Here is a 63045-nt window from a genome sequence, read left to right on the forward strand (position 1 = left end):
GCAATGAAGAAGCAAACAGTGCATGCACTAGATATATTCACCAAAACATAACATTGTTTGCACATACAGTTTTACTCTTGAAATACACATAGGTACAACGTAGAAGAGAGAAACTTATCCCTTTCCTGTATCAGTCCCATTGACGCTAGGAATGATCTTCACATTGCAAATGTAGTATTTATAGTATCAATATTTTGGTATCAATCCGCCCCTAATCGCACTGCTTCTGGCCAAGAAATAGTCCTCCTTTACTCACATAAACAGTAAAACCAAGTAATGTTTTTACATTTTTTTTTTTGAGAGCTTGGTGAGCTTTAGAGTTTCTGGAATACAGATTTTGTCATCTAGGGCAGAAGTAGCTTTATGTTAAACCTAGTTATAATCCAAAATGGGTGGTTGGTGTCTATAATTTCCTCCTCAGTCTCCTCCTCAGCTGATACGTCTTCTGAGCACTGAACATCCTGCTCTGCTGCTGGGATCTGGGGTTTTTACTGTTTCTTGAAGTAAGGAAAATGGTCAAAAATGAGAAGATGCAAGTCCTACTGTCTCACACAAAGGATATGTTAAAATGTTTATTTAGAAAGGCTTAAAATTAACATACACTTAAAAAAATCTTAATATAATACATCTTCATCCTCTAACCGCTTCATCCTTTTGAGGGTTGCGGGGGGCTGGAGCCTATCCCAGCTGACATCGGGCGAGGGGCAGGGAACACCCTGGACAGGTCGCCAGACTATTGCAGGGCTGACACATAGAGACAAACAACCATTCATGCTCACAGTCACACCTACAGACAATTTAGAGTTATCAATTAACCTAGTCCCCAATCTGCATGTCTTTGGACTGTGGGAGGAAGCCGGAATGCCCGGAGAGAACCCACGCTGACACGGGGAGAACATGCAAACTCCGCACAGAAGGGCACCCACACCCGGGATCGAACCGGGAACCCTCTTGCTGTGAGGCGACAGTGCTAACCACCGCACCACTGTGCCATCCTAATATAATACATTTAAGCCTCTAATAAATAAATAGAAACAAGTCCTTATGAAGAACAGAAACAACATATCTAGCTAAATTTGATCACTTAGCCCTCTTACTGTTCGCAATTCCCCCTTTTTAAAGAAGATATAAGATATGCTCACACCCCCATGTACATTACATCCTATGGTTACATCAGCAGACAGCTCAGGATGTCCTTTTCATAGCAAATTAGGACTCAAAGATGTTTAAACTAAAGGTACTGAATACTGAGGCTGAGCCACAGCAGGCTTTCGTGCTGCTTTATACTCAGGTGGTGATTTTAAATAAGGCCAGCAGATTCCCATTACATGATCTCTGTGGTGTTATCAGATCAAGGTTAGGCATCACTCATCTCTGAGTACCCTATTATTAAAGGGTTACCATGGCAACTGTGGGCCGTCAAGCATCCGTTGCTTCACTTGTGCAAAGGTGTGGAGTGTTTGAAAGCCCATGTTGCGGCAGTGGTGGAGCTTTGATCAGTTGCAGCTGACGTGAATTAGAGGACAGGAGGTGATGGGTATAATTAAAGGTTAGAATGGAATATTAACATCAGGTAAGAATTATTACCTTGGATGCCTCCACAAAACTAGTTACAGTTTTCATCCACGTTTGTTCAGACTCCTATGTAGTCATGATGATTGACAATGCTTCAAATAGGGATGATGGGAACTGTATGACATGTAACAAATCATCTATGCATTGAGGTTGCAAAGACCAAAATTTGTAAAAAGGTGGAGTCCTGTTATGAATTTGTTAATGCAGTAAGGGAACTCTAAAATCCATATCCCCCTTCTATTCGTGCTCCACTTTTATTATTTTTTATTCCCACTTTTTACTCATGAGTGCACATGTGGTCAAACAGGTATGTTTGTCTGTACACATATACACATTTATTTATTTATCATTATTATTGGGGTCTCATTTCCTTTCTTTTTCCTCCAAAGTTTGAATCTCAGGTACATCTTGAACACTTCACCGTAGTTGTCTCAAACCTGGATAGACAAACTACTATGTACTATGTGAGCTATGTAAAAACTGTATTGATTGTATAGAATGCTTAAGTTGAAATAAAAAATGAGTTGGAAAAAAAGTCATCACTCCATTATCTTATCTCTGACATCTGTGTGAAAGTTTGTCATTATTAGCATATGAATTCTTCAGTTATGGCCACGGTGACCTTGACCTTTGACCACAAAATTCCTATTAGTTCATGCTTGAGTCCAAGTGGACGTTTGTGCCAAATTTCAGGAAATTACCTCAAGGCCTTCTTGAGATATCGCATTCATAGAAATGCGGTGGATGCAAGGTCAAATTGACCTTTGACCATCAACATCAAATCAGCTCATTGAGTACACGTAGACGTTTGTGCCAAATTTAAAGAAATTCCCTCAATGCATTCTTGAAATATCGCATTCACAAGAATTGGACAGACCACCCAAAAAACATAACACCTCTGGCCTAGTCTGTTGCCGGCACAGAGGTATAAAAACACTTTCAGATGAGTGCATTTCCTTTTAAAATATCCTGGTTGCTTTATCAAATCATAAACAGAACGACACACGCTGCATAACGGTGTGGATAAGAAGACTGCAGTAAAAGAGAGCATGTGATTGATTCATACATTTATTCATTATCATGTACAAATTGTATTCCGGTGGTACAAAGCTGTTGTAAGACTCCAGTGCTCACCCTCCTGTTGTCTTTATTGCAGTAAAAAAAGGAAATACCAGCATGATCAGGAGTCAAGAGGTACTTTGGCAAATATAAATTATGTGTTAAGAAGGCAAGCAGACATCTCGAGCAGTGTGATGTGAGGGGGGAGAACGACGCAAAAGTATCAATGAGTGGTCTCGTCAGCACTCATTAAAAAAAAGAATAAAAATCCATAAAATATTTTATTTTAAACAACACACACTTAAAACAAGTGGACAGAGGAAGAGTCTCAGTTGTCTTCCTTTCTTCATCGTTACACCAGCTGCAAGGTACAGAGTCACAGTGTGTGGATATTGCAGTTCTCTGAGTGTGCTTGTAAATGTATGTAGACAAAGTGTATTTTACATATGTATGGTGTGTGAGCTCACGTCTGCATGTGTAGATTCCTTTTTGTATCTGTGAACTGTAACCCCGTTCCTACCACTGACTCAAGCGAATAAAACAGGTGGAGCGGGGGGAGGGGGGACAACACAATAACATTTGGCAAAAACCCATCATGGTAGCAGAGATGAGGACATGGGTGAGCGATGAGTCAATGTGACACAGCCTGCAAATATTTCTCCATATGTCCTTGTCTTTGTTCAGCTTTCAGGGTGAGACACCGAATCTCTGTGCTCGTAAACCATACCCCAGACTGTACACAGAAGGGGGTGGGGGGGGCATGGAGGAGACAGAGTGAGCAAGCCAGTAACAGAACAAAAGACAGAGAGAGCAAAAGAGGGAAGTATAGTGGAGGAGTTTGGTGACTGGGTCATAGGAGAGAGTGGCTTGTGGCTGCAGTGTCTGATAGTCTCTCGATAACGGGGTGAGCGGTTGGAGACTGGGAGGGTTGGGCTAGAGAGGTCAGGCAGAGTAAAGATGGGCGGTGAGCTTGAGGGGTGAAGGAGGACAGAGGGGAAACTGGACTTCACTCCTCCCTTGTTGTCTTGTTTCAGAGGTATTGTTGTAAAAAGTGCAGCAGCATTATCTCGTAGTGCTCTCCAGACTCAGGGCAGCGAATACTGTGTCGCTCGTTGGGGTATACCTGGGAAATTAAAACAGGGAAACCACATTACAGACTGATGTGTACTACATGTATGTATCCTGTAACCACTGCATTGGTAAAACATCCTAGCATGGACAGATTTCATATGGCAATGTCATTAAGATGTGTTTGTGGGTGGAGTGAAGCTTGTGATGCTAACCTGAAGCTGGTAGGGCTTCCCAGCACGGATTATCTGTGACACGAGGAAGTTGGTGTGGAAAAAGTGCACATTCTCATCTAGAAATCCATGGAGAATCAGCAAACGGTTGGGCCTGGAATGACAAGGATTACATGAGGTGTTTTCAGACTGGAGGGACTTTTTCCATAGTCTTAAGAACCCCCCTTTTTATTAACCCTTTTTACACGAGATCTAATGATTGGGCCTTAACAAAGACCTTAGACCTTTAGATAGCATGCCGGAGGTCCAGAAGCAGAAGAGGCGTGACGTAACACAACAGCACTACCCTCTAGTGTATAACGTACATGTTGGCTAGCGCTTTCCAAATGGTAACAATGGCATAACATTGCAATACCAATCATGGGCCGTCCCTGCTTTATAGCGGCTGACCTGAACCTCTGCTCGGATGGCAAGGAGTTCCCGGTCAACCTTTTCCCCCCGCAATCTGCAGACATATTTGGTTGCCGTTCTTCTTCGAGTTAGCTGCTAACTGCTTCTAGCTGCGATTTAAATCTCCTGGCGCACACAACCTCGTGAAAATGTCACGTTTGTCTAAACGATGTCTACACAGACATCGTTTCAGCCCTGTTACTACCTCCGCTGTTGGTTTTAAGGTGACTCAACTCTGTCCCCCATCATGCTGTCATACCCTTAACACAGAAGGGCAAGGCGGAATAAAGGTGCAAGATTCCTACCTCCAAGAGGCAGTGTAAAAGGGGCTTTTGTGTCCGCACCACAAGAACTAGGAATGATTGTACTTCTTAAAATGCAGTTTGAGGGACTTTTTAGCACCTTCTTCAGAGTAACTTCTCTCCCAGAACAAGAGGATCCTTAAATGACCTAAAGTGTTTGTTGTTTGGTTGATCACATGAGCTGCTGCAGCACTGGCAACCACCATTTTTAAATACCAGGCAGCTGTGTAAACAACACAAACAACAGCTTATTGTTTCTACTGGGGGTGTGAATGCTAACAGAAAAAAAGCCCATGAAGGTATATGGTTGTCGGGGGAGCTCCCCAGTGGGCAGGTTCCCTCAGGGGGTCACCAGAACTGTTTGGTCTGAACACACGTACAGTTACAATATGATAGGCTCCCATACAATAGTAAGACATACAGTGCATTAACACTTTGCCAAACAGTGAAAGACTCCACATTCCTTCATGATTTTAAACGGGAAAATCCCTCATGCAAACATAGAATTTACAGAAAGCTGAAATGCTGCACCTGCAGAGCGTCAGAGACTCTTCAGTTTGAGAGCAGTGCTCTGACATGCAGTCGGGCCCTCAGGGCTTTTTAGTCCCTGAAAACTGGCTTACTGTCACTTAACCTGTCACTTCGAATCTAATTTCACCTTTCCAGATTTTAATAACTGTTGTTATAAAAAGAGTGAAGAGATCTAATTTAGCAATGGAAGGAGCACATTACCAACATGTACAGACCTGAAAGTACATTTTAAAAAAAATAGCAGCCACACAGGTACGTACACATTTTCCTGAAGCAAAGCTTTAAGTGCAAAAGATTCAAAGTTCATTTTAGGTCAAAGATGAGAATGATTCCCAAGAAAAATATATGATGAAAGAACGACATCCCCATGTGGAAAACAGAATGAACCAAACTGTTAATTACGTGACAAAGTCTATAAGTATATAAAGCCTGACTCAACAGGAAACAGGAAGTGCCCTGCAGTCATAATTAAACATGTACAAATATGTACAGTACAGGCCAAAAGTTTGGACACACCTTCTCATTCAATGCGTTTTCTTTATTTTCATGACTATTTACATTGTAGATTCTCACTGAAGGCATCAAAACTATGAATGAACACATGTGGAGTTATGTACTTAACAAAAAAAGGTGAAATAACTGAAAACATGTTTTATATTCTAGTTTCTTCAAAATAGCCACCCTTTGCTCTGATTACTGCTTTGCACACTCTTGGCATTCTCTCCATGAGCTTCAAGCTGTAGTCACCTGAAATGGTTTTCCAACAGTCTTGAAGGAGTTCCCAGAGGTGTTTAGCACTTGTTGGCCCCTTTGCCTTCACTCTGCGGTCCAGCTCACCCCAAACCATCTTGATTGGGTTCAGGTCCGGTGACTGTGGAGGCCAGGTCATCTGCCGCAGCACTCCAGCACTCTCCTTCTTGGTCAAATAGCCCTTACACAGCCTGGAGGTGTGTTTGGGGTCATTGTCCTGTTGAAAAATAAAGATTGTCCAACTAAACGCAAACCGGATGGGATGGCATGTCGCTGCAGGATGCTGTGGTAGCCATGCTGGTTCAGTGTGCCTTCAATTTTGAATAAATCCCCAACAGTGTCACCAGCAAAACACCCCCACACCATCACACCTCCTCCTCCATGCTTCACAGTGGGAACCAGGCATGTGGAATCCATCCGTTCACCTTTTCTGCGTCTCACAAAGACACGGCGGTTAGAACCAAGGATCTCAAATTTGGACTCATCAGACCAAAGCACAGATTTCCACTGGTCTAATGTCCATTCCTTGTGTTTCTTGGCCCAAACAAATCTCTTCTGCTTGTTGCCTCTCCTTAGCAGTGGTTTTCTAGCAGCTATTTGACCATGAAGGCCTGATTCGCGCAGTTTCCTCTTAACAGTTGTTCTAGAGATGGGTCTGCTGCTAGAACTCTGTGTGGCATTCATCTGGTCTCTGATCTGAGCTGCTGTTAACTTACGATTTCTGAGGCTGGTGACTCGGATGAACTTATCCTCAGAAGCAGAGGTGACTCTTGGTCTTCCTTTCCTGGGTCGGTCCTCATGTGTGCCAGTTTCGTTGTAGCGCTTGATGGTTTTTGCGACTCCACTTGGGGACACATTTAAAGTTTTTGCAATTTTCCGGACTGACTGACCTTCATTTCTTAAAGTAATGATGGCCACTCGTTTTTCTTTAGTTAGCTGATTGGTTCTTGCCATAATATGAATTTTAGCAGTTGTCCAATAGGGCTGTCGGCTGTGTATTAACCTGACTTCTGCACAACACAACTGATGGTCCCAACCCCATTGATAAAGCAAGAAATTCCACTAATTAACCCTGATAAGGCACACCTGTGAAGTGGAAACCATTTCAGGTGACTACCTCTTGAAGCTCATGGAGAGAATGCCAAGAGTGTGCAAAGCAGTAATCAGAGCCAAGGGTGGCTATTTTGAAGAAACTAGAATATAAAACATGTTTTCAGTTATTTCACCTTTTTTTGTTAAGTACATAACTCCACATGTGTTCATTCATAGTTTTGATGCCTTCAGTGAGAATCTACAATGTAAATAGTCATGAAAATAAAGAAAACGCATTGAATGAGAAGGTGTGTCCAAACTTTTGGCCTGTACTGTATGCAATTACACAGGACATGCAGTATGATTAAATTGATTGCAATAATACTGACATATTTAGAAGTTTCAAGCACTAAAATAAAAAAAGTGTCTGCATAAGGGTGTATACTGACTCGCTGGGCAGCTTGTCCACATGCAGTGCCACAGAGCCTTCCTCGTAGCCCTGCTGGTTGTTCTCAGGCACATCCATGTAGCGCTCTGTGTAGCCTGTGTCATAGGCCATCCACACAGTCACAGGAGCACCTGCTATAGCCAGCTGGCAGAGACACAATCAAATAGGAAAGAATGTAAAATAAATAAAACGGTATCTTTACTGTTAAAAAGTGTCATTTTGCAGAGAGCAACCCAAACATATGGTACAGGAGGGAGGTAGTGACTGTTTTATAATATGGAATATTCTGATGCTGCAGCTCAGTTACATTTGGCAAAAAAAGCACTGGTACAAAAATAAACTTTCAACCCCTAAGCTGTAAGATGTTACCCCTGGGAAGAATTATTCAAAGGCACAACATAAATTTTCATCTATACGTGGATGACACACAGTTATATGTACCACTGAAACCTGGCTCTTCAGATGTTTCCCATGCTCTCTCATGCCTGACAGATATAAAAACATGGATGTCTAACAACTTTCTCCAACTAAACGAGTCAAAAACAGAGGTTATCATCTTCACCCCATCTAGCTCCAGCACCTGCAATCCTGAAAGTCTCTCCTCTACTTTTAGCATCCAGAAAGAGGCTCGAAATCTTGGTGTCATCCTCAACTCAGAACTATCTTTTGATTCACAGATAACAAAGGTAGTACAATCATGTTTTGGGCAGCTGAGACAATTAGCAAGAATCCGACCGTTCCTCTCTTCCACTGACTTGGAGAAGGTTGTCCATGCTTTCATCTCCTCAAGGCTTGATTACTGTAATGCTCTGTACTCTGGGATTAGCAAGGGAAACATCCGTCGACTGCAACTTATTCAGAATGCTGCTGCCAGGCTTTTAACAGGTACAAAGAGAAGTGACCACATCTCTCCAACCCTTGCTGCTCTCCACTGGCTGCCTGTGAGTTTTAGAATTGATTTTAAGATTTTACTACTTGTTTTTAAAGCCTTAAACGGTCAGGCTCCTGCCTATATCTGTGACTTGCTTTTACCCTACAAACCTGAACGCTGCCTGAGATCCGCTGGCTCAGCTTTGCTTATGGTCCCAAGGTCCCGTCTTTTCACAAAAGGTGACCGGGCCTTCGCTGTCCGTGCTCCGCAGCTGTGGAACTCCCTGCCCGGCGATCTCAGGCAGGCAAGCTCAGTGGATTCTTTTAAACCTCTTCTAAAGACTCACTTTTATCGATTGGCCTTCTCTTAATCCTGTTTTATTATTGCTGTACTGTATGTTTACTTTGTTGGGGATGGGTGTTTTTAAGTTAATTTTTTAAGGCCAATTTTATTTCTCTTGGTGTTTTTTTATGCTGGCAATTGTATTGTATGTGATATGTTTTATCTCTGTTGTACAGCACCTTGTAACTCGTTTTTGAAAGGTGCTATATAAATAAAGTTATTATTATTATTATTATTATTAAGCGCAGGGATGCGTCTGCAGATGTCCTCACTGAAAAGGTTACTAGCCAACATATTGTACAACACTGACACCATGTGGATATAAGCTGCAACTACATCACAAGTTCAGCTTTGAGACATCAGACTTCAGAAAATAAGCACTAACTTAGGATTTCTTAATTCCTTCTCTACGGCAGAGAATGCTCACTGATAGAGTGTGTGTGGTTTAAAGATTTGAAAAAAAGGGTCGAAGGACTAAAAAGCCTCCTAACCTTGAAGACATTGGGTCGCTGGATGAGGCCCATGAGAGAGAGGAAACCACCATAGGACCAGCCATGAATGGCAACACGGCTCAGGTCCACAAAGTTAAACTTCTCCGCCACATACTGCAGCCCCTCCACCTGATCCTCAATCTCCACCTGACCCTGAAGAGACGAGGGCAATAAGAGTGTTATTTAACCTGACGTGTCTTTAAGTTCATGTTAAATTAAAATTCAGCTCTCCACCTGAATTCATTTTATTATCGGACTCTCATTTTACCATTTTGTTTTTCAGTGCTCCTTCAAATTCAAGGCCCCTCTGACAGGAACCCCTCCCATCAATGACGACTACAGCGTAGCCCAGAGAGGCCAGCGTGTTCAGACGGAGGTACTTCATCCCCTTGAAGGAGTTGTTCACCAGCTGCACCTGAGTACACATACACAAAATATTATCCTCATTTGTTTTTTAATTTACACAAAACAATTTCAAAGGAACATTTTGTGAACACAAACATATGACAGACCCAGACAAAACTGTATACATCCACTGACCTGTGGGCCTCCATACACGAAGAGCACAGTCGGGTGTTTCCTGCCAGGCTGCAGGTTGTGGGGCTTGTACACCATGCCATAAAGCTGGAAGCCCGACTTCCCTGGAAAGTCAAAAATCTCAGGTGGATTGTAATCTCCCGGGCAACCTGGAAGACATATTAACACATACAGTCATTAGCTTTACATGTTCTAAAACTATCAGAGGTTGTGGGTCAACTCCAAACACTAATGCACACACACAAATTGTATTTCAGCTCAATGGAGTGTATTTAGTGAATGAAAACAATACTTGACTGATTTAGCAACAGATTGCATCACATTTTCTTATGGAAAATTCATGATACTCTATAACCAATACTGTAGTATGTCATCTTTGAGCACTGGGGCACAGGTGAATTTTTCCTTCACAGCAGACATTTTAATTCTGAAACCAGCACCATATATAGCACCATTCTTCTGCTTCCACAATAGGGTGTTTACTATAAAATTGATAGCACCATCATGCACAGTGACTCTGGGGGTGGGGGCCCTGTGTTAGGGTGGCAGTAATTTCGTGTAGCCAGACCTACCTCTACAAAACTGTATGTCAGCCCTAGAGAAAGGTCTGGCAGCACACATTATCATTCTGCTATAGGGGGAAATAATGCTCTGGCTTGTTGACATACTAAGCCCAGGACGCAGCAACGCTGCCTTGCAAATTAGTGTTCACAAGTTCATTAGATGTGAACTTGTTTTGGTCAACATTTGCACATGGAGAGGTGAGCACTGTCATTAAATGTCTCTGCAAAAGGACATGCCATTAAAACCACATGTATGTCGACTGTGATTAAACTTTTACTGATAAAAAAGATGAACATAATTTGATAATCAGTGCTCTGTGTGTGAAGCCTGACTATAAGCTCAGTGGACCCGTTAAAACCACTGATGGTGGGGCGTCGGTAGTGTAGTGGATAGTGCCGGCGCCCCATGTATAGAGGTGATGCCTCGCTGCAGCGGTCACGAGTTCAACTCCGGCTTGCAACCCTTTGCTGCATGTCGTCCCCCCACCCTCTCTCTCCCCCATTTCACACACTATCCTGTCCATTAAAGGCAAAACGCCCAGAAATAATCGTTAAAAAAAAACAAAAAACAAAACACTTAATATAGGAATGCTCCGAAATGAAAATGTGTGGCCGAAGCCGAATAAAATTAAACGCTTGGCCGAATACCAAGGACCGAATACCAAATGCCGTTGTTTAGTTTTTCATTAGTTTTTGCAGATGAACTCCCTCCAGATTAGTGTTGTCACGGTAGCAAAATTGGGATCCACGGTACGATACCAGTGAAAATATCATGGTTCTGAGTAGTATCACAATACCACAGCAAAAATGAGGCCAATGTGCCTTTTGTCATTTATAAAAGATAAATCACTTTTCTAAAATACATCAATAATATTTCAATGGAATAAATTACTTATTGACTTATTCATACTTCAAAAATGGCATCATTAAGTGATTAACATAGGGGGGATCAAAATAAAATAAATAAATAAAATAAAAATCAACCAGCCACCCTCCTCCCCTGACAAGTTAAGAACAGTCCCTAAAGTGCGGTGAGGTTTGTGGACCGTTACCTGCCACAAAGAGAGAAATGTGAACGTCTCGTTTCTCCTCTGACACGTCACATACCTGTGTGCCGCCACGGCTCAGCTGTCCAGGTACTTTTTGGCAGTCATGACCCCCGTTCAACCCACAACCGGCAGGATTCGCCTTTCGTTTCTGCTGCTGGTTGAAATCTGTACTCGCACACCATGCTCCTGAATGATTTCTTTTGCTCGCACAAAACTATTTTTAGTCGCAAATGCGAGTAAAATGCTCGCACCATAGAACTCTGTGGAAAACAGATCAGTGTAGCATATATAAACAAATCTAACCTACAAGTAAAAATAAATTATTAATAACTTTCACTGTTCAAAGATACTCAGTAGCTCAGCTAATACCTGAAATGTCACTGGATACAAACCACTGCAGCGGCATATCGAGTGCCAGGTGGCTAGCGCGCACCGTTATTGGACGGCGCATGGACACTCACCCTCTTGTGATTGGACTTTGAACTTATCCCACAGTAGTGGTACCTGAGGTACCATAATACTACGGTACTCCAACATTATGGTATCATATGTACAGTGGTGTTTTAGTACCGCTGTCTACCGTTGGTACCAGTATACCCTGCAACACTACTCTAGTTCAGTATTACATTCTTTGCAAACCGCTTTTCTTCTATCACTCTCCAACACATTGAAATATAGCCACACTGCTGACATTTTACTCCATCCGTCACCGCACACTGTTTGATTGCGTCATCAAAACACACCGCTATTATTCGGCCTTGCTTTTCAATTATTCCACCGAATACCGAATGTGTGGTTTTTTGCAATATTCGGCCGAATATATTTGGTTACCGAATATTCGGTGCATCCCTAGTTTAATAGCTGTAATAATACATAATTTAATAGCAGAACATCATTATTATTATTACAATATCAGAGAGGCTCGTGTGAAGTGGAATGGATCTGTACTGGCCGTACCAGAAAACGGATCAACATCTAACATGAGTCTTAGGAGACAGGTTGAGGTTGCTGTTGTCACTTCCCGTAGCAAAAGGGATTTTCAAAACAGTGTCATGCAGTGAGCAGAAGGGAGGGAGAATGCCAGCCTAAATAGCTGGCACTTCCACCAAGGCAGAAACACTCATAAACAATGCAGTAACTAACCCTAACCTTCTCACTTCTGGTACTTTTAATGAATCATAAACGTTAATCACCCCTGACACAAATCGCTCATGATGTCGAAAATGTTTGAGCACCACATCATCTGATTGTGGTTGGGACTGTCTGGAGGACGCTGCTGTGGATCGAACTGGTTGTCCTTGATTTAATCAAAGCCAGACCTCAACTTTCCCCCACAGACTCAGCTCTATTGATTGTTCCAAAAATAAAACCACAGACAGTTGGGCAACCTTCAAACTTGGCCGGTCTGCTCTCTAAGAAAACCCAATTACGCCAATACAAACTTTGCATATTTTGCAATCAGGAAGCTACTGTACACATTCTGTTTACCTGGAGACTCCATCATGCTGGCCCAGAACTCAGGTACCATGTGTAGTGGGTCGCCTTCTGAGTTGGTCAGCTTGTAGACGTGAACACACGGAGGCGTACTCACGTTACTGTAGTGGCTGACAAAAAAGTCAAAGTTCTGCAGAGTGAAAGAGAGGACAGAGATGTAAAACATTAGGTAGACAGGGAAACGCTGTAACAGACAAGAAAGGAATGGAGAGGCTGAGGGAGGAGGGGATACAATTGCAATGCTACACCATATGCTACAAGGATCTGTGTTGAGAAGCCTAACATGAGCTACCGCCGGTGTAAAATACGCCTGACAGCCAGAGAACATTTATCCCATATACTGCAGACTATCAAAACAATCCCTGTGACAGCTTTCCTAGGGTTTCAAAGAGGCTTTAACTTTCATTGTTCTTAAGCAGGTAAAGCGGCCTCTCTGATCTGCCAGAAACTATTCCAAATCTTCCATTTGCTGCACTCACACTACAATCTGCACTGTCTGTGTTACTTCAGTAGCTTGTCAGTCTTTGGACGAGTGAGTAATCAAATGAATGGTTTTACCTGACTAACAGAGCAGCTATGTGAGAAGCCAGGCTTGGTTAGTCTGACCACATCTCCAGGTGAGTCATAGCTGACTACGTAGAGGTGGTGCTCCAGAGGAGTGTCTCTGGTGCCCTGGAAGTACACCAACTTTGACACCTCGTTCACCCAGATCTAGCAAAGGAGAGAAGTGAAAGAAAAATGAAAAAGGCAATAATAGTGAGGCCAAGGGACGATACAAAGAGGTACTGTTATATATTACTTATGTTTTGACATTGAACATTTACAAACTCTGCAGTTCAGCACACTGGATTAAAATAAAATTTTAAAGGTTGAGGTTTAATTTGTGTCCTTAAGTTATTAAGATATATTTTTAGTTATTTTTTTATGCTATTGTGATAGTGAGAAAGATGTGAAAGAGGGCAGAGAGAGGGGAAGAGCTGTAGCAAAGGGCCCTAAGGCCGACCAGAACCCAGGCTGCTGTGCTAAGGACTCAGCCTTAATGGTATACTCTCTACCAGGTAAGCTACCAGGCTGTTCCAAATTGTCTTTTGGTTTTAACAGAGTTTGAGATTAATGCAGGTCCAATATGATGTCAATATAATCTGTGTTTGTTGAGATTAAAAACAATTAATAAAATCAAAATCAGAGTCAGCTTTGGTGGCCAAGTAATGCTTGATTTATGCTTGATGCATCCCCAAGGGTCTCAAGTGTCTGCATAGCCAAAGGGATGTCACACCATCACACACAGTCCTATGAGGGTGTCCTGTGCAGCAGGTTTTCGCCTGCCTGTGCAAATCAGACATTTTCTAATGACGCAGATGCAGATGGGTGAAGAACGATGTTGTAGGCACGAGTTTTCCATACTCTGCACCGCACAGTTTGGGAGAGTATCGGTTTGCTATGAGAAGGAACTGCAAGGCTTATATAGAATAAAAACTCTTTGAAAACAGATGTAAAAAAACATTGCTGGCTCATATCATTTTACTTCTTATGCTTTTTTGCAGCAGAGAAGTGTACAGCTGTCGACATAAAATCAAAGGCGCCAAGTTGACAGCATTATTCTTACAAGACATTATGATCGGAGAGATTTAAATATATCTTCAACATGTGTTCTTGTTTTAAAAAAATGGGAATTACTGGATTACTGGATAACGGAAAGCCTAATCCAAACTGGATGAGTGATTTAACAATTATAGGACTTTTTTTATACATAGTCCCCTAATTTTTGGAGAATGCGGCCGCACAATGGTTCTGAGCATCTGAACATCTGATGTAGATGTTAATGCCCTCAAATTACAGCTGAGAGTCAGGACTGTATTCTCAGAATCCTTGTTGCTGGAGTAAAGTCAACAGAATAAAATATGCCTAAGTGTCTGAATAATTTCTGAATGCACTCTAGGTGAGAATCTACATATCCAGCACTGACAGACTTTGTCTGACCTTGGAGCCATGTCTTGCCAGCACTTCCCATTCTCCACTGGTCAATGTAACCTCCTCCTTGACTGCACATTTGAAGTCTCCTGCAGAAAACAGATAACACAATCCACATGCTCCTTGACATACCGAACTCTCTGACGTACACCGAGATTATTTGATAGGATGCTTTTAAGTAAAGGCAGGAGCATCTCCTCATCTCTCACCCTCTATGTGTTGGTAGTCCTCCGTCCAGTGGTAGCAGCCCGGTTGTAACAGAGATGTGATTTTATACAGATGGCTGTAACCTGTTTTAGACTCATTTACCCAAATGAATGTAAACTCATCTTCTGTCGTTTGAATAAAGGGATAGAATATATCATGAACCTGCGGAAAGAGAAGATCAGTCAGTCACTGAATCTTTACAGCATCCCCAACCATAACAATGTGTTATGGACAAGGCAAACATTAGTTTTGAGGTGGACAAATAGTGGACCATGTAGAGAGACATACATTAATCCAGACGTCGGTGGTTTCTTCATAGATTACATATGGCTGTGTGTTACTGGGCACAGCCTCCAGACTCTCCTGCCTCTGAGCTGGGTCATCTGTGACAGGGATGAAGAGAGCCGGAGGCAGCAGGACCAGCTGTAATTTCCTCTGACTGCGGTCCAGGAGCACTGCCCAGCCACTAGGGGGGGACAGAGCAAACAAAACTCAACAGATTGCTTTAAACAGAAAAAACAGTTGAATATGGAAACAACTGCTCTGCTTATATGCAAAGTAACATAAATGTTTTGGCAATTTACATTACAATTGTTTAAATAGTGAAGAGAATATTATCTGTGTCCACATGTATCCACAATTTTAGTCCCATTATCAAGCTGTATACCATTTGGTGCTGATTTATTTTAACATCATAGACTAAGTTTACATGCACAAAATATTATTTTTTTGTCCTTTATTCTGAAAAAAGACAATATTCCTACTGAGCTATTTATACGGCTAATGAAAATGACTATACAGCTGGACCCGCTTGTGCCACTTTGCTTCTTTATGTCAAAATAGGATTTCTTTTTCTAACTTTTCCACGTGTAGCAGACATGTTCATCTCTGCGAACACAGCCTCCCTCTTTCATTCCTTCAACCACCTTCTTGAAAAGGTTGGCATTGTAATAAGTGCACCCTTTCACACATGCACTGCAAACCTGAAATTATCTTCATAGTACCCAGAGGAGCTCTATGTGAATCCACAAATGTCCAAATCAGTTGAATCCAACATTAAACAAACTTTATTCTGCCAGCTCCCTAGTACAAAGTCCGTGTAATGTCTGATTGAGCTCATGTGTGAATAGAGCAGGTCACTGTCTGGAGAAGTAACAGTGAGCGAGGGGGTGCATTGATGACTTTCCTATCATGCAGCTTGTGTGAAACTGAAGAAAACAAACAACCAAGGGTGAAGAATAAAGTATCTTTACACAAAGATGGCAACGAAAATCTCTGACTGGAGACATGGCGAGATTCAGGAATTTCTGTCAGTGAGGGCCGAAGCTGAATTTGACAGACAAATTCAAGGAACGGCAGGAAACTGTTGTTTACGACTAAATTACAAACCAGCTATGTGACTGTGGTGTAATTGACGTCATGGTCCAGGTGCCACCCCTCGCCTAAACCAAACAGAGGATTTCCAGTAGGTGAGAACACTTCTGACACAGACAATCTCCTGTTGTGTGCTCCATGATTCTTCTTCTTCATATGGGAAATCAGCTACTGTTTAAAAGCAGGTGTGTTTCTCCTTCCAACCAGAAATGTGGGATTTTATTTTTGGCATGCATCTCTATACCAGCTTTTTAAACTGTCAGCTTGTGGGTTTGTGTACAATGCATCCATGATAACGCACAGAGCAGACCATAACCAGGCAAGAGATCGTGTGTGACAAACTGCAGTAATACCCTCAATGTGCCATATACATGTCCAAAGAATGCTCCTAAAACCTGAATAATATAAGTATATCCCACATGTCCTAACTGGAAAATGTTACATTTGGAATAAGGCCTAATTCAGAAAATTTCCTGTTAACAAGATGTTATGTTGGAATACTGTCATATTCAGAATGATAGTGGATTATTAGTGTGCGTGTAAATGCAGTGACCGAGTCAACAGAGTCACAGCAACACTCACTATTTGCCGTCACTCGTCCATCCTACTCTGGCTATGTATTCTGTCCCGGGAAACAAGGAGGTGAAGGGGACGACCAGTTCTTTATCTTGCGTGCTCACGATCTGTTAAGTACAACCATAAACACACATTAGGAACACCTAATTATTATTTTGGAGGAGAGGAAAAAAAAGACAAAGAAAGGTAGTAAAACACTTAAACACTCACTCTTCCTTGAGGGTCTGTCTTGATCTCTGCCAGCTTGAGCGTAGCCTTGGGATTTTTGCTACCTAGAGATGAAGAAATAGGGAAAATGTGACATGACAGAAAAGACAATACACCAGTTCACTGATCCAAGCCTGTGTGTGTGTGTGTGTGTGTGTGTGTGTGTGTGTGTGTGTGTGTGTGTGTGTGTGTGCAGTGTAAAGAAAGCACCAACCTGTGCGGGGATATCTGTATGCATCTGCTTTCCGCTCTTCCAGTGCTGGAGATGGAACATGAATAATTTCTACCTCCGTCTCATCCACCTCTTCATACAGCAGGTACACTGTTTTACCTCCATTAGCATCTGACATAGGAGAAAGAAAAGCATTTATATGAGGCAAGTGTGTAAAGAAAATAGCATCTGGAAATTCAAAATTAACTAATCCTACAGATGAGGGTAAAATTCTAGGATTTTTAAAGATTTTTTTTTGCCATTTTGCCTTTAATGGACAGGACAGGTAAGCTTGAAGGGGGGAGAGAGAGAGGGGGGATGACATGCAGCAAAGGACCACAGGCTGGATTCGAACCCGTGCCGCTGCAGCAACAGCCTTGTACATGGGGCGCCTGCTCTACCACTAAGCCACCGACGCCCCAAAATTCTAGGATTTTAACAATTTTTCATAATTAAAAAAAAACATTTTTCAGCTAGAAGGCATCACACAAATACCTTCCACTGCTGAGGGACTCCACCAGTAGCCAGTGAAACGGTCAAACTCCTCTTGGATGACAAACGTTGCTACACCTGCAGACTTGGGGTCCTCCTTGACATTATCCACACCTGGAAAAAAAATTAATTAGGAAATCTGATCCATGTCGCGATATGAGAGGATGATGAGAACCCACATGAAAATTTAAACAACACTTTATTGTCTTCAGACCTTTGTGGCAGTAAGTGAGTCTCCTCTCCTCGCCAGTCTTAATGTGAGCTATCCACAAGTCGTTATTGTTGATGAAGGCTATGAAGTCGGGGTCCCCTGGGCAGATCTTGGGGTCCATGCGGGTCCCTGAGCACTGGGTCTTGATCTCCACAGGCTTTACAGGAGCAGACTGCTAAAACCAACACACACAATTTTAGTCAAAGGCAAAGAGAAGAGTGACTCTGTGATGCAAGTACACAGGAGAGACCTGTTTGATGCAAGTATTGTCTTTAAGGTCTAGCATGTAGAATTAAGTGGGAAACTACTTTCAATTAGGTCAATTCCTGTTGTGGTGTTTCTCTGTTTTCAGCCACCCTTTGTGAATTTAATTCTCCGGTAGGGAGGATTAATTCTGATGCGCCACCTCTAAATATTACACTGTATTTTATTCAGAGTTAAATGTGGAAACAGACAACTTTTAAGCTTCCGCTCTCCTAGCATTTCCTAGCATAAGTTGCAGAACTGAAACTTTTCCCATGTTGCCTTGTGTGTGAGAGAATTACAGTGGCTGACACAGAAACATGAACAGCCCTACTGAGCCTGTGCTTGACTTGAGCTGTCTGAGTTACTGTAGAACAACATGGTAAACTCTGTGGAAGAGGACCCACTCCATGTGTGGATTTAAACAGCCCATTATTTTTAGGTGATTATAAACTAATAAAGACACAGTTATGAATATTACATACCATTTATGCCAACAGATGCCCCTAAATGCTACACAATGGAAAATCGACAGCTATGTGCACACACGGATGATCACTTTTATTGCCATTATTTCATTGGTTCCCTATAAGCCTCACTTTTACTGTGCAATTCTGTCGACTGCTGGAAAATGAAGGCTTGATTTACAATACAAAGGAAGTGCATCAGCCATTGTGCAACCAACAAAGGAAGAGGGTGGTGCTTTTGGCTTCCTTGCTAGCCATTGGTGGCTATCCCCAGTTACCGAAAAAAGTGTCACTGTAGGTTCCTTGCAGTTCCTCTCCCCAGAAGTAGAAATAGCGAAGCAGGGTCAACAGTACCACTTGAACGTGCTAGGAGAGGGGAAACTGAAAAGTTGTCTGTGTCCACATTAAACTCTGAATCAAACAGAGTGTAATATTTAGAGGTGGCACATCAGAATTCACCCTCCCTGCTGGAGAGAGAATTTACAAAGGGTGGACGAAATCAGAGAAACACCTTGACAGGACTAGGGCTAATATGAAGTACTTAATCAAAGACACAAATGTGAAGGTACACACATATTTGAAGATGGACTCAAAACAATCTCGATCAGAATTCCTGATTCAAACCAACTGCATAACAGCGGACCGCTCACAACACTAACAGTGACAAACAGAAAAATAACATAACGCTACACGGACTATAGATTGCCGAAACATATTTAGAGAGACAAGAGAGATGCTTCGTCATGTGTTTCTTAGAGTCAGGGTTTATAGCAGAGCTTTAATTTATATCCAAGGTCAATGAACAAAGATCAACTAGTAAGATCTTGACCAAAAGAAAAAAGTCATATGGTCTATTGGTCACATTTCTTCCCATAACACCTGTTACACTGCACAGTGAGCATGATGCCAAAATTATTGAAAATTACAATTGCTGTTGGGTGCTTCAGATAGGACACAAATCGGTATTTTCAAAGTACCAGTCCCAGAACACACACCACACAGCTGCACTGTTCGATTTTGTGCTTGCAGACTTTTACCATGCTCTGAAATACACCTGTCCCGAGCGTGTAAAAATTCCAAACTGAAAAAGAAAACAGCAGTGTACTCACAATGAACCCATTGCTGCCACCGTCCTGACAGTAGAAGAGGCTATTGCTGGCCTGAAAGAGGAACAGGCCTGTCTGGGCATGATAGTCATAAGAGGTGATACCAAATGCTCCGAGACGTTTACGCTCTCTCAGCAACTCCTCCTCTCGAGAGTAGGCGCCCTGGTGCGGTGTAGCCTGAGAGAACCAACAGGAAATCAGAAGCATAACATTACAATAAACATGTTTTTTCTTAAGTACAAGTTTGCTAGGTATGTACATTTAAGTGTGTGGACATATACTGTGAAATATATCTGACAGAACTACAGTACAGGCCAAAAGTTTGGACACACCTTCTCATTCAATGCGTTTTCTTTATTTTCATGACTATTTACATTGTAGATTCTCACTGAAGGCATCAAAACTATGAATGAACACATGTGGAGTTATGTACTTAACAAAAAAAGGTGAAATAACTGAAAACATGTTTTATATTCTAGTTTCTTCAAAATAGCCACCCTTTGCTCTGATTACTGCTTTGCACACTCTTGGCATTCTCTCCATGAGCTTCAAGAGGTAGTCACCTGAAATGGTTTTCCAACAGTCTTGAAGGAGTTCCCAGAGGTGTTTAGCACTTGTTGGCCCCTTTGCCTTCACTCTGCGGTCCAGCTCACCCCAAACCATCTCGACTGGGTTCAGGTCCGGTGACTGTGGAGGCCAGGTCATCTGCCGCAGCACTCCATCACTCTCCTTCTTGGTCAAATAGCCCTTACACAGCCTGGAGGTGTGTTTGGGGTCATTGTCCTGTTGAAAAATAAATGATCGTCCAACTAAACGCAAACCGGATGGGATGGCATGTCGCTGCAGGATGCTGTGGTAGCCATGCTGGTTCAGTGTGCCTTCAATTTTGAATAAATCCCCAACAGTGTCACCAGCAAAACACCCCCACACCATCACACCTCCTCCTCCATGCTTCACAGTGGGAACCAGGCATGTGGAATCCATCCGTTCACCTTTTCTGCGTCTCACAAAGACACGGCGGTTGGAACCAAAGATCTCAAATTTGGACTCATCAGACTAAAGCACACATTTCCACTGGTCTAATGTCCATTCCTTGTGTTTCTTGGCCCAAACAAATCTCTTCTGCTTGTTGCCTCTCCTTAGCAGTGGTTTCCTAGCAGCTATTTGACCATGAAGGCCTGATTCGCGCAGTCTCCTCTTAACAGTTGTTCTAGAGATGGGTCTGCTGCTAGAACTCTGTGTGGCATTCATCTGGTCTCTGATCTGAGCTGCTGTTAACTTGCGATTTCTGAGGCTGGTGACTCGGATGAACTTATCCTCAGAAGCAGAGGTGACTCTTGGTCTTCCTTTCCTGGGTCGGTCCTCATGTGTGCCAGTTTCATTGTAGCGCTTGATGGTTTTTGCGACTCCACTTGGGGACACATTTAAAGTTTTTGCAATTTTCCGGACTGACTGACCTTCATTTCTTAAAGTAATGATGGCCACTCGTTTTTCTTTAGTTAGCTGATTGGTTCTTGCCATAATATGAATTTTAACAGTTGTCCAATAGGGCTGTCAGCTGTGTATTAACCTGACTTCTGCACAACACAACTGATGGTCCCAACCCCATTGATAAAGCAAGAAATTCCACTAATTAACCCTGATAAGGCACACCTGTGAAGTGGAAACCATTTCAGGTGACTACCTCTTGAAGCTCATGGAGAGAATGCCAAGAGTGTGCAAAGCAGTAATCAGAGCAAAGGGTGGCTATTTTGAAGAAACTAGAATATAAAACATGTTTTCAGTTATTTCACCTTTTTTTGTTAAGTACATAACTCCACATGTGTTCATTCATAGTTTTGATGCCTTCAGTGAGAATCTACAATGTAAATAGTCATGAAAATAAAGAAAACGCATTGAATGAGAAGGTGTGTCCAAACTTTTGGCCTGTACTGTATATTAAACTGACCCTTCCCCCCCAGATCAAATAACCGTACAATGGAAGTACAGTGCAAGCATTCCTCTCATAGTTTTTACCATGGCTGCTTAATCTTTCGAGATTCAGAACATATCTCAGGTCCTTAAAAAAAGCCATGGTGCCACACCTCCAGGAACTCCTTATCTCAAAGTTACACTTGCTTTAAAGTAAAGCTACAGTCAAATTATTACATGAAACTCAGGTCAAATCTCTCATTCCAGCTTCTTAAATGTGAATATTATCTGGTCTCTACTCCTCTATGACAGTAAACTGAGTGTCTTCAGGTTGTGGATGAAACAAGACATTTGAGGACGTCATGGTGAGCTCTGGGAAACACTGGTCAACATTTTTCGCCACGTTCTGACATTTTATAGATCAAACAACTAATCGATTACTCGAGAAAATAATTGACAAATTAATCGTAAATAAAAATAATTGTTAGTTGCAGCCGTTGTTGTGAGAAACATCACACTGTGCTGTTTGGTACTGGCACTGCATAAACGTGATGAGAGGGGGGGAATTTACCTGGAAGTGATCCAGCATCTGTTTCCATGACAACACTAAGAGGGCCTCTTTCCGGATCTTCTTGGGGATTTCTGAGTAGAGTAACGAGTTCTCTCTGCTACCATAAGGCATTCCTGATAAGCACATAAGAAAGAAAAAAAAGGCAATTTCAACAACAAATAAAAAAGCTGTGCTCACTGGAGGGGGAGACATTTGACACAGTGACTGTTTTAATATCATGAGGCAATAATATTCTGCTGACTAGAGCAGGAAAACATGACTGAGTTCTTGTGAAAGAAACACAGAGAAGTAGCATACAGAATATACATATCATAGGCTGATGCAGGAGATCTGCGCCCCATCATCAAGCATCACTCAGCTCACCGAGGTAGTACAACCGGTGAGAGTGGGGTCCGTTCTCATCCTTCTTCTGCACAAACTGGAAGTCATGGGGAGCCTTGTTGGCAATCATGCCCGAGTACTTCCTGCTACAGTGGATGATGTCGCGGAGGCCCTCCCAAGAGTGTTTCTCCACAAAGAACTGAGACGGGACATCCTCCATCTCCACCACCTCTGTGCTGTCCGAAAGGCCGTCCACAGCCGTCATGCTCACCGTCACACAGCTGGACGTCGGCATAAGAAAGAAATGGTAAGTGGTGCAGAAATGGTTAAATTCTTTATTCATCCATCTTCACATGCATCAAGGCAGTTAAATGAGCAATTAACATTATGAACCATGAGCACTATACTGTACCTTTTACAGATACCCTCTTTATTGTCACAAAGTTTTACCTTCTTGACTCTATGCATTCACCGGTCAACACACCTCACTCCGATTCTGTAACCTATGAGCAAAGTACAGTACTAAGGTCATTCAACATTCCAAAAAAGAAAATAAACAGCAGCTAGGTTTGATTTTTTGTCTTTGCCAGTCTCCTTGACTGATAAAAATACATGCTGCACAAAATAGTTTTTTCTATCTTCATTGCAATGTCAACTTGCATGATTAACACATCACAAAAGACTGCGATACTGCACTACGTGATAATGGGATTTAGTTGAGAGACAGTATGAGTTAGAAAACTGCACTTTAAAATGCCACAGTCATACTTTATTACTGGTGAGTTTTGTCTTCAGTTCAATGTTCAACCTGTTCAATGAAAAAATGTTTCAATTTCAGTGTACTGAAAGCAACAGAAAGGCAGGACTGAGTACTTTAATATCTGTTTACGCATCGCAAGTAATGTCGTTATTGCAATATTCAACTGTGGTGTCGCATTTTTTCCTCATATTGTCCAACAGTGTTTCTACAATGACATCAGTCTTTACACTACAACACAATGTGCTCAAAGGAGAGGAGAGAAAACAAAATCATTCATAAAGATTTTAAAGTATACTGACACTGAAACATGCCACCAACCAGAGTGAAAATTAGTAGGGATGCATGATATTGGATATTTTGCCAATATCCAACATGCTGATACGTAACATCTCATTTTACCATTAACCAATAGTGATATATCCACTTTTTCCCCCACCTAATTTTAGTGATCATCAAGTCTCTTCTGTAGTAGAATTAACTTAATATTATGCATACATACTCTTACTGTGATGGCCCACCAGCAGATGGAGACATGAAATACAATACATTTCAATATATGTAATATTCACTCATTGTGCAAAATAAGAAAACACACACTGGCCAATTCTGATTGTCCATTCTAAAGCTGATATTGGCCGATGACATGCCGTTATTATCGTGCATCCCTAAAAATTAGCCGAAGTATCATAATTCCTGTTAAAGGAGCAGTGTGTAAGATTTTGGCGGATTTAGAGACATCTAGTGGTTAGAATTGCAGAATGCAATCAGCTAAAACTTCTCCCGGTTAGAAATCCTTCAGTGTTCATCGTACAGGAGGTTTGGACAGTAAACCAAATTATCCGCAGAGGTCTCTTCCTCTCAAAAAATGGACCTGGAGATTTAAACTGGTAAAAACGGAAAATAAAGCAATTCCACGTAAAAAAAAAAAAAAAAAAAAAAATGTTTAACCAACACTCTCATTGCGGAGGGGCTGCTAAATAGGGTGGCTGCCACCAAAAAGCAAACAGCCCTACCTTGAGTCATTGTTTGATTTGTCCGTTCTGGACTATTGTAAAAACATGGCAAGCAACACAGTAATCTCTGTAGACAAAGACCCGCTCCCTATGTGGATATAAACAGCTCATTCTAGGGTGACGAAAATGCAATTGTAATTTTCGAGTGATTATACACTAAGAAAACATACATATTACATTATATTCCATTCTGCCATTATATCCCCATAAATCCCACACACTGGAACTTTAAATCTGTCATGTGTTGGACAGATATGTCTCAGGGAAAATACTACACATTCCTTCCTTTATCCTTCTGTGTTGGGTCAGGGATTAGTATGACGCAAACAGCAGTGGGAAAAAGCATATACACTAAATAACTGAAGTGCCTTTCTTAAGTCAGCGTTAGGCTGGCACTGATACTGTAGTAAGGCAGCTTTAATCTGTGTTCATGAACAACTGAGCTCACAACAGATACACAAACAAGCATAAAACCTCAGCTTGAGTCAATTCAACAATAACCAGTGTCACAGGTTTGATGTCACCTGGTATCTACTGGAAATATCTGTGTGATAATGGACTGATGGGTGATTTATGAATGTGGATTAACCAAAATGTAGTGTTAGATCTGTGTATTGGTGTGGCTGTACAAGAAGAGGAGTGTCTATACTGCTAACAGTAGTAGTATTCAGCTGAAACACTCCCGTGAACATTAAACTTTAACTTAACGTGGCCTCGGTGTTATTGTGTAAAATGTGTTAAAATGGAAAGAATTACACTGCAGCTTATAATGTTATACACGAAGAGGTCCTCTTTAACTCGGCAGGTTCCTCAATAGTCTATAGCAATGTGGTTTTAAGAGGGAACAAGTCTGGTGTAATAATAAAACACCGGTACCGTTAATGTGAACAGTTAGCTAGCCTACAATAGATCTTTGTTCTCGGATTTCAACTACTCAGTCACACCGGGGAAAAATACCGGCAAATTCATCTGTGTTAACATTTCATACGGTATCGTTACTAACGTCAGTTACATTTGGCAGTGAATGACGAACACTTAAGCTGTTAGAAAATGACAGTTAACGAGCTGTGTCTATGTTTAAAAAATCTTATTTAGCTACATTTTGACATGACAGATCTGTCATTTTCGCTCTGATGCTAACTGCCGTTAGCTAGCTACCTAGCTTGAAGCTAGCGAGCCGCTAACTAGCGGTTACTGGTTTTCTGAAAAAAAACAGACGCTCAGTCGACCGTCCCTAACAAACAAGCTGGAATTAAGAAGAATACTTACCAATCTGGCCACTGTTTCTTTAACCAGGTTTGAGATTTTATCAGCTTGGTGGCAATAAACAGATTGTGCAACTGCTAAAGGTTGTATCCATGGCCCAGAGCGGCCACACACAAAATGTAGCTGGCGTTCAGATCGGAATGAGGAACCTTAGCGCTGGTGGAGGTGACACACCGGAGCGTTTTCAGGGTCGCACTGCCGCTCTGAGGCGTCGTCAGTGACGGTCAGTGCTGCGCGGTATGTGGCAGGACGGTCCAGATATTCCTGCTTTACACTAGTTTTACAGTTTCATTTTTATACCCTTGTACTGTACATTAACTTGAGCCTGTCTGGCAAATGTTAGATATGTAAAGCTCCACCCAAATTAACCATTACGCCATTCAAACAGTTGAAATGGTACCAATTAATCACCAAAAATCATAACGTTAACAGTATTTTCCCATTAAACCAATGCTTATAACCCACTGGTGTGCATCTGCCCTCATTTTTACATGCTCTCCATTTAGGAAAATTATTTCATTAATTGTTCTTGATGTCACACAGCAGATTGAAACAAAAGTATTTCTATATTCTGTGTGTTCTTCCACACATTTCTCTTGAAGCCACCCATACCATTATTGAAGACAACCCAAAAGGTCAACAGCTCAAGCTTCAAGTATCATACCCCACACACAAGCAATTAATCTAATCTTTATTTTGAACTATTACGCTCAAGAAAGCAAAGCAGACAAGTTTTGTGGCGAGACCAGTTTTTTATTATTTATACAAATACAGTCATTCTACTTCAGAGGGATGAACCGAGAAGAGTGTGTAGCTCCAATACCGGGGCGACCGTGCTTGACTGGCTTGTAGGTGATGGAGAACTCACCCAAGTAGTGACCGCACATCTCAGGCTGTGGAGAGAGGAAACATGTTAGTGATGAGATTAATGGCTTAGGTCCAAGTATAGGTGTGTGTACAGGAATGTAGTCGCTGCTGATTGTAATCTGAGGTCTGACACGCAAAATGTACAATTTAGGCAGCTCTTAGAAATAAAAAGAATATCTAGAATTCTAATTAGGGCTTCTGACTGAAGAACTGAGGGATCAGTGTACTCTGCAAACACAACCATGCCATCAGATTGTCTGGTCTTGTAGGCAATGATTTCTCAGCACTATTACTTCGTAAAAACCTCCATAACAAATTTCAAGTTAACACCTATGTTTTAGAGTCACATATTTTACACACAGCATTCTTTTGGTCAAGATGTCCAACTTGTCTTGTACTTGGCATTTTCTTCACATAGTGAATATCTCAAATCAGATATAAATGGAAACCTTTACACAACACAGTCATTCACAAAGACATGCCCATCGCCCAAAATCATTATTCATGATGCATCCGTTTCCCAATGCGTAAAGGTTTCTCTCTACAACCTGTCATGTGTCTCAACTCGTCAACCACAGTTCTGTGTGTATAATGGAACCATCAGATAGTACCTGACCTGTCAAATCCCAATCTTCATCATCATACTGCTGCTCAATAAACAATTCATACACATCAAGATAAAAGTTTTCACAGCTTTAATGTTCTGCCCACTGCCGTGACATTAATTAACGGGAGATAATGGCTTTGTAGACAACATGCAACTCTGACAATGACAAGGAATTATGATGGAATGGCTACAAACTGAGACCAACTGCCAGAATATAAAAGCAATATAACCCCACTTTATAGCTCAGACACACTTTCCAAATGCACACATGGTTCCATTCATAGTACAACTGAGGGTCTGTGTCAGCCCCCAGCAGGAAATGGGAGGGCTGGGAGGTGAGCTTACGGTCCTACTGCCAACACTGGGTGAAACAAAAGACACTGCTGGACCCGGAGTGAATGTGTTGAATATCCAACTTAAAACTAATTTAACCTCAAAGCAGTGACTGCAGTTGGCTTGACTGTGGTGTTTTGGACTGGACTGGGCAACAACAGATTGGAGCCTGTGCAGCTAGTGTGCGTGGTCACTAAAAATGGGCTGCACATGGATGTTTGCATAGGGATCCAGGTAAAGGATGACACTTGCGCCACGTGGAACAAAGCGGCCCCTCACAGTCACACAGATGCAACAACTATAAGTCGGCCCTTATTGTGCTTTTTTTTTTTTTAATTCCTTCCCATGATGTTCTACATTTGACCTCAGTGTCAACTTTCATTGCAACTGCAAGCAACACCCTTTGACAAGAATGTGGCTAAAATAACAGGTTGTCTAACAGAGCTGGGGTTAAATGTACACTTAGGCTTTCTGAGCCCCTCACCTTGATTTCAACCTGGTTGAAAGTCTTGCCGTTGTACACTCCGACCATGGACCCGACCATCTCAGGCAGGATGACCATGTCCCTCAGATGGGTCTTCACCACCTCTGGTTTCTCCATGGGGGGAGCCTCTTTCTTTGCCTTGCGCAGGCGCTTCAGGAGGGACTGCTGCTTGCGGCGCAGGCCACGGTTCAGCCTCCTCCTCTGGCGGGCGCAGTACAGCTGCATCAGCTGCTCACTATAAAGACAAAGAGGACATCAATGAGGCCCCTAGCTATCTCTGAATAATAGTTGTGCATTGTACAATTTACAGAATAAGCTGTTGGAATATCTGCACAGTACTGGACTATATAGAAAAATAACTGTTACATGAATTATTAGTGACAAACTGTAGCAGCCCCTCTTCTCATTTCTCAGTTTGTACATTCTCAAATCCTTTCCTCACATCATAGTCCCAACACTTGACATGTGAGCAGAGGAGGCAAGCAAGTGACACGAGAGGGGAGTGGCAGCATCGGGCATTTAACAAAATGAGACATCTGCACTTCAGAGCTGTCATTTTAACACGTCAATTAAATATGATGTGTGGCACAGCTGCACCATCGCCTATGTGTCACGCCACTTTCATACATCACAGGAGCCGAAAAGACCTCCACAAATGATACACATATGCCTCTTCTCCAGATGCACTTTAGAAGTTGACGCATCCTTCAAGATGGCACACTCACACCGACCTCCGGGTCACAAGAAGAACTAAGAGGCACAAAACATCGAAATGAGACAAGCCCTAATGGTGCAGCGGCAACTATAGAGTTTTATCGTGTCATGTTCACTTTTGTGAGAGCCTGTGTAACTTGTGAATAAGGAATGAGTGATATGAGTGGTAAACTTTGATCTCCGAAATGGCACATCATCTCATGTGATGGAATGTGTGTAAATTTCTCATTATCAATTATAATGAAGGCCCAACAAAACATCCTTTTAGGGGCTGAGCACTGACCTTGGGCTGTCATTGACACATCTCATGTTCTGCATAAAGAGAGTCTGAGCTGCTGCCCTCTGGTAGGAAATTTAGAGTACCTTGTTGCAGATTGAACAGATTTAAAAATGCCTTCATACCTGTATATAGCAATTTTACATAATAGACAAAGACAGAAAAGCCACTGGATAATGATGACTGGTGTTTTTGTACCGGTTGCGACTATAATGTTGAGTTGTTGCATTTTATTGGCTGCAATATAGTTGAAGAACCCAAGACGTACAGTATTTCCCACTGTGTACAACAGTGTTAATCTCGACTTCATCACTGGCTAGAAAATTAAGAGTTTTGGCAAGCAGGATGTCAGTTTAACAGCAAGGCATGAAAAGCAGCACAGTGGCTCCAGCTGACCATCATGCAGCACCAGTTGTCAACCCCAGTAGTGTTTCACTCACTAGGACATGTCCAGGAGCTGGTCCAGGTCCACACCTCTGTAGGTGAACTTCCTGAAGGTACGCTTCTTCTTGATCTCGGTATCCGCCTGGAAAAGAGAGACATCATTCCAGCTAAGTATGTAGCGCGTACGGTTTTACTGACTAGCAAAAACTGTATTCGTTGCCACTTGTACACATCTACCAAACTACATATTAACCCTCGCTCAAGACCTACAATGCCATTAAATTATGTCATATTTAGCTACAAGTTCGGACTACTCAGAGACCCCGGGTTAGCTTAGCCACAGGCGGCCATAGCTCAGGCTAACACGGCGCTTTTAACATATTTATCTAAAATTCTGAGCAACAATATTCTCCTTATTAGTCAGGGAATGTGTGTAACAGTCGGATGATAAAGCCAGCTGTCATAATTAGTGACTTTATAGTTCAGATGCATGTAGATTGTATTTTCACTGCTTCACAATCGCTTGAACACCTACCATCTTGCCTGAAGTTCCGGGAGAAAAGAACGGGCAGAAATCTCGTTAGGCCTCATATCGCGAGATTTAAGGCAAACATCCGGTGGTGTCTTCCGGTAATGGTCCCCGTTGTGAACAGCAGGTGGTGCCGTTGCACAATAATTCCAGTTTTGTACAGCGTCGAGTTTCTGTCCAACGTGTCCCTTTTTATTATCGGGCCGATGAGTCTCAATGAAATGAAATGAAATAAAATGAAATAAAAAAATAAAATACATTCAATTAAATAAACAAAATAAAATGAAGGCATTTTAATTTTTGCACAAAACCTATGGTGTGCCTTGGATTTTTTTGAAGAAGACTTGCATTTTATCGCCTATTTTTTAAAATGAGAGTATATGTTACTCATGCAAGGAGTCCTTCACTAGATGGGATAAACGCAATACACCTGAAGTTTCCAAAGAGCACCTGTATGTGACTACTACTAAGACCCAGCGGTGCTTCTGCTCCTTTGTCTTCAAAGATAGAAAGTATTTTGATAAAGCATATATCCTATATATATATATATATATATATATATATATATATATATATATATAGTCAATTCAGGAAATATCTATTATATTAAAGAAAAATGGGAGTTGGAAGCAAATGACCTGAAAGTTAAGGTTAGGTGTTTTCTGAAGGGTCCTCACCATGATGCTGGGGAGGCTGTGAAATGATTGAGGATCATACACATATTTTTTGGGATTGTCCAAAACTGCAGAACAGGGAGATAACAGTCATTTTAGATGTTGATTTACGTTTGAATATCCACAGTATTATATGTTTGGATGTATACAGAAAGGTATACTTTATGGGTATCATTTGTATATCTAAATGGTACTTTGCAAAAAAGATGATAAAGGTTTCTTGATTGTAAAATCTGCTCACCACTGTGGAACAATGGACAAGAGGAGACTGAGATAGGCATACATGGAAAAATGACTGCACAACTGCAAATGAAGAAGGAAAGTTTTTGTATAGAGATGGACTCCGGTAATTCTGTACCGGACTGAATAGAAGAATAATTCTGCCTGTTTTTCTTTTCTTCTTCCTTTTTCTTTTTTCTCCTTTTTGCTATTCACTATTTTCATGACAGAATATTTTTTACTTCTTAAGAACTTTGATAACTAAAATGTTTGTATGTCATCAATGTATCTGTCTTAAAACTGAATAAAAACAGAAACAAAAACAACAAACAAGAAAGCTACAAGACCTCAAATAATCAGGGTAATTATATGTAATAAATAAAAACAAATGAGGTGTGTTATCTCTAGGTTTACATCTCCCTAATGTTGCCTGTATTTGTTTTTATTTTATGTTATTCTTTTTTTTTAAAAGATTATTTTTTTGAGCTTTTTGCCTTTAATATACAGGACACTGTGAAATGGGGAGACAGAGAAAGTGGGGGGACGACATGCAACAAAGGGTTGCAAGCCGGAGTCAAACTCGCGACGGCTACAGCAAGGCATCACCTCTATACATGGGGCACTATCTGGCACTATCCACTAAGCTACCAACGCCCCATTTAATGTTATTCTTATTTGTTATGTTTGATGTTGTTTCATATATGATGTTGCTACGATATATTTATTTCTCTGTATAATGTACTGTTATATTTGAAATATTATCATTAAAAATATAAATTGAAAAAAGCTGGCATACTATCATTAAAAAGAGTCTTAATGTAGCACAGTGTTAGTTCTAGGCCTACACTTTAGGAGGACAAAAAATGAGAACAAATAAACAAACAAACAAACAAAAGGTAAGTGGATGGTTTTTGCCAAACACATAGTTTCTTTTTTAACAAAATTATCAAGTAACTTTACTCAAGCAGCTGCTATTCCTAGGTGTAGATTTTTGTGGGGACACAGGAGACACGTACCCCTCAATATTTAAAGTATGTGCATTTATAGAATATTAACATATAATATTAATACAGAATATTTTCACTGCTTCACCTTGCTGTCAGATGGCCTTTTCTGACAGGGAATTGAAGCCTTTATATCAAAGCTACTAGACTCCATTTTCCTTACCATTTTACTTAGCGTAACGCTTAGTTGCTGGTCTACTGTGGCACCAATTTGTTAGTGAGTGGCCCTCACCCACAGCAGTTCATTAGTTAGCCTCTGTGCCTGGATTTTCGTTTTATCAAAGATAATAGCAAAACAACACATACATAAAATAAGCACAGCAGAAACTTCAGATTGGTTGGACCACCATGTTTCACTGTATAACTTTAAACATCACAGTTACAGCTGAAAATTACAACAGAAATTAACAAGTTTGCCAATTTTACACATCTCTGCAATTCAGATCAATTGCCAGTTTTCTACCCAGAAGTGATTGTTGTTGTTGTTAGCGTGACGTCACAGTGATCCAGTCTATACACCATTTCAAATTTGACAGCATCAACACTCTAAATGGGCTCCTTTATATTTCCTGTTGGAATGTTTGTTAATGCCGTACTGTAGCTGACAGGAAGTAAAGATGCACCAAAGCCAATGCAAGGAGTAATGAAACTGTTCATACAGACCGTTTCAAACTTGAAAAATGAAAATTCTAAATCCTTTTTATTTACTGTTGGAATGTTCTTCAGTGTATGTGAATGACATCAGCTGTCACTAAGTAGACGTGGACCAAGGAAACTAACATGATGTAGCTAACTTGAAGCAAACAGGGGCTTGAGTTATGTGCAGCTGACGGACAGAGACATGATGTGTTTGGAGACCAATGACGAAAATATACGCAGTTTGAAAAAAAACGTCAGTCAACATCATTTAATGTGTTTCTTTTGTTTTTTGTTTTGTTTCGTGGAAGGATTTTTCATTCCAAGGTGAAACAATGAAGATATGATAAGCTATACTGTGATTCGCAGTGCCTACCCCATTAACTTAAATAGAAGTGGCACCAAAGTCTGGCTCCAGTGTAAAACTCACTGCCTGACGTCATGACCTTTCTTTCTTTTATCTTCCTTGCTAGCTGAAAGGATGTAAAGAGGAGCCAAAGCTAATGTCCTGCCAACAGAGTGGCAGTGAAACAGTCCATACAGACCGTGTCAAACTTGAAACATAAAAGCTGTAAATGAGTTCCTTTGTATTTCCTGTTGGAATGTTCTGCAGTGTCTGTGGATGACATCAGCTGTCACCAAGTCAACATGGACCCAAGCTGTTGCATGGCAATGTAATAAAGTGAAACGGCCCATGAAGACAGAATGAGTGGCTACAGTGCTGTTGAAGTCATGCAATGACTGTGCAGAGACGCAAAGAGTGCAAATGTGGTTGATGTGGAAATGCTGACCAATCAGAGCAGATTAGGCTCTTTCAGAAGTAGGGGCTGTTTTGTAGAGACAGGCACCAAAATGGAGCAGCTCAGACAGAGGGTGAATATAAATAAATTCAGGGGTGTAGTGGTGAGTGACCTACCCATCTACTTAGTAGTACACCCACCTCATCAACTACCAGTACATCACTGGGTACATTAAGGCAGACAGAACATTGAAGCATGTAAACAAGCAGGGTTCTACCACACCAGACAGGACCCCAGGTGCAGGCTGGGCAACTCCTGAGACAGTTCAGCACATAACAGCAGGGTGTAAGATGCAGGCAGGAACAGCATAACCAAGTGGCTGGCATAGTGTACAGGCACATCTGCAGTGAGTATGGGCTGGAAGTCCCAAGGTCACAATGGAAGACACCTCCTAAGGTGGTTGAGAATGACCGAGCTAAGATCCTGTGGGACTTCCAGATCCAGACTGACACACTGGTGATGGCTAACCAACTGGACATTGTGTTGTTGGACAAACAACAGAAGAAGGCAGTGGTGATAGATGTAGCAATCCCGAGCGACAGCAACATCAGGAAGAAGGAACACGAGAAGCTCGAACAATACCAAGGGCTGAACAAGGAGTTATAAAAAATGTGGGGAGTCCTCGGGCTGTGACCCCCAAAGTGGGAGAGTGACTCCAGCAGATTCCACATACATCTGAGATCTCTGTCCAGAAAAGTGCAGTCCTAGAAACAGCCAACATAGTGCGCAGAACCCTCAAACTCCCAGGCTTTTGGTAGAATGGGGGATTGACCACAATGATGCTGAACATCGTTTCCTTTGGGAACTTTAAGGGTCAGTTCAGTGTTTTATTTTCACTTCCTCTTGTGGTGTCTAGCCATTGAAATAGTTTTGGTTTTATTAACCCAGGTCTTGAAATGTCATACCTGCCTCTGCTTCAATACAAGGGACACAAGATGGATTATTTAAAATTTTGAAGTATCTATTCTACTCTCAGACATCTCAAAACCTGGACAATAAACACCCAAACTATGTGTATGGCTCGATACCACAAGGCAGAAAGCAAGATTTTATTTAGTTTTTGCTTTTAACTAACCCTTTAAAAACATACTGCGTCTGTATTGTAAGGAAGTAATATGCAGTAGTGTGCAGTTGTTCAGTAATAGTGCAACTTGTGGACTGAAAACCCTTCCTGTTTGTTTTATCTCTGGTCAACTGGTTTATCATCTCATCAGTTATCATATGAATATATCTGATAAATATGCTTCCATGCAGGTACTAACTGATGTTTGTGCACTATCTTGACTAGACAAGACCTAAACAATAATTCACCGCTGCATTTTAACCGTTTGAAACATGGAAGGACATCATTTTCTTGTGCTGCATTCAGGTGCCTTTTAGCAAATATAAGTAGTGGGGGAAAAGGCAATGATCAACTTAGTCAGAAATGTCCCATAAATTGCAAAACAATAATAGATTTATAGTTATTAAAAAAAAACTAGAAAAAAGGAAAAAGCTTGTGAAATCTATTTTTGTAATTATTATTTCATTTTGGAATAATGTAAGAATTAGAATTTTTAAATTGCCTTTCCAGGTCATTTCCCTGTTTTTTTTTTGTTTGTTTTTTTAAAATTTTCTTAATTTCTCTCTTTTTTTTTTGCTAATGTCCTTGTTTTTAATTTCCTGCTAATTATTTGGGTCATTTCTTCTTTCGTTGCTCATTGCCTTTTTCTTTCTTAATTCTAAAAGAAACCAAGCCAATTTGTTCAGGTTTCAAAGGGTTAAGTGAGAAAAACCCATCCTCTGTGCCAAACATTTGTCTTATTACAAACCAAATCGACACGTTGTAATGGGTACACATCTTTATTACACGGTATTCACAAAAACAAACTTCTCAGTTCGTTTCTTTTTCCCACTGGCATATAGATTATTCCAGAGCATAAAGTATAGTCTAATACCAAATGTTATTCAGTCTAATACCAAATGCTATTCAGAGTCCAGATAGAAAACAACCCCATATCAAATCACAAATATGCATAAATAATAACCTTAAATGATCAAATATATTTGAGTGATTGGTTTGCTTATCAACCAATGTTTAAGCCTGATGAACTTAAAGGAACAGCGTGCAGGATTTAGTGGCATCTGGCGGCGAGGTCACAGATTGAAGCTGAGTACCCATCGTTTTCCAAACCTACAGCAGCCTCAGGTGGCGTTTGGCTCATCTGCTCTGTGCTACTGTAGAAACATGGTGGTGCAACACAGCAGACTCTCCCTATGTACAAATAAAGGGCTCATTCTATGCCAATAAAAACACAATGCTTAGTCTGAAGAGATGAACGTTATGAATGTTATATTCAATTCCTGCCAGTAGATCCCCCCTAAATCCCACACACACTGCACCTTTAAACATTACTCACTGACAGAAAAGAATCCAGTATTCTTGCTTGGAATGTTCAAATCACTTGTGTTATTGTATCCACTCCCCCACGGTCTTTAATCCAAAGAAAACAAGCTTAACTCCAGTTGGACTGGTTATAAAAACAAAGGAAATATTTCCTCCATTAGAAAAAGATGCAATGAATGAAAGACAAGACAGAATATGAAAAGGTAAGATTTGTTTGTTCTAGAAAAAAAAAAATTGTTCCCTCTATCCCTCTATTTTATTGACCAATACTGAGGGGTTAAAGAAGATACTGGAGAAGTAACAAACATATGTACATTCTCATTCACAGGAATCATGTTTTTACAGATGAAACAGCGATTACAGAGAAACACAAGCATGGGTGTTTTGATCATAACATGGTGCACTTACTTAAAAATGGTTTTAAAAAAAAAAAAAAAAACTCCCTATGTTTCACTTTAAGTTTCATGTTGCCCTTAAAAAAAAAAAAAAAAAAAAAAAAAAAGGAATCTCCCTTAATGTAACTCATGAGTCAGCAAAACAAAAAAAAGAATTGTAGGGCTTTGGCACATTAAAACAAAATCCCTGGGATAGAAAACTAGCCAAGCCAAAAATTTTGGCTTTTGTGGTCACGTTAAATACAAAAATCACAGAAATACAGTTCATCATGATATGTGTAACATTGGTTCTGCACAAATAGGGGTAAGAAAACAATTTCATACAATACTAAAAAGGATATAACCCCAAAAAAAGGTGCAACATCCTATGGGTATAAAAAATAAGCCCTCAAACCGGGCGCCTCAGGGGTTTCTTTCTGCAGAACATGCCTCCTTCAGATACTCTCTCTTCCTCAGCTCCCTCCCTCTAATAATCTGTCCCGTCCTCGTGGTACACCTCTTCTTCCTGGTAACCTTGGTACCCCTCGTCTTGGTAATCTGGGAGGTAGTCGCGGATGACGCCCGCCCCGTTTTGATTATCTGTACCCTCTGCAGCTGTAGGACAGTACTTGGCGTCACAGATCTGCCGCCCCAGGCCGAAGTTCTGGCCGCTCTGGTTGGCTCCGTCTTTGTAGCCCATCTGTAGGGACATGGTGCTGTTGTCACACTTGTCTGTGCCTGTCTTGAAGTCGTAAATGGCACGCCTTGTCCCTGGAGCCGTCATGCCAGCCTGTGGTAGACAGGGGACAGTTAAAATAAGAATAACAACAACATTTATGTTTAAAAAAAGTTAGACCGAATCACTGTGATGCCACTCTATCAATCAATCACTTCAGTTTAGACAACAATGGACAATTGATTTGAATTGTGGAGACGTACAATTGCCAAACTTGTTTATTTCTGTTGTCATGTTCAGCCCTGACTGTACCGTTTAAAGACATACGGTTAAACACTGTGGTCCGACCTATGTAGCATCTCTGCTGTGCTTATTTTTTTCACTGAGTTGCTTTGCTGGTGTTTTACAACACAGAAGCTGAGCAACAAACTTTTAGCCACCCCTAAAAGTATCTATTTAAGCGTGCCCTGTATTTGCATACTAACTGATGGAGGCAGCAGTAAACCAGTAACTCCAGTGTTCTGCTAAGTAAAATTACTGTTTTCTCAATAGAGTCTGGTGGCTTTGAGGTAATGGCTTCAGCTCCCAGAAGTCGGGGTCTGATGGCAAGATGACATGGTGAAAATACTAATATACCGTTCACTTAAACTTTTTTTTAAGTAGAACTTTTTTGTAGGTGGCTAAAAAAAAAAAACCCCACTTGAGGCAGCGTTCGCTCATTTTATGTACGTGATATGTTATTGTAAACAAATGTGATTCAGTCAGTATAACTTATTTTTCTTGTGTAAATTGAATCAATGTTTGTTCATGATTTACTTCAAGGTAGGAAAACCCCTGCATCACTGAGCAAACTCTTCTTCAGTTGGTTAGGTATTAGCCACTGAAAAAAAAAGGTCCACCCAGAAAACTCAATATCAGTTTAAGCGTACGCAATGCTCAAAAATATTTTCATTACTTTACCTCACCATCAGACTGCTATTTCCAACAGTTAGCAGAACGCTGGAGTTGCTGGTCTACTGCCGCCTCAATCACTTAAACCTGATTCATGGTTGGGCTCTTGAAACTTTTGAAGAGTGTCACTTGACAGAAATTTAACAGCTGTGCAACATTTTCAATTTATGCTTCACCGAAAGGTTTCAGTCGTCTTCATGGTAGACAGAGACCCTTGCATTTTTTTTACACTACAAGTATATTCCTGACACGTTTAGTGAAGCATAATCTGCATAGACAGCCGTTTAAAAATCACACATAAAGTTGTTTATTTTATTAACTGCGTGAGCGTCAGATTCCCCTCACTCAATACAGTCACTGAGAAATAAAAATCAGTGTATCGATAAATACAAACACTGATTTCTTCCTATGGTGCTCGCATCAAACTATTTTGGCTCAGTAAATGACTGCTGTCAGTCAGCCTGGCGAAGACAGTTAGGCTGGCCCATAGATTCATAATGGGCTGGGCTCCATGGCTGCGATAGTAAGACTATCACATTGCACAACAAAATTTGATGTCCACTACATAACAAAATTCTCCAGGTGTGAGACATGGAAGTTAAGGTATGCGTGACACCTTTTTCCCGTCGAGTGACACACTTAAGTGGCATGCACACAGCCATAAATCAGAGCTTAGTGAGAAAGATAAAGCGGTAAAATTGTTCCAATTATAACATATGCGTAAACTGATAAATCAGCTCTACTCGTACAGAAGTTAAGCAATGTAGTGCTGTGGACAGGGGCCATTGTAAAATGTATTTTAAGCCACCTTAAAAAAAAATCTAAGACACTGGCAAAGCAACACAGTGAATCAAATAGGCAAAGCAGAATCCAGGACTTTTCGGCTTCCTACAAGACTAAACATGACTCTAGATTACAGCAGTGGAAGGGCAGAGTGTAAGTGATGCCCCGAGGCTTATTTCCACTGGAATCCTATAATTATGATTTCATGAGAAGTTGGAAATATGTTGCAGTACCTGGCTCGCCCCCTTGTTGGTTCCCATTTGCAGGCTGATTGTTGTCTGGTCCAGGGGGGTCTCCTTGACATTGGGGTCATATAAGTGCCTCCTGGTGCCATATGCTGTCATACCGGCCTGACTAGCACACTTGTTGGTCCCCATCTGAAGACAGAAGCACCACAATAAATGGCTGTTTTGCAAAACAAAAGCTGCTGCACTTTTATGATAACAGGCAGCAGTGAAATGTTGCACAACATCGACAAGAATGGAAGGGTTGTTTATGTAACCGTGACACTGGGCAAACATATACTTCACACTCAGCTGTGACTAACACTCAAGTGAAGTTGTAAACAGTAAGTTGTATGGTTAGCTTTTTTCTCACTGTGCAAGTAGCCTTCATATCTACCCCACATATTTCATGGCGCCGGAAACAAAAACAAAATAGAGAAGCTTGAGAGGCAGTGAGAACAATGAGCAGCATTAATACTGAGGTATGCTATGCCTGACATGAGATCATGACAAAGTCCGGTTTTGCAATAGTTTCGACACATGCTGCAGTGAGCTCAGCTTCCCAAGCAGGTCAAGTGTCTCAAGATCAAATTAAGAAGCTGACTTTTATGGCGTGACATTTCTCAGTCATGTCAAATACCCCTTTTTCCTTTACTGACAATCCCAATCAATATTCTGGGAATATTTTGTCTGCTCACATTTGATTATTTCGTCACCACAGCCTTGAGTATCACTGTTCCAACGGTCATGTGACATGCTGACTGTAAATACAGGGCGATTGTCAAGAGCGTTAAGCTTATCACAGATAAGAGTTAAAAAAAACAGAACTGCTGCTGAGTCTTCGCATTTTAAACCCTGCTGCTCACACAGGAATCTAAAAACAAACAAAACAAAAAACAAACTGTACCTGTAGGCCAATGACGGCCTGTCCAGCCTTCAGCTTCTCATCATCAAACATCCTCTCATGCCTGGCAGCGTACTTCACCCCAATGTCCACCCGTGACTGGCAGCCCTTGGTCTTGGCCTGAGAGGAAACAAAGCGTAGATGGTTGTCAATGTAGAAATACTAACATCCAATCATTCGTAATTATAATAATAATAATAATAATAATAATAATAATAATAATTTAACTTTCTATGACGTAGCTGGAAGGAAACCATCACTCCCACAACAAGTAGCTGATTTTCAAGTCTCACCATGCTAGCGAGCGCAAGCAGCGTTGTCTGGACTTGCGTCATGTTGCCATTCTCAAACAGGTCGTTGGCTTCAAAGATGTCATGAGGCTTCAGGCCATATGATGTGATGGCACTGATGAAGTTCGTCAGGTTCTCCAGCTGAAACCACACCAATTAAAAACAAGATCAACAATGTGTGTGCAGGATTTAGAATGACGGAGATGTGTATTAATAGGAAGCAGTCCTGTACAGGGTGTACACAGCCATAGCAAACTTATATTTAACACTTTAAAGATAATTTTTAACCAAATTTAAGACTGATTTTTGGATAAATCTGCATTTATTCAAGTATAGTTATTAGAGCGAGTGGGTTAATCTACATTTTGCCAACAGATAAATGCAGTATGAAGTAAAAAGACAGTGTAATATGTTCAGTGGTAGGTTTAAAGATTTGTAACATCAAGCAGAAGAGCTTGATTCAGTTTGACAAGAAATCAAAAGATGGATAAATGAAATTAGATAAACTGTTTGTGGCAGTTAAGTTCTTAGAAACTCAAATTCAATGCAATTCAACGACTCATAAGGCCTCATATTTATAAAATTGAATTAAGACTTCATAAGGCGCCACAGACACCCTGTTGTCGCTGTAACAACAGTTTGTGCTTGCAACGCTAAGAAGGTCTTTACTATCTCTACCAGTGTTTACTGTGACTGGCTGCACCTTAGGAAAGAAACCAGTTTCAGGAGCGGCTCTAAGCTCGTCAGTAAAAGCAAAAGAAGTTGCCACTGCCAGCATAACATGTATCACCATGACCGAGCATGGTTCAGTGTGCTAACATCCCAACTGGTAGAAAACACTCAAAGCACAAGACGACAGCACAAGATAATATTTGTTCACTATGTACAGAAGCAAGACTCAACCTGTGTGTGATGTCATCACCAGTGTCAGTAAAATGAACCGCTGCAACTAGGCAATAATTATATTATGTAATACAAAACAAGAAACCTGATCCGAGATTTTGGCTTAAAAATACTTCAATGGTCAGTTTAGCTGTTTGGCTTCTAAAGATTTCTCATCTAGGGTTGGGTCAAAGATTGAAAGTTGTCCTCCCTCAATGTTGAACAGGTGATTATGGCTCTGAGGTTCTAACAAAGGACACTTATTGTGCTGCACCCTCACTTGGTTAAAAAGCATGTGTCATCATCTAACTCACCTGATGCCAGTTCAGCGCTGATTTGTTGACCTTTTTCACAGAGTTTGGAGCAAGTTTGTTGATAAGACTGTGAAGGAAAAAAAGAAAGAATATAATTAAGTTTTCCAAACCACTGTGCGTAATAAAATGGATGATCAGGGCTTTCATGGTGCAGCAGGGTAATGGACAATATGTGATCTCTGCTTACTCGCACAGAATGACTCCATTCTTCAGGCCTTTCTGGAAGTCGGGGCCGATGCTAGCACCAGTGATGTCTTCGATCCAGATCCTCAGCTCCTCCTCTTTCTGTAGGTCATACTTTTGTGCGATCTGGTTGGGCAGAAAGGTCATAGGTCACATTTGTTCAATAATAGCCCTGCTTGGTTGCTGCAAAAAGTTGGTATTGTACCATTTAATGACAGTTTGGAACATGTCCTGCCATGTTTGTAGCTACAAAAGTGGGTGATTTTTAACAATAGTTTGGGTCATGTCCAGCTGTGTTTGTAAAGACAAATGCAGGTGTTTTCTAACATATCTGGCTGTTTTTGTAGCGACAAAAGCGGGTGTTTTTTTAACGATAGTTTGGGACATGTCCTGCCATGTTTGTAGCTAAAAAAGCGGGTGATTTTTAGTAATAGTTTGGGTCATGTCCAGCCGTGTTTTTAGCAACAAAAGCGGGTGTTTTTAATGATAGTACGAGCCATGTCCAGTCGTTCTAGTAGCGGCAAAAGCTGGTGTTTCTTAATCAATGGTTCAGGGCATAACTATCCACTCTTGTATCGACAAAAGACGATGTTTTTTTAATTGAAAGTTCAGGGCATGTCTATCCGTTCTTGTAGCAACAAAAGCGGGTGTTTTTTAATCAACAGTTCGGAGTATGTCCAGCTGTTTTTGTGGAGACAACAGCCGGTATCTTTGATGATAGTTCAGGACCTGTCCCACCATGTCTGTAGTGGCAAAAGTGGGTGTTTTTTTAACAATAGTTTGGGTCATGTCCAGCTGTTTTTGTGGTGACAAAACTGGGTATTTTTAAGTCAAAGCATATTTTCCTGACCCTACCAAAGTGTTTTTCATGTCTAAACCTAACCAGAGTTGTCACAATATAAAACTGAAGTTTTAATCTGCTGCACATGAAACCTACTAATGTAACATATCTGTGGTTTTCAGAAACGTACATTGCCAACATTTATTCTGGCAGTCGGATTGAATAGCCAGTAGGTGATTTGTTACAGAGTTTGTCACAGACTTCTTCTTTGTTACCAGAAGAAAAAATGATCTTCCTGTCCCGAGTGACCTCCCACTTGCACACTCCCCACTTTAAGAATTTCATAAAAGATACCGATAACTAAGCTGCAACCACAACATGTTATTTTTCCACAAGTTTATTATGACTGCACGAGATCAGGTTTCATGGTCACCCCTGAATTTCCCTTTGCCTCAGTGTAGCATGCTACGTCTACAGAGGGGACTTTTGTCTTCTACATTCCTCATAAATAAAAGGTGACACCGATGACCTGACACACACATGCGCGCACACACACACACACACACAAGGATATCCTGTTTGCTAAACAGCTCAATTCTGCACTGAAACACAGGAAGGCAGTGGCTGAAAGTAGGAGGGAGGGGAGCGTTTTAAAGGGCTTAACATGGCACAAAGATTGACTTTCTTGTGAAGGGCGTCACTGTCGAGGTGTTACTTTGATTAACAAGCTCTTTCTTTGATTGACGACAGAGGCATGAGAGACATGCTACACCAGCTCTGAAAGAGGCCATTCAGGAAGTGCATTATGGTCACGTAAACAACAGATTTACGTCCGGTGTGAGACAAACTGGAAAGCAGAAATGAAAGAAAAAGGAAAAAATGAGTGACTAAACTTGAAACAGGTATAGATTTCTTCTCCTCCAGTAAAGGATAAGGTGTTGACTGAGCTCCGTGCAAACCCACAAGCAGCCAACAATCCTTCTCTGTCCCGAGGGCAATGAGACGCCGTACCGCAGAGTTCAACCTACCATATACATAGAAGTTAGCTGCACTCAGCTCACAGCTGGTTGTACTCTTAAGGAATGTCTGTCTTCTAATTACATTTCCTTCATACGGTTATCCCCATATTAAAAAAAAACACTCGCCATTTTAATTGCCCGCAAAGAATCCTACAGATGTAATTTGCAGAGACAAGCTGAACGCAAGGAATTTACCCCACAGCGGTTGGATAAAAGAGCTGAATGAAGCAGCGAGGGAGCTGAGTGCTGAGTGCCGGTCCAATGAATGAACACAGACCGCTGCTCACTGCAGTTGGTCAACTTTAAATTCACCGTTCAAACTCATGATTTTCTACATCTATAAAGCAAAAGTTAAAAGGCAGTTATGGACCGGTGTTAAGCCTTGGATTCCTCACATTTCATGGAGGAGGCTATGTCACCGCTGGCAGGAAATACCATTCAAGCCAGCATTTCTTTACCCCCCTCCGCTTCAAGGACATCGCTGTTAACAGACAGAGGAAATCTAAATGTTTTCTTTACGTCCGGCACATGTTGTTCTGTAGAGATTTGAGGAGGGCATGACCGTTTATTTTCTACACAAGGGCACAGTCAAGGACTGCAAATTAAAAAAAATAAATCAGCTGAAAGCAAGTTAAAGAATAGTTGGAAGAGGCACCACTACGGGACCCCTTATTAAACAGCATGGCCAGTTGTTCCCTCGCCAAAAGTTAGTCTAAATTTGGAGCGCAATTAAGCCCTGTTCCTGACAAGCTATGCCAACATAGCCAATACCAATGAATGCCTTAAGTCGTTGTCTAGTTTCAAAAGATACCACTACCTTCATGGTACATTAAAAACTGGACAAGCCACAGCCTCTTACAGACAGTGAAGTCCCCCACCAATTATTTTCGCTAGGGGGAGGCCCTGGCCACCCTGATACAGTTGTTGGCCCGACCACTGCCCCCCTAAAGCGAAAACTGGAGGCCAACACTGCTGTCTTCAAGAGGCTGTGGCTTGTCCAGCTTCTAATATAACATGAAGGTAGGGGTATTATTTGAAACTAGACAACCTCAGGCATCCATTCAAGGTTCCGACACATTTTCATGGAAAAATTTCTGAACTTTTCAATGACTTTAACATGAAATTTCCATCCACCTTTCACAATGTATGAGCACACGGACAGAACTGAATAGTCCACTGTACTCCAAATGTTAGTTACTGTATCATAATTATTGTGTAAAGTAAACAAAACGTGACACGTCAATGCATATTACAGCTACAGGAAATAAATTTGCCGTCATGTTACATTACATTATCTAAACACAGCAAAATTCCATGATTTTTCCAAACTCTCAAAGGATTTTACTCAAACCACGACTTCTCAAGGCTTGAAAATTAAGATTCAAAATTCCATGACTTTCCCAGGTTTTTCCATGACCATGGGAACCCTGTCCATTACTACCACGTTGGCATAGCTTGTCGAGAAGGGGGCATTCATGCAGTGTCGGAATAATCAGAAAAATTAGTTCTTGACTGGGAAAATTCACGTGAATGCCCCCTCAAGTTGGAAAGTTGGCAAAAATTTTGGCACACCAGTTACTGAGCCGACGTCACATATGTAGAATCATGACGGCCGAAAGTAAATGCTTGGTTGATGATGATAAACTTTATTTACTCATATACTGCATGTCAATGTTTTGCTGATATGCAATTTGTAACATGGTATTAGGTTGTAACCATTAGTTACTGTCAATGTAGAATGACCTAGATTAGATAAAAAGTTATTTATTAGCATTAGTCTGGTAAAGCAATATTTCAGTAGTATTGTGTTATTTTGCCGTTTAAACTGTTTACTTTGAACTTAAAGTCACACAATAACATACAAACACAAAAAAACTGATTGGAGCAGCAGGAGACCAACAGCTCGTGTTCAGTGATCTAAAATTACTGTTTTTCTAAATGGAGTTTGGTGCCTTTAAGAAGAGCCTAGACGGGGAACTGAAGCTGTTGGCGGCTTCCCTGTCTGACAGAAAGGTAAGTGAAAATAGTGCTGATACTCTCAATATAGCATTTTTTTTTTTTAGTTGGGACTTTTCAGGTGGCTAAAATATGTTTCGTTGTGGACCCCCATCCACAGAAGTACACTGCTTCGCTTCCACTTCGGACCGCAGCCTGTTTCTCCAAACTGGTGGCGTGCTGACTGACATCTACTGTTTGGAATAGACTCACTATGGATAAGTATCACATACAACCCTACTTCAAAAAATCTGAACTGTCTCTTTAATATGCACAACAGATTAGTAATATTAAGTGTGAAATACGAAACCAACATATGAGTGTACGATTCCTTAACTCTCCAATTGACATGAATTCCGTTACGGCTTTTGATTTTTTCCAGTGGGCCCATCTGGGCACCCCCATGAAAGATTTCTGGGGGCGCCACTGCTGGTAGGTATGAGCAAAACCTTTATGTGTATTTTAGAAAAGCTGCAGCTTATAATGTATTCCCCTCTTAGTAGATAAGGGGAACAAAGCACAGAAGTAGTAATGGTCAAGATGAAACTAGTAATAACGCAATGAACAGTAATACACAGTGACAGCACATTTTAAAAGGAAAATCCCATCCTCTCTCTCTCTCTCACACACACACACACCACAGATCATCAGTGTGAGACACAGTAAAAACGTGGTCAAGTAATCTCCAGCATCAACCTGGTATTTTAAGTGGATCCGGGTGTGCAGGCAGGTCAAAATAAACAAGGTGCTTTCCTCATTAAGGCCACACTCACAAAGTTACACATTACCGCAGACAGAGAGGGGTCACTTTGGAGACATGTTTGTTTTGTGGGACTTCAGTCTGCACAGAGACTGATCCTGCAGGGTAAAAACTAAAATAAAGACCCAAAGTCAGAAAGAAAGACACCTCCCTGCACTGACAGGTCATGATTTGAGCGAGGGCAACTTTTCTTAAGAGAAGCAGCACGACATCTAACTTACCACAAGGGGGGAAGGAGAGACTATTCACGCTGCGTAAAAGACGCAATAAAAAGACGCATAGAGAAGGGGGATAGTGAGGATGTATGATAATCCAGTCCCAGGACTAATAGATGAATTACATTATCTGCTAATGCGGGTCACAACGCCGGTCAACAGGCTGCACGGGGAATAGAAAATTCTGGAAACGGGGATAACGAATTTGCCACAACGACACACTTCTTTGCCAAGAGGGACAACGCCCATAGGCTGTATTTAACTTTGTGTCCTACACCGGGGGAAAAGCAATCTGCTTTTCAACATGCACAAATAAAATATGAATATACAAATTTGCAAAAAGATTCAAACTCAACGAAAGTTTTTGGAAAGTTATAAAGTCTGTTTATGATTTAAAAAAAAATCACTTTTAAATCTCTTCACGTCGTTTTTTTCGTTCACCTGAATACCTGACCAGAGCACGCGTATCAAAATGGAGGCCAGGTGACTCCGATGCTCGCGGGAAGCACAGTGAGAGGAAGATGATGATGAGGAGGAAAAGTTCTGTACAACTTTATGTGATGTGATTAAATAAATATATATGAACACCTACCTTGTTTTTGACTTCCGCTGATAATCCGTAGGCAGGTCCCTTGTTGAAATTAGCCATTGTCAAAGAATTGAGAAGTTTCTATCTGGGCTGGGAAATAAAAGACGGCTCGTCGAGAACACTGTGCGCTAAATAATTTTCGACTTTCTCTTCCAATGAAACTTCGGAGTGAAATAAATACTTCCTTTCTCTTTTACAGCCGCCAATTAGAGCGCTCCCACGGTTTCTGCCAAAGAGTGTCGACACAAGAGTCAAGATAGTTCCCTGCTGATGCTTCACTGCAGGGGCGCGGAAACTTATACACGCAGCTCACTGGCGTGTTTGTGGGAGGATCCCTAATGAATTTCATTTGTATCATCATGCTATGTTTCTGCCAATAGCCCATAAATCCTGCATGCTGTATTTGAGCTATTGACATGTACACTCACTGACCACTTTATTAGGTACACCATGATAGTACCATGTTGGACCCCTTTTGTCTTCAGAGCTGCCTTAATTCTTGGTGTCACAGATTCAACAAGGTGCTGGAAACACTCAGAGATTTTGGTCCATATTGACACGATAGCATCACACAGTTGCTGCAGATTTGTGAAGTGCACATCCATGATGTGAATCTCCCGTTCCACCACATCCCAAAGGTGCTTTATTGGATTGAGATCTGCTGTCATGTTCAAGAAACCACTTTGAGATGATCTGAGCTTTGTGACATGGTGCGTTATCCTGCTGGAAGTAGCCATCAGAAGATGGGTACACTGTGGTCATAAAGGGATGGACACGGTCAGCAACAACACTCAGGTAGGCTGTGGAGTTTAAATGATGCATGTACTAGGGCTCGTCATAATAGTGTGCACTGGGACCTGTTGTAACTTCCTTAGCCACTGGCCAGAGGCGTTACGCTTTTGGATTGTCCGTCCCATTCTTGTAAACACAATATCTCAGGAATGCCTTGAAGGGAAAAAAAAAAATTCAGAGTAGTCACAAACATCCACTTGGACTTGACAATGAACTCATTAGATCTTGGTGATAATCGGTCAAAGGTCAAGATCACTGTAACCTCTTCTCTCTCATTCTTGTGAATGCATTATCTCAACACCTTTTTACAAACTTGGCACAAATGTCCGCTTGGACTCAAAGATTAACTAATTTGATTTTGTTGATCAAAGGTTGTGGTTAACGTGACCTTGTATCTTTCTCGTTCCCATGATCATAACATCTCAAGAGGGCCTTGAGGGAGTTTCCTCAAATGGTAGGCCTACACATGTTCTAAATATTGAGGGGGACATGTCATCTGTGTCCCCACAAAATCTTTGCCTACAGTTTTTAAAGCCTTCTCAAACAACGCCAGGAATAAGAATGTGAGGAGGAAAATGATGATGCTTTTCTCCTGTTTATCATTTAGTTAGAGAAAAAAAAAATAGTCCAATGTAAACACATTCTCATATTGCTATATGTGAAGATTTCAGGGGGTACACAGGGGAAATGTCCCCCTTCATCTCAGGAACATGTGCATTTGTTGTCCCCTCGCCCAATGAAATAATAAGAGTAGCAGAGGACTTTTATTTTAATTTAATTAAAGACATTTCCAACATAAATTGATGCAAAAAAGGGTAAAAATGATGCTTGAACATTCATTAGAATGCAGGAAATTAAGTGTTTGGCACTCAAAATTTCCCGGGGAAAGACCCCAAATCCCCCAGATCCTAGAAAATAAAATAAAAGCAACACACACCAGATGCATAATGGAGAGCTGTGTCATTTGTCACACATGAATGTATGCCCACAGCACATAGCAGACATGTTATACAGACAGAGGAAGAGCAATGCAGACAGCAGAGTGAAAATAATCACATTTCCCCTCATGGATTAATAAAGTATGTCTTAAATCCTTTAATAAATCTATAATTTTCTGCAAAACTGACACATTGAGCTTGATTAAGTACACGTTATATACTGTGCAAGCTCAAAGAAAGTCATTATAGAGTTATAGCTATCATACATTACAGGCTTTATAACCCTACACTCAAACAACTTCATAGAAACCACCCCTCCATCCCTTATATAACAGCTGCAGCAATCCCGGAAGTGCGCAGCAGACCTCCTCTTGTTCCTCCTGTGTACTCTTTGGTTATACGCTTCGTTAATCGATCCTAGACTCCACCTTTCCCCTTCTCTTCCTTAGATCGCGATTGACATCAAAAACTCCTTATATGGAAGGAAACTTCCCAAATTCCTGAATAGTGGGAGTGCTCCACGGGTCCCACCCTGCATACCAGACGTGCAGCGGACGAGACGAGTTGTCGCACTTTTTTGAGTCACTGTCGAAAAGGGAGAGAGGGGTAAAAAAAAAAAAAGTTTCGAGGAACTAAACTCAGCACAATGAGCTACTGGGGTGACGTAATGTCGGTGCTATGAGGCTTTAGATAACAGACACAGCTTCCCTTCACACGCCAGGATCTGTGAATCTGTTCAGTCATATCTGGTTTACAGCAGTTCACTTGGCAGGATTGAGTCCTTCTTTATATATTAATGAATCAGGTTATAATTTAACCAGATTGAGAGTTGAGAGGACAGATTGCCTTTTTCTTTCTCTTCTTTCAGCTCCACACACAGAAACAGCATGGTGCTTTTTCTGTTAATGCAAAGCAATGATTTTAAAACAGAAGAGCACTTGAAATGTATTTCCTCTCACAATAACACTTTAAAACTCCCTTTTCTGTCAATAAAGCACCGAACATTACACCACACTTTCTGACAGGAAGCCCAGTAACTGTGACACATACCCAGTTGTTTGTCCAGGCCAGCCATAATCTAGTTAAGGACAACAGGGCCATTGATAAAGACAGAGCTACTGACTACTGGGCAGTCAAGTAAATTAACTTGGACACTAGTGACCTTTAAAACTGACATTTGTTTCAGCAAGACTGCATCTGTGCTGCATTTAGTTACGTCTCCAACACCTGAAATAATATGTTGGGGATTAAAGGGATAGTTCAACCCCAGAATCAAAAGTTCATATTTGTCTTTTTACCTGTAGAGCTGTTTATCCGTCTAGATTGTTTTGTTGTGAGTTGCAGGGTATTGGAGATATCAGCCGTAGAGGTGTCTGATTTCTCTCCAATATAATGGAACTAGATGGCACTCGGCTTGTGGTGCTCAAAACACCAAAAAATCTATTTGAAAAACTCAACAGCAACATCTCTTTCTAGACGTCATGACCTGGTTACTCAAGATAATCCACAGACTATAGGCCTGTTTTCACCGCAGGAACTTCGGGGTAAAATTACAGGGCCGGGGCCATTGGTGCGTGTCTCCACCGCAGGAACCACCCCCGAAGGACAGAGTTCCAGAACTTTTACAGGGGCTAAACAAGTCCCTGCCTCGGAGTAGGTACTCAGAACAGCCCCGAGAGAGTCCTGGCTGGGGCTTGGGGTTTACTTGGTGCTGATTGGATATACTCAAGGTGGAATGTGACGTCAACAGAGAGCAACAAAATAGCCGGCATTTTTAAAATTTAGCAGACAAGAGTTAGCTTGTTCATAGCTTCCACTGCCATGTAAACAAACTCAATAACCGGTCCGTGAAAAAAATATTTTTTTCCGGCAGATATCTTAGTTACAACATGATTGAGCTAGCAAAGCAGTTTTGTGTTGCTATGTGTGGTATTTATTCAGTTTTGGGAAATCAAGATGTCTAGAAAGCATCAGTAGCTGCAGCTGACAGGGACAGCTAACAGCAGCAGCAAAGCTAACATCAGGACGTCATCTGTTAAAAGCCTCCTGTTGTCGGAAACGACATGAAACTGCTCAATCATGTTGTAACTAAGACATCTGCTGGAAAAAATATTTTTTTCACCGGCCACTTTGTGAGTTTAGTGAGTTATTACAGACACCGCTATCGGCTAACAGCTAACAGCGTCCCTACGCCACTACGTCGCCCCGGTCAAAATGGTTGCGCAACGATTACATCACATCCAGAGCCCGGTAACTTTACAGGAACCATCCGCGTACTCTGCTCTCTCAGTGGAGACACGGTGGTTGAGAGGGCCGAGCGAGAGGACGTTCCTGTAGTAGTTCCTGCCCCCCAAATAGTACCAGGAACTTCTTCAGTGGAAACAGGCCTCTTGTCGTGAGCAGTTTCATGTAGGAACTATTTTCTTTTTACAAAACTAAACCCACCAACCATATCACCTCAAAGGTAAGGTACCATGTTCTTTCAAGGGTACCGACCAAATTATGTCTGTACTACTGAGTACTGATTGACCTGAGAACGCATCTGGGTAAGAATGAAGGGTGTATACAAGAGTCAGAAGTGCCACCCGGCACCCTGAAGCTGTGAATTCAGCCACAGATCATGTAGGAACTATTTTCTTTCTACCAAACTACATGCATGGATGGATTACTGAACGGGTCTAAGGTTGGAGATCTACTTGCTTTCAACTACAGATTGCATCACCTGCATCTGTTTGGAGTGTTTATTGTTCACGTCCCCAGAAATTAATGCAACGTGTCCACAAGATGTAATACCCACACATCGGGGTTGGGAGAATGAGAGAAAGAAAGTCAACATTGTCAAGATATGGTTTATACAAACCATCTGTGACTGCGCTGCGGGCACTTTTTGTGCCATGAGTCACATTGATCTCAGAATTAACAGTACAGTAACCTTCCGGTCTCACTGAAAAGTTGGTGAAATCCGGTGCTTGGGCAGTGACTTGCGAATGTCAGACACTGATGAAAAAAGCTGTCCTATAACAACGGCATGATAAACTGCCAGTTGCTGTTATAGTTTAATAGTGCACGGTGGCATCGGGGGAAACAAAGTGGGTTAAGAATGAAAGTTAAGGCGGCGCAAGTCCTGAATAGGTCGGGCTGGAGGGGTGGTGGATGGGTCCAACAAACACCGACTTTCACCCGGGAAAGCCAAACCCTGTTCTTTTCCTTAACCTTAACCATGTGCTTTGTTGTACTGACGTAGTGCATTTATTTTGAAAGAGACTGTATGTAAACATTAAATTTCAAAATTTCAAAAAGTGTATGTTGAAAGAAGACAATGCATGTAACAAGCAGAACTTGACACAGTGTCCCAGAACGCCAACAACCAACACACCCAGGGTACCTCGCCATACCTGGACATGCAAAGTCCATGATCAAATGTCAGTATGTGACGAGGTCGGAGTGAGAATGTGTTGTTACATCACGCAAATCTGGATGTTCTGTATGATCTAACTTCTCTGGTGTGCTTTCTTTTTTTTACTGTTTAAAATAAAATGATGAATAGAACAATACATTTTATCTGTAAATATTATATTTTGCAAACTTGTGTCTTTTTCCATACATGTTTCACAAATCACCCTTAAGAGTATTTTGTGTTTTTTGACTTTTTGAACATTTTCTAGAATTGTATCAGAAATTATGTTTTCACTTTTATACTACTGCCGCTGTTTAAATTTGAAAACCCCTACAAAAAGAGTTGGGACAGAAAAATGGCTCTTTGATAGTAAAGGTTCCCGACCCCTGCTCTGGCAGAATCCTCCAGTAACATGCACAGTACATTGACAAGTATGTGAGTAATTCTGTTCATGACGCAGCTGGTTGTCTGAGCAAAGACATGCTTAAAAAGCAAGTATATGTCTGGCCTAATGGGCACAGGTCCAAGGCCCAAAGCGCAGGGGCCCCCATGGCCTTCATCTGCCAAATGTCACTCACATTACTGTAACATGTACCGACCAGGAAGAGACTCAAAATGACCACAAAGAGATGCAAAGAGACACAAAACAGCCTCACAGACACCTGGCACTACAGGTAAGAGACAAATATTATGATTTTGGGGTGAACTGCCTCCAGCAAATGCATTTTTCCAGGTTGTGGAGCTTCTGACAGCGTAGATGTATCGTCTACAAATTTGCTGATCTACATAACGATCAAATGAGACGTGAAAGACATGTTTTGTGACAAATCTGCAAACAAAAGTGTGCTGTACTCAACTAGAGCTGAAATCAATTAGCTAATTAATTGATTGAGAGAAAAATAATCAACAACTGTTTGAATAATTAATCTTTTCAACTCTTTTTTAAGCAAAAAAGCCAAATATTTACTGGTTCGAGCGTCTCAAATGATATTTCGGGGCTTTCCTTTGTCATATATGTTGGTAAATTTTCTATCTTTGGGTTTTGTATTGTTTTGATAAAAAATACATAATGAAAATATTATGTAGAGCCAGTTTCTGGCATCTATATAGACAAACCAATTAAGTTAGCGAGAAAATCAGGAACACATTATTAGATATTGACAATAAGCCCTAATATCAACCAACCACATCTGCATATTGCAGTGAATTGCACAACTTCAACCTGAAGTAATGTCACCTGACAAGGTGCAACATCCTGCAGACTAATAATGATGTAAGCCCAGGTGTCTCTGCTCAGTCTGTGGTCATAAACACAGTTGTATTTCTGATACAGCAGGTGATGACATCATACAGGTGTGCAGGGGGACTGATTCAGAGTCTGAGAGTAAACACGACCCGAGGGGGCGGCCGTTACTCAGCCTGATAACCGTGATGAGATTACATCAGCTCTCTGAGTCACAGAGGGGAGTGACGTAGTCATGGAACCTCTGCGTCTGTCAGACATGTAGGGACCCATATGCTAATAAAAATATCACCGTAGTACACACGAGAACATTTCGTTACAGTTGGTGTTAAGGGTGTCACACTTCCTCTGATGGTGGACGATCTAAATCTGATTTTATTTAAAATAAAGGGTCATATTTTCTTTTGTGGGCCTTTGAAAAAAAGTCTTATCAATTGATTCCCACTGAAATAAAATACCTCGTACAATCCCACAGTGAGTCACACAAAGGAGACAAGTGGACAATGTGCACCCCCACATGGATGAACTGTGCAAGTACAACAAATGACAGCATAATGCAACTTCAACAGTGACACTCACAACAAAGGGCAGAAGTATTCAGAGCTCAGACCGACCATTTAGTTCCAACAGGGCAAACATAACCAAGCTTGTTGAACACTAAAGCACCGCAAAAGACCCACGAGTCAGTCGACTGAGCTGAAGATTTAGATCATTTTTATTTTTCAAACAATTGAGAGATGTTAAACACTGAACAAATAAAGATGCCCCAGTCAAAACTCCAGAAAACAGATTCTTATCAACCAGTTGTAGCACTTTTTCCTTTATTGCCAGCTGTGTTGTTGTGCAGTTTCTCATTGTCTGCAGCTTCACCCTCTCTCTAGATCAGTGTATACAAAAAAAGTAACAGAAAACGGTGCATATACCAGCGTCGTATTGATCAAGGGATTTGCAGCTCTCGCACACAAACCCAGCTCCGGACAGATGCGTTTCATATGCGACAGCAAATCCAGATTTACCATTTACCAAGGCACATTGGTAGGGATGAAGGACTGAAAGGATGAATGGACAGAGGCTGCGCAGAAGCCAATCTTAATTTAAGTCATATGAGGAAAAGAAGTGGTAGTGACTGATGAGTGTAGAGGGGAAAATCAACTTTTAGCTGTCATGTGGAAAATGCCAAGAATATCTGATGCACACAGCTTTCTCTCTCGACCTTTTATGTTTGCTGTATTGAAAAATGGAAGCAGAAAGACATGATCCTCAAATAAATGTTTACGAAACTCTCGAAATCAGCTGCAAAAGCTGTGAATGCGTCTTCGGCCCTGTCTATACATACAGATATTTTCATAAATGGATGCTTTCCTCTACAGTTTGGTCTCTTGTCCACACACAGTCACAGGTTATTAAGACACAGATTTCTTCTAAGGCGCAGTTTTTGCTTGGTGTAATCAGCATAAACTAAAAACGACAATGATGGCTGACTACCAGTTTGCTAACGTTCTGATAGCAGTGCTTGGTCTTATGACTAATTTACACTTAAAGTTAGTATTGCCGCACTCAATGGACGAACGGAAGCAGCTGCTGTACCCAATGTGTTCAGTCCATCTCGGCATCCGTGGTTTAAAGTCCTCCAGAAATGAAGGTTTTGTACCGAGCCTGGTCACTTTCCAGAGTGGGATTGTTGTTGACGAGGATTGGGAGGTAAACTTTTGCACGTCCAGAGAATCATTTGTATGTTTAGTAAGCTTAAATTGAATGGAAATCCACGCTGATGTGTTCTTCAGCAGGTTTTTGAAAAAGGTAACGTTAGCTTGTACACACTCCGCTACCTTCGTGACGAGGTAGACTGCTGAAGACAGCGAACAGCGGCAAGTGTGGAGTCATTTTTGTGTTCTAGTGTGGACAGAGGTACTTTATAAAACAAAGGTCGTGTGGAATGATAGGGAAAAATATCCATTTTCAAAAATATCTGTAAACACATAGGCAGGGGCTTTAAGTCTGAATAAACTGCGGGCACACAGATTGTGGGAGCATCAGTCACTATTCCCGTTTGAATTATGTCAGTGATGAAATGACCAACAAGATGTCAACTTATGAAGAAGTGCGTAACAAGTCTCAATCCTTTACATTCACTAAGGCTGTTTAACTCAGGAAATATTGTGATGGACCTCCAGAAGGCAAACGCTATCTAAAGGAAACAAAATGAGACTTTCAAATAATGCAAACATTGATCAGCACCATCTGATTTGACATTCGTTACTTTTTTAAGCTTGGGAGAGAATTAGTGAGGCGTGAGTTTTTTCCACTTTAGCTGAATTAATTTTTTTAATTAGCACCACACTACTTTTGACGACACCATTTTGAAACCAGAATTAACTTCTTCTTGAGGGTTGAGGTGGGCATACGGGAACTGTGTGATGAGACAGAGAGCGTGAAAGTGGGTGCGGGGTGGAGTATGGAATGTTTATGACCATATGCATTGGTCTGTCTTAAAGAAAGACCATGCAAAAAAAAAAAAAACATGCGTATGCCCCTTTAACATTGAAGATTAGGCTGACAGCATTGTGATGCAAACAGGAAAAAAAAAATTAACAAAGAAAACAAAACCAGGTCTATTATAGTTTCTTAATGTCTGTTCAGGTGAACTTCCCATAAATGAACTGGTCAAAATAAATAGATGTATACATGATAAGAAATTTATAATTTACTCTTTATATCTCACATAAAGCTTCTTGTAACTGCCAAATATGATCCAGTATATCATACTCTGGACATGTTCAGCTCTATCTGTGCTAGATGAACTCTATCAACACCTTTTCTGGGCACCAACATGGCAGTCTGGACAGGACAGCTAAACCCCGGCCTTCCCTCAAATTTAATCCTAGAATGTAATTCCTCATTAGAAACTAGAAGGTAAAAAAAAGAGAACAGTACCATCTCAGTGAGCCTGAAACAGAGGTACAATTCAGAACATCAAATATTCACATCATAACACCATTTCCGGCTGTCTGGGATAATGCTGTCCCCTCCTTCTTTCCTTCAGTGTTAGTAGCAGCACTCTGCAACGAGGGCCTCATCATTCCTGTGGCTTTCAGTTTGAAAAATAAAACAGAAACAGCCCTTGGTATTACAAACTCAACTATTCTTTAAATCTTTACTCTTTTTTAATACCAAAATCTCATTAGATTATCACAGAAAGAGGAAGAGGCATGGGGGAGGGAGTTTAGCAGGCCTGGCTTTTGCCGAACTCACAGTGGACAAACAAAATCACAAAGTGTCTCGTCTCTGTGGCGAGACAAAGAAAGGAGTGGAAAAAGGACAGCAACGTTCCCAAACCCCTCAGTCTAGGCAAACATATGGCAGGATGTTCAATTTGCTTTCATCCCCATGAGGGTCCAATGATATGCACTCTGTCCAATCATACCAGGTGCCCTTGGTGTCATAACAACCGTTCACCCCCGGCCAGTGCTGTGTGTGTATCCTGCCCAGGTCATCGTCCGTCACGTCCCGGCTCACGCCCGGTAAATCCCCTACTGAGCTGTCCGTCTGCAGAACATGTATCTTCCGTGAATCCTTGACCTCCTGTTCTTCCCTTTTCAGATACTCTGTCATAAAATAGTGCGCACTAGGGGCCTGGACCCCAGAGGAGGTGAGCACATTACTCTGAAGGTTCAAGTAGGACTGGATGATTTCATTTCTGGACAGCTCCTTCCAGTTTGTTTGATGGAAAGGGTTAGGGCTGGGACCTGGGGTTGGGGTTGTGGTTGTGGCCGGGGCCAGGGCTGGGACAGGGACTGGGACCGGGGTGAGGACAGCGGGCTGTTGTACAGTGCTTTCAGTTCTCTGCCTTAACTCAGCAGGGTCAGGAGTGGGGGCTTCCTCTGTTAGAGAGGGTTCTTTATGTACCAGAGGTTTGATCTGACCTGTGACGGGGTCAAATGTTAATCTGCGTTCTTTTAACCGTACAGGTTTAGTCGTGTCCTCTATTTTCTGGCCATCTAGGTTGACAGAGTAGTCTCTTGACCTGTACTTCCGCCTTTTATGCTCCGAGTTGGGAACCGTTGCCCCGTCTGTGTCATCAGACACAGACATGGCTCCCTCAGATGTCGGTCTGTGTAGTTCTGAGTTGTGTTGGAGGTGGGAGGGTGAAGGGGAGACTGATGGGGATTCCAGTGTTGCAGATATGTCTTGTGGTGGGCAATGAGAAGGGGCTTCTGACGAACTGGCCCAGTGCATTGAAGACCTATGAGAAGAATGTGGCAGCTTGTCAGCGTAAGATGTGTTGGCTGGGGAGGATACGGGCTGGGATATGGACAAGGGAGAGTCCCTAGAAGAGGGGCTTGGAACAGGTGTTCCTTTAGGTGCATATGAAGAGCGCTTGGTCACTGTGTCTTGCTTCATGCTCCTTGGACTAGAAGTGAGGCCACGGGGACTCCTAGTTTGATAATACCCCCCTCCTCCTTCGTCCAATCTAGCCTGTTGCTGCATCACAGCAACCTTGATCATAGAGGAAGTGCTAGGTAGTTTGGCCACTCCTGGGGAGCTGGGGCGAGGCTTGACAGCATTAACCGGAATTCTGTTGATTTTATCATTATCAAGGTGCTCTATCCGAGATCTGTCGGGAGACGGGACAACTGGCTGGTCAGGCAGGGTATCAGGACTGCCTGCGATCCCGTTGGTGGGTGGCGGTGAAACAGAGTTATCAAACGAAGACATCTTGGAGATTTTTTCTGGTAAGTGCACTCCACTGTCTCTGTGCTCTGCTCGGCGTTTGCGGCTGCTTGACTTCTCGGCTTTTGGTGAGTATGTGTTGTGTACATCGTTTCTGATTTTGACTTCAGGGACACCCTTCCCTGACACGGAAATGTCAGGAGGGGCGGCATCTGTTCTGCAAGGGTGGGAACTGCCATTGGTGGACCCTGGTGTACTTGCAGCCACAGCTGGCCCAGGCTCAATCAGCTTTTGCCAGGCCCTCAAGAGTTTCTTAGCACGCTTGGCGAGGTCTTCATCCTTGGTCTTTTTCCTGACGTCATTGATAAGTTTTCCTAGTCGAGTTTCCTACATAAATAATGTGTCATAGTTAGAAATAAATAAATGAGCACAATTTCCACATGAAACAGTAGTTCACATATAGTCAACTGTCTTACCTCAAGTGCTTCTTTGGTGATAGGATACTGTTCAAGACAGGAAATTACCTCCAATACAATCACCATATTGCATATCTGCAAAGAAGGCAAACATTTTGTATTACTCCACCTGCACTGGTGATTGCACAAAGCAAATATTTAGTAGTAGTTTAATATCACCAGTGACAGAGAAAGTCCCTGTTAAATGAAAATCTGAGTCATAGTCTGGGTATAAATGTGATAATATAATTGTAAAAAATATGAATTCTATGAGATGTAAATGACTGATAACCAAATTTCCTATATTAATGTTATGGTTAAAATCGCTGTTGAATCGTGCCTGCAACGTGTGTGAGTATGGGGGCAAGTTAGCTTGTAAGTTAGCTTGGAAACATTAGCTTGTCTGTCTGTTTCACATCGACATAACGACGTTGAAAAGTAGCCATGGCGAAGTGTCAACTCAAAAAACCTTCACTGTTGCAAACATTTTAGCTCAACTATAGTAATGGGGCAAAAACTAGAAGATAAAAGTAATAATTATTAATCTGAGCTAGTTTCTTATCCTGTCGAGCAAGTCAAGCAACGTTTGAGTGTCGGCAGACTTAGCGTTACCTGTGTTAGCTAATTTGGCTAACGCTAGCGTTAACTAACTTGAGAGGGAAGGGTCCGACTATTTCCTAAAACGTAGCTAAGAGTTAGCTAGCTACCTCCCACACTTCGGTAACAAGGAATTATCGGAAGGGTCTACAACCAACCTCGGGCCAACTAGTAAAACATACAGATAGTTTTGGAGTTAAATGTGTATATCAGGGGTATGTGTATGCTATGGATTCCTTCAAGCCCTTAAGTACTCTAAACCCGCTCTGGTGTTGAAGCTAGGCTAGCAGCTAGCATGCTAAATGAACAAGCTAACGCCAGATTGGGGTTCAACCGAGGTAGCGCTTCTGCTAAGTTAGCTTGCAAGCTGTCAAATCAAGAACTCAACGTCTCTCCGTCTTTCGCAGTCATTCGACATGTCGGTGGCAGCCCACATTGTAAACCACGCATTTTATAAATCAGTGAAGCAGTTATTTGACAGCTGTTGTGTGAACTGCCTTGTTGAGTTTGCCGGAGTGCAGGTAAACAAGCTAACGTTAGCCACCTAGCCTGCTAGCTCTACTCACATTGCTGCGACAGTCGATGGCCTGCAGCAGCCGGTCCCTCATCTGCTGCGGGGTTGCTAAGACCGTTGTCATTGCCTGTTCGGTGCGATCCGGAGGATGAAGGGAGGAATCCTCCAAAATGAAAACCGGGTGACAATGATGACTCAAAGGCCGATGCGGTGACACGTCAGGCGTCCGAACAGCATATTCTTCTGTCGCCTGTAAGGTAGACGGCTCAGTTTTTCTCACATGGAGTGGGAAATGTGTGTGCTGTGTTGACCGTCGGCTGCTGCCTGCTGGGCGCTCTCGCAACTCACTACCAGCTGCTGGATCTCTCAACGGCCTCCTGCTGCATGCTGGGATACGGTGGATGCGCTTTGACGTCTGCACGTCACCAAGTAAACATCCCTGCCGTCCACCTACACTCCTGGGTATACCCATTGATGTACTCCACTGCTTCTAATCCCAAATGAGGATCTTAGGTTAATTTAAAAAGATCCATCACCAATTAATTGCTCGTTTTTTAAACTAATCCATCATTACTTAGTCTATAAAAGGTCAAATGTGATGAGAAAAGCCAATCACAGTTTCCCAAAGCCCAAAGTGATCATTTTAAATCACTCAATTTGTCTGACCAACAGCCCAAAACCCAAATATGTTCAATTTACAATTATATAAATCAGAAAAAAAGCAGCAAATCATCTCATTTAAGAAGCTGGAACCAAATCATGTTTGACATTTTTGCACAATAAACAACTTAAACAAGTCCTCAGTATGTAATCACAATTATTGGTGATTCATTTCTGTCAATTAACCAATCAATGACTACACTAATTGTTCCAGCTCTAAACTGAACCCTGGACAAAAAGAATAGAAAACACAGAAGCCACATGCACAACTCAAGTTCAGTTTATTTGATTTATAAGACGTGCAGTGACATTAATCATCTACAAGAAATGAAAACATGGTTGCACCAGATTTAGCGAAACTCTCATTTCCATCTGTAGTCTTTCACATAACAAGTAGACTCAAGAAATAAAAATAAAATTCAAGGTGCGATGCAGACAATAGTAAATCTATGTGCCTAACATAATAGAGGCTGTATGGCCACACTGCACAGTACAAAATACAATATAAACCAATAGAACAAGGCAAAATATTAAAAGATGTGAATCATTTACCAGTTAGAGGCCGACAGGTTTGACTTTCCTTCTTCCTAGAGGAGAGATTCACATCAGTTTTTGGACCAACTTTGACAAAAAAGTTTTTTTCAATTGTTCTGTATCTGTAACCACACACTCCCACACACAGCTTGCAATACCAAAAGTCACTTCTTATGCAGACATTCAGCTAAAAGTGTGATATGGATGCTTTCTACCACAAAATGCAAGTTAAAGGTCCACTGTGGGAGATTTAGGGGGATTTAATGGCATCTAGCAGTGAGGATTGCAGATTGCAACCAGTTGAAACTTCTCCTGGTTAGAATTCCTTCTGTGTTCACTGTTCAGGGGGTTTTTATGGGGAGCTGAATTATCAGCAGAAACAAAAACAAACAGACACAGTGATTAAAAGTGGTAAAAATGCAGAATAAAGCTGTGGTCATCATTCAAAAAGGGAAACCATAACACTAGCAGGACAGATTTAAGATGGTGGTTGGCCGGTTAGCACATTGACAACGCAACCTGATGTTGAGGGAGCAAATTACCGTGACCAATACGACAAAAAACTCCAAACTAGCTTCTGCTGGGGAACTCAATGGCTAAAAAATATTCTCACCTAATATAGGGAGTTTGTTTAGGTTTCTTCCAAAACAAATGGACCTGGTGATTTAAACCGGTAAAAACACTGAATAAAGCAGTGTCATGTTAACAAAATAAGTGTTTTTAAGATGCTCTTGTTGCAGAGGGGCTGCTAACTATGATGGCCTACGTAAAATGCAAATGACCCAATCTAGAGCCAGCATTTGGTTTGTCCATTCAGGCTACTGTGGACGAGTGTCCACTCTTATGTAGATATAAATGGCTCATTCTAACCTAACAAAAACACAATGATTCCTATTTGAGGTGATTATACAGCCGAGAAAACCTACCTTATATCAATATATTCCTTTATAGCCTACACACTTGACCTCAGTATTGATGACTTTATATTGCAGCATTCCACCAGCAGATGGAGTCCTTCAGTTTCCAAAAGAGGGCACAACTACAAGAGGAGATGAGGCATGACTGGAGCAGATAGGTTGTAGAACACTATTGAGCCATTTGAGGGCATCAGTGATGAAGCCCCGGAAGCTGGCCTTCAAATTTGAGCCACTGAACTGCAGGGAGTTCCTTCAGGGGTCAGTCGTGCTTAGTTTTATTGCATATGTATGTTTGTTTTCTAGGATTATCAAGTGGCTTAAAACAGAAAAATGCATCTTTTATATCATTGGCTGAGTTAAAAGTCATTGTCCATATGAGTATTAGGAAAGCAGAAAGAGGAGAGACATATGGGGGTTCTTTTGTTGTAATAGATTATTGCTTATTGCTGGCCATAGTATTTGACGGTAAATGATCATTTTTTTACAGCATAATTATGAACTTTACCCAATGTAGAAAAGACAGAAATCTTACCAGCAGTCATCTTGGTCGTTACTTTTGTCATACCCATCCCACATGCAAAATGTCCAGTGTCAACTCATTAAAATTGTTAGTGTGGACAGAGTGGGAGAAGGCAGGGCAAGTGCTGGGCGTGAAGCTGCAGAGTGGGTGAGAAAGTCTAAGTTATGCCAGTTATGGGGGCTGTAATCATCATGTAACTACTGCTTTAGTTCGCTGTCTTCTAGTGCTCTTCTTGCAGTCCACCTAATGACAAAAACAAGACGACAGACACGTCTTTGCTTCGTCAGATATATTTATTTTCATTTCATTTACAAATAATAATGCAAAGATACAAAGACAGAAGCCTTCACACGAGAAAAATACATCAGGTACAGTTCAAACAGAAGCGTATTTCATCTTTAATAGAGCGCACATTTACAGCCAACTTGGATTCTTTTGGTCCGATTCGACAGTTAAAATAGAAAACACACAATTTGAAGAACAAGGTTTGAACCAGTAATTTTTAAAGGGTTAGCTCAAAAAACTTGCCAAGCTGTGCTGCAGAATGCTAGATTTTGCATATTCTATGAGCATAATGTTTCCTGTTGCTGCGAGTGTACTATGGGAGCATAGTGCACCCCTTCACGGCAGTAAAATGCATGTGCAGTGTTTGGAATAGTACTCAGAAACAAAATACATCGTATAACAATTTAGCTGCCATTGTATGAGGCTTGAACCAGCAGCGGGCTGTCCTCAAAATGCACACAAAAGGATTCATAGATGTGGGTAACCCACTGAGTGACTGTACACGACTGACTCCGTTTCTTCTTCCTGATTGAGTTTGTGTTTTAACATGTGGTGTCTACATATATCTATATATATATATGTATAGCCTGACTGTACAGTATTTGTATCTATGTTATTTCTTACTGTATGTCTATGTCATTTCTCAGACAAGATGTATAGAGTAATATTCACTACAAAATAGTGCTTGACAGCAGATTTATAAAACAAGGCAAACTAAATACTTAATTTAAAGCAAAATACACTATGTCAAGGTATTTTCTGAAATATTTTTGAAATTCAGCATCATGCAGAAAAAGAGATTCCCCAGGTAGTGAATAGGATATGTCAGTCACATCTCTTTTAAGTTATGCTGCAAGAATTTCTGTAATTATGTTCCATGTAAACAATGCATTGACACGTTCGTAGTTTATATATATATGACGCAAATCGTACCCCGATGCAGTATTTTGAAAAACAAAGGGAGAGGATGTGTCTCAACAGTAAGAAGGATAAAATGTCCAAGTATTCCCTCATTTATGGCTAATT

At 41.4% G+C, this 63045-nt stretch overlaps 4 protein-coding genes across 6 annotated transcripts; all 4 read right to left on the bottom strand.

Annotated features, from left to right (window-relative positions):
• Positions 1 to 2625: 2625 nt before the first annotated feature.
• LOC117272056 (dipeptidyl peptidase 9) lies at positions 2626 to 25783 on the bottom strand. Of its 3 annotated transcripts, none has more exons than XM_033650775.2 (21): positions 25646 to 25783; positions 23016 to 23106; positions 22646 to 22884; positions 22283 to 22395; positions 19804 to 19977; positions 17988 to 18156; positions 17777 to 17887; positions 17285 to 17413; positions 17074 to 17135; positions 16870 to 16970; positions 15202 to 15379; positions 14916 to 15075; positions 14716 to 14795; positions 13294 to 13446; positions 12730 to 12865; positions 9633 to 9778; positions 9361 to 9507; positions 9093 to 9245; positions 7390 to 7532; positions 3918 to 4029; positions 2626 to 3757 (listed from the first exon to the last, which is right to left on the bottom strand). In XM_033650775.2, exons 2-21 carry the CDS (start codon positions 23069 to 23071, stop codon positions 3665 to 3667), a joined length of 2655 nt encoding a protein of 884 aa, XP_033506666.1. In that variant the 5' UTR covers positions 23072 to 23106; positions 25646 to 25783; the 3' UTR covers positions 2626 to 3664. The 3 variants fall into 3 exon arrangements, with proteins under 3 accessions (XP_033506666.1, XP_033506665.1, XP_033506667.1); XM_033650774.2 differs by having other exon boundaries at positions 17988 to 18159; XM_033650776.2 differs by having other exon boundaries at positions 17988 to 18159; positions 23054 to 23106; positions 25646 to 25733.
• Positions 25784 to 26374: 591 nt separating this feature from the next.
• Positions 26375 to 29982, bottom strand: rps15 (ribosomal protein S15). The gene is made up of 4 exons (XM_033649654.2): positions 29844 to 29982; positions 29365 to 29450; positions 27934 to 28168; positions 26375 to 26535 (listed from the first exon to the last, which is right to left on the bottom strand). The coding sequence occupies exons 1-4, from the start codon at positions 29844 to 29846 to the stop codon at positions 26422 to 26424; spliced, it is 438 nt and encodes a 145-aa protein (XP_033505545.1). The 5' UTR covers positions 29847 to 29982; the 3' UTR covers positions 26375 to 26421.
• Positions 29983 to 34996: 5014 nt separating this feature from the next.
• cnn2 (calponin 2) lies at positions 34997 to 46669 on the bottom strand. Its single transcript, XM_033651288.2, has 7 exons — positions 46500 to 46669; positions 41142 to 41263; positions 40955 to 41021; positions 39762 to 39899; positions 39472 to 39588; positions 38574 to 38717; positions 34997 to 36720 (listed from the first exon to the last, which is right to left on the bottom strand). Exons 1-7 carry the CDS (start codon positions 46554 to 46556, stop codon positions 36418 to 36420), a joined length of 948 nt encoding a protein of 315 aa, XP_033507179.1. The 5' UTR covers positions 46557 to 46669; the 3' UTR covers positions 34997 to 36417.
• Positions 46670 to 54566: 7897 nt separating this feature from the next.
• Positions 54567 to 59374, bottom strand: crsp7 (cofactor required for Sp1 transcriptional activation, subunit 7). Its single transcript, XM_033651357.2, has 3 exons — positions 59156 to 59374; positions 58014 to 58088; positions 54567 to 57924 (listed from the first exon to the last, which is right to left on the bottom strand). The coding sequence occupies exons 1-3, from the start codon at positions 59225 to 59227 to the stop codon at positions 56206 to 56208; spliced, it is 1866 nt and encodes a 621-aa protein (XP_033507248.2). The 5' UTR covers positions 59228 to 59374; the 3' UTR covers positions 54567 to 56205.
• Positions 59375 to 63045: the final 3671 nt, after the last annotated feature.

Source organism: Epinephelus lanceolatus, chromosome 12, assembly GCF_041903045.1.
Source record: "Epinephelus lanceolatus isolate andai-2023 chromosome 12, ASM4190304v1, whole genome shotgun sequence".
Taxonomy (NCBI): domain Eukaryota; kingdom Metazoa; phylum Chordata; class Actinopteri; order Perciformes; family Serranidae; genus Epinephelus; species Epinephelus lanceolatus.

Coding starts and splice junctions, on each gene's coding strand:
- LOC117272056 (XM_033650774.2), bottom strand. CDS start 23,071: ATGCATAGAGTCAAGAAGGTAAAACTTTGTGACAATAAAGAGGGTATC. Junction 17,414..17,776: donor GAGTCCCTCAGCAGTGGAAG/GTATTTGTGTGA, acceptor CTCCTATGTCAG/ATGCTAATGGAGGTAAAACA. Junction 9,508..9,632: donor TCGTGTATGGAGGCCCACAG/GTCAGTGGATGT, acceptor ATGTGTACTCAG/GTGCAGCTGGTGAACAACTC.
- rps15 (XM_033649654.2), bottom strand. Junction 28,169..29,364: donor CAGCTCCTGGACATGTCCTA/GTGAGTGAAACA, acceptor TTGTCTTTATAG/TGAGCAGCTGATGCAGCTGT. Junction 26,536..27,933: donor TCAACCAGGTTGAAATCAAG/GTGAGGGGCTCA, acceptor CTCTCTCCACAG/CCTGAGATGTGCGGTCACTA.
- cnn2 (XM_033651288.2), bottom strand. CDS start 46,556: ATGGCTAATTTCAACAAGGGACCTGCCTACGGATTATCAGCGGAAGTC. Junction 41,264..46,499: donor CAGCGGAAGTCAAAAACAAG/GTAGGTGTTCAT, acceptor CTGCCCAACCAG/ATCGCACAAAAGTATGACCT. Junction 39,589..39,761: donor TGCTTGCGCTCGCTAGCATG/GTGAGACTTGAA, acceptor GTTTCCTCTCAG/GCCAAGACCAAGGGCTGCCA.
- crsp7 (XM_033651357.2), bottom strand. CDS start 59,227: ATGACAACGGTCTTAGCAACCCCGCAGCAGATGAGGGACCGGCTGCTG. Junction 58,089..59,155: donor CCATCGACTGTCGCAGCAAT/GTGAGTAGAGCT, acceptor CCTTCTTTGCAG/ATATGCAATATGGTGATTGT. Junction 57,925..58,013: donor TCACCAAAGAAGCACTTGAG/GTAAGACAGTTG, acceptor TTATTTATGTAG/GAAACTCGACTAGGAAAACT.